Source organism: Benincasa hispida, chromosome 1 (assembly GCF_009727055.1).
Source record: "Benincasa hispida cultivar B227 chromosome 1, ASM972705v1, whole genome shotgun sequence".
In the NCBI taxonomy this organism is placed as follows: Eukaryota; Viridiplantae; Streptophyta; class Magnoliopsida; order Cucurbitales; family Cucurbitaceae; genus Benincasa; species Benincasa hispida.
In genome coordinates, this window is record NC_052349.1 from 45,640,351 (window position 1) to 45,712,439 (window position 72,089).

Genomic DNA, 72,089 nt, shown 5'->3' on the forward strand with positions numbered 1-72,089 from the left:
TAAGACTCGAAAAATCACATTCTAGAAAATAGTAAAGGCAAGTGTAAGAGCATTAAAAAAATTAATAGAATGATGTATATTTAGTGCATCTATATGATATGTATTAGTTATTAGTTTTGTATTGTAGTGTTCTTTACAAGTGGGAATTGTCGAATGTGGGTATTATGTTATGAGATATATGCAAGAAATCGTGACTAAAGAAGAATATTATCACAAATGTGGTATGTCTTTAAACTACTTATATATATCGTAACATTATAAATAGTGTAAATAATGTAAATAATATATGTTTGACTTTTTATGTTTTATAGATTGATACGAGGAGCTCGTACTCACAACTTGAATTGGATGAAGTATGCATGGAATGAGCTAAATGTTTAGGTCGCTATATCTGATGGACTTCCTATAGATTTTATATATGTGGCTACATGAGAATGCCCAAAACCTTTTTTTGTGTAAATATTTTATTCATAGCCATTAGAGATTATATACTTCAAAGACATATGTGGTGGGGAATATAATTTGTCTTGTGATTTTTGGAATATATAGCACATAAGGATTGGTCTTGTAATTTTGGAATTATCATATATTGGGGTGGGTTGATAGAACTGTGGATTGGTCTTGTAAATTTTGGAATCGTTCATATACATGAAAGGTAATAGAAGAATAAAATTGTTAAGTTGTGTTGGATACATTGGGCTGATATGTAGACCTGAAATATGTGCAACTGTTTATTTTAGTTGATGAAGTTGTCTATAGAAAACATGTGATGCAGGAAATGAGAAATGAAAATTAAATTCAAATGTTTAGTTTGAAAAAAAAGAGCATAGATTACATTGGAAATGTGTCAAGAATTAGATTACTTAATTATTTCGTGTCAAGATAAAAATATATTTTAACAAATAAAAATTGTCAAGAGTAATCACATATGATACGTAATAAGTGTCAAGAATTAATACACTAGACATGTGTCAAATGTATTATCTTTCTTGACACGGAAATTGTATCAAGAAATATTTCTCTCTACGCTTTTTCAGAATCAAGTTATCACATTATACTTGACAGTCGAATATTCGACACTTTTATAAGCGTCAAGTATACCCTTTACTTTTGTAGTAGTAAGTGGTTAGAGGATATAAATATGATAACATTTCTAAAATTTGTAAGAGTGGAGAGAGTTAGAGTAAAGGATTTTTTCCCATATGTGCGTGCTGGAGCCGTTGGTCAGACAGGTTCGGTTGCCTAGGAAAAAATAAATAGTTTTTTTTTTTTGTTTATTTTTTAAGCCGTTGGAGCTTTAATTATTTGGATTAAAAAAACATTTTAGGATTAATTGTGTGCCCTTAATTTTTAGATATGGTATTAATTTTTCCATAAAAAGAAAACGTTTTAGCCATTTTCCCTTCTTCTTCTTCATCTTCTTCATCTTCTTCCCCTTCAAAAATCATTGGGCTACTAAATTTATCACTATCATCTTTTCATCTCTGTCTAGTTCAATTCTGAACATTTTTCTCTAGATTAGATTCTAACCCTCCGTCCGACGAGTGCATGTTTGAAGGTGGATGTTGTGTTAATATTGGGAGTAACCGACAAGAACGATTCGCACCATAGTCATACTAGATTTACTTTCAAGGTAGTTTTTTCCACGACACAATGAATTAATTTTGGATCTGACAATGAATAACATATTCAACAATTATTGACAGCAAAGGACTCCGTTGAATGTTTTTAGGTTAAATTACAGATTTACTCCTGAAATTTGAAGTTTATCTATACAATTCCGAAGCTTTCAAAATTACAAATTTGGTTCTTGAGCTTGGATATTTTTTTTAAAGAGAAATACTTAGGTACATTCTAGACAATACATATTTTTGGGCATTCCATCAAATTGTCTAATCATAATTTTTCATGTAACAAATTCTTCTTAATTCTCTTTTGAAGTACTTTATTTATTTTTTATTTTGTGTATATGATGAAACTGAGATGTATAAAAACGGGTACATCTCAACTACTCTTTTTTTAAAAAAATTCATGGATCTATTTGACCCAAAATTGTAAGTTATTGTCTCCATTAAACATGAAAATTAAATCTATATCTAATAGATCAATCAATTAAATTAAATTTTCAAATATGTTCATAACTAATTGTTTTTCTAATAAAAATATGTCCATGACCTATTAGACACAAAATTAAAAGTAAAAAAACATATGGCTAATTGCATAAACGGAATTCAAGCCCAAAATAATAGAATATGTAGTACAAGGATAAAATAATTGCATATATAGAATAAAAAATGGTAAAAGACTAAACATTCCACGCCTAGCCACCAATTTGCTCGTTTCTTCCTGATTTTCTCAAATTGAAAGCTATAACAAATAATAGCTATCAGTGATAGCCACTGATAGTTGCTATCAGTGGTAGCTTTCAATTTGAGAAATATTAATACAATCTTTAAATATTAAGTTTTAATTTTCTATCATTATCAGTGGCTATCATTGATACACTTCCATCAATTGGAATCAACCTTGAAATATTAACAGCTAAGGCTATCAGTGTATAATGATGGACTTTTATAAGTAGTTATCAACATTGAAAGAAAACCAACAACTTTGAAAGATTGAGCTATACCAGTGATGAAAAACTATTAGTGGCTATTATCACTTATAGACTTTCATAAATAACTATCAACTTTGAAAGATTAACACAGTAGCTATCACTAATAATCTTTTATCGTGGCTATCACTGATAGTAGCTATCAGCCGCTATCATTGATAGACTTTCATAAATTAGAATCAACCTTGAAATATTAATACTTAAGGTGAGTAATGATAGACTTCTATAACTAGTTATGAACTTTCAAAGAAACTCGATATATAGATTTCACCTAACTTCTATCACCGATATCACTAATATCACTCATATCGTGGTTATCAATGATAGCTTCTTTTATTGATAACATCACTGATAAGATGCTATCAATGATCTCACTGAGATCATGTTATCAATGATCTCATTGATATCATGCTATCAGTGATAACTCTCTATCACCGATAACATGCTATCAATGATAGCTTTTATTACCAATAACTTGCTAGTAGTGGTAGTTTCTATCATTGATAACGTGCTATCAATGTTAGCTTCTATCACCGATAACATGCTATCAGTTGTATTTTCTATAAATGATAGCTATCGACCACTTTGTTGTCCTTTCCTTGTCATTTCCAAACATTTACACGATCCCTTTTCTTTACACCTCTCAAGGGCACTTCCGTAAAAACAACGAACAGCCAAACCAACCTTTTCTTCTTTGTTTGATTTTATAAATAAATATTATAGTACACAAATACACAAATATTTCAATTTGTGTGCTTCATTTTGGTTCATCTATGCCACATTTTTAAGTTTATTTCTAATAGACATCATACTCTTAAAGTCGCATAAAAATAAATAAAAAATATTGGCCTGATATAGTTGACATTTCTCATTTTTTTCAGAAATAAACTTTTTAATAACTATTTTTGTTTCTTATTTCAAACTTTTAAGAAATGTTTCTAAAAATGGTGCAAATCTGTGGACTAGAAAAATAGTTTCTTTCAAATCCATTTTCATTTGCTATTTATATTTAGTTTTTTGTTATAATAATCAAATTTGGTGGTTGGTTTGTTGGTATTAAGTCATTTATGAATTGGGTACTTTCAAGTCTTGGTATGAAACTTAGGCTCATAATTCTTATGAAAAAAAAAAGATGAAACAAAAATCAAATAAAGGGAAGAAAATTTAAAAAAAAAAAAAAAAAAGGAAGAAGAAGAAGAAGGAAAAACGCTAATCGTCCATTTTATAAAACCGACATTTGAAGAAGTTTACACACATGCGAGAATTGATGCATGGATGATTTAAGAACATAATCATAATAAAGGGTCTAAATCAATTAGCTAATGATAATTAGAAGTTTAATTGATACAAATTATAAGTTTCACACTATATTTGGAGGAGTGTATAAATTGACATAATTATGAAAGTTTATAGTTTATATTGATATAATTATTTGTTCATAGTTTAAATTGATATCCAAAGTTTAGAGACATATTGATATTTTTCTAAACTATAATTTTCATGCAGAAAAATCACTATGAATATAATTTTGAAATAATAAAGAGAAAGCTAATAGAGAATAGTTTTTTGAAAAAAAAAAAAAAAAAGAAGAAGAAGAAAAGAAAATCACAGAAAAATAGGCTACTAAAATTTAAGATTTATTGACTGTATGAAAATTAAATTAAAATTGACGTTTAAAATTATATTGATTAAAATAAAATAAAATTCAAATTAAATAGATCAAAATTATATCTCAAAAGAAAAAAGTTCGAAATTTCTCCATAAATATTCTAATATATCCCTCACGCCGGCCCCACTTCAATGGCGGCTGTTTTTCTTTTTTTTTTTTAATAATTTTTTTAATTATTATTTTTATTTTTTCTTGTACATTTTTATTATATAAAATTGTCCCACTTTACCAACTCACCATCGCTTCTGCAAATATTCTTCCATGTTCTCTCGATTTGTTTATTTTTCAAGTCACATTGCCCAAAAAACATAACAAAAAAGTTCAATTATAGTTCCTAAGTGAGAATCACGGAATTGTTTTTCTTGCTAATATGACAAAATTTTGTAGAAAAAAGTTATAAAGGTAATTTTAAGTTAATTTTAAATAAAAACAAGTTTAAATAGCAATAAATTATTAATAAAATATTTAAAATTGATTCACCAATGAAAATTTATACTTTGAATTGATACCATTATTAATTTAAAATTTTATTGATACTCCCTCAAGATTTAAAATATTGTAACTTAATCAACTATTATTGTGTCAAAATAAGCATAGTTCAACAAGCATCTAGTGTGAGGTATGATTGGACTCAATTAAAATGTGTGTATATATATGGCTAACAATGTCTAGATAAATACCCAAATGAACATAACTTAATTCGATTATCCTGCTTCGCCTCACATATTATAAAAAAAATGCTTAGTAAATGTCAGTTATCCACAAAGTTTGTGGTTCGTAGCTCCAACCCCTATTTTACTTTTAAAAGAGTGTCAATTATTTGAATGGCTTGATGGTGGTATGAGTAGAGATGTCTACGGGGCGAGGTGGGGACGGAGATGACTTCCCCATCCCCATCCCTGCTACCCTTTTCATTTTCCATCCGCACGAAATTTCTCATGAGAATCGGGATAAGGTTTTCCATTGAAAATTTTTACCTAAACCGAAAAAATAATTGATTAACCTAAATCAATACTATTGAGTATTTTTTTACTTAAATAGTTAAATAACATATTCTAATCTCAACGCAATAAAGTATATATATGGGTAAAACTAATTATATATATATAAGGTATTAATTTTTATTTATATAATTCACCATGAACAATGAGTTTATAATTTTTTTTATATATATAAAACTCACTTTTACAATAAATTTATGAACGAATTATACATATAAAAATTAAAATGGCCATCTCTGAAACTCTCCTTCTGAATCGCCATTGCCGATTCTCAAATCCTGCACTTCGATGAAGGCCTTCATGATTCCTTCTCCGACTGAACCGAGCAAGAAACTGGAGATGTATTCACCGGCTTTCTACGCCGCCTGTGCCGTCGGTGGAAGCCTCAGCTGCGGTCTCGCTCACATGGTCCTCACTCCTCTTGATCTCGTCAAGTGTAATATGCAGGTGCATGCCACCTACTTCAAATAGTAATTGCTAGATCAAGATTTATTCGAGCAAATATTTGTTTTCATCTATATATATTTAAGAATCTGTTTGGTTGAAAATTTAAAAATAAGGGATTTAATAAAAACAAAATTGTATTTCATGGTAGATTCAAAAATTGAATTCTAATTTAAAGAATGGTTTAGAACGTCATTGATATTATATTTATAAATTATAAAATTTGTTGTAATTATCCCCTAAATATTAGTAAAAAAATAAACTATTATTAATTTATTTATTGACATGTTTTATGCTAAATTTTTTCTATAATTATTATTTTATAATATTATATAGTTCATAATACATTACAAAATACATATTTTACTTTTCAAAAAATAATTGAGTTTATAATATTACATATTGTAGTTGTAAGTGTTTTTATGTTTATTTAATATAATTTTATACTTTGAAATTTAAAATTTATAATCTGGGTATAATAAAAATATAAAAATATTATTTTCAGAAGTTACACGGTTTGGATTACAAAATTCAAAAACAGTTTTTAAAAATAGAATATGAATTCTCACTACTACAAAAACTGTATTACTCGACATTTTTTTGCAGACAAGTATTAATGTTACTTGACGTTTTTAAAAACGTCAAGTAATCCAGTATCAAGAATAAGAGAAATTTTTGGACTGTCTAAAAGCATCAAACTGTAATTTACTTTACGCTATAACTGTCAAGTATATGGGATCCCTTCTTATTTTAAATGTCAAGTATCTAAATTCTTGACATTTATTATGGATCAAGGTTTTCATAACTTGACAGTTTTTACTTATCAAATGTAATTTCTTCTTGACATTAAAAAACTAACAACTTAATGAATACTCGATACGTTTTGTTTGTCAAGTTTGTATGTTTTTTTTTTTAAATTGTACTATTAGAAATTTCCTATATAATTGCTCCTATTTTGAGGTCCAACAATCACATTTGATATATATAAGACAAACAATATTCATCGACCAAATAAACGACATTTCCAATCTTGTCAACCATATAAACAAATAATATATATTCACAATTTTATGTCAATAACAAAGAAGACTAAATTCCCACCAGTTTAGCAACAAAGAAAATCAAGTTCTTCTCCACCATATGAAATTTGATGAATGATAATTACAAAGAGTAATGTTCAAACACTACCATAAATCAAATCCAAAAAATATATATTAAAACTAGTATCAATTGTCTTTAATTACCCTGTCATGTTGGTCATGGATTTGCCAAAGTGAATCACCTATCCAATGGCATCCAACGCCTTCCAACCATTCGTCCAAACGACAAGAAAAATCCGGTGATCCTCAAATCATTAGATACCCAATTTGCATGATTTGAAGTGAAATCATAAGCATTAAGAAGAAGACTTGATACACTACTTTAAATTACTTTTACTTTGTATCTAGTGTTTGGTTCTATAATTAGTTGGTTGATTTTACAAGAATCTTTCTGAGAAAGTTTCGAATCTTGTTGGTTGATGTCCAAAATTACTAGAAACAGAAGGTACTAACTAATTAATCTCTATGAATTGATCAATCTAAGCTCCTTATGAGCCAAAAACAGTAGTTATATGCCCCATGTTCAGCACAAACAACAGCTAAAATGAATGAGAAAAACTTAGAAAATTTGTTTCAATTAACCAACGATAACCTTAACTAATAGATCAACCAAACATCAAACTGTTGTGATAACCATCTCTCACAACTCTTTCCTCCTCTTCCTCCTCTTGGTTTTGCAGCAGCCCCCCTTCACTTATTTCCTCTTTTCTCTTTTTTCCTTCACCAAGAAGCCAAAAAAGAAGCCAAGATGGACTTTGTATGCAAATATTTCATTCTCCAATGGCCTTCAAACAACTAGGGGTATTCACATGTTGAATTAGGTTGGGTTGAAAGACTTTTTAGACCTAACCCAATTGTTCGGATTGTAAATTTCTTCAACCTAAACAAACCCTTATTAAAAAATGAACCCAACCATGAAATATTTGGGTTGGGTTGGTTCGGGTTAATCGGATCATTTGTTTAAAAAAAAATTCTAAAATGAAGCACAACGTAAACATGTAAAAATCTTATTTAATTATTTTCATAAATTAAAATTAACAACTCAATTTCAATTTATATAGTGGAAATTTCCTTTCTAGAGTGCAAAGAAATTACTTTTAAGAGTTGTTGAAGAATAAATTATTAAAAAGATATTTGAATTAAATAAAATTAAAATCAATATATGTATAAATAATGTGTTATATGTAACAAAAAAAATATATTTTTTAAAGTTAACAATAAACTCAGGTTGATTTGGGTTATATTAGGTAAACCCATGAACCAACCCAATTCATAAAATTTTCATTTATTTGAACTCAAACCATACGGGTTGGGTTGGGTTGGGTTGATCGGTTTTTTTGGTCATCATGTTTTTTGAACACCCCTACAAACAACAAATTGAAATGATCAATTTGTCTCATAAAATTCACAAGTTGTACTTGATGACGAAGACAGAAAAACTCTAACTATGAGAAGTCATAAAGCTACTATTAGATGCAATAAAAATCTAGATACATTCAACATTCATCATAGATTAGTTTCATTCATCATTCAATTTTTCGACAAAGCACTACTATATTTTAGTTGAAGAGTAACCTACTTTGTTAAACAAACAAGGAAACAAAACAATCTACCCAAGAAAAGTACTCGAGTCGAACTGAAATATTGTCTTGAAACTTAACCATATGAAGTCTAAAACTCAATTTAAGGCTACTAACTTGTTCTTACCCAACATTGTCTTGAAAAAAGTAGTCTGACATGTTTAGACCTAAACATAAAAAATGAAACTTTTTGGGATAAAGGCTTATAGAACTTATGCCCCATCCAATATTTTAAAATTTTCATCTCCACAATGGTATATTATTCATTGTGGGTCATAAAAAAAATTTTCTAAAAAAAATCTAATCTCAAATGAATAATAACAAGCCTACAAGTTTACAAATAATCTTAGTAGAAGTGCATACCAGGCTAGTCCTACTGAAGAAACTCTAACTGAGATTTCACACCTGAACTCATTAGGGAAAAAGAATGAAAAAATTAGAGAGGCAAATTGTAATAGGACATTAATTTCAATTGAAACTTTCAAATAAAAATGACCCAAGCTATCCTTAAAACTCAAACAAAGACCTATAGAATAAAAAACCAACAACAAAACACGAATCAACGAAGTTCCATACCAGTTTTGGCGCTAGATTTCATCGACCACAACTTCTTCATAAGAAAAGAAACCACATTTGAAAGAATCTCTCAAACAATTTCTGCTCAAAAAGTGAAAATGTCATATATAGTAGGGAAAAATTGCAAAAGCCATAGGATTAAGAACATAGGTTTTTCTTGTCCTTATTCCTTTTCTTCATAATCATCATCATTATCCTGTATTACTTACTTGCAGGAGGTGTGGCTATAGTAGAAGAAACTCCACCAAAAAGAAGAAAAAAACTAGAGCAAAAGCAAGCTAAATCCTCGCCATCGACGAACACGAAGATGATTGAGTAGGAAAACCCTAAAAAACTTTAGGGATTGAAGCTACACATTTTGAGGAAGCTCTTGAGTACATACTACAATAAACACCAAACACCAATTTCTCTAAAAAGTTAACTAAAGGGTCATTCTATTGACAAAATTTCAACATAAACATGAACAAAAATAGCAAAATTGAATGAAAACTCAAAGATTAAAGATACCCACAAAAATCTTACACATACCCAAAAATGAAAGGAAGATTTCAATTCATACATATAGAGAGGAAATTGAAAATGATGCGGCAACAAACTACCAGTGAAAAATTGGGGGGAAAGAAGGAGAAGACGAGAGTACCGATGTAACATCCCGGAATCTAGATAAGATTTAAAGAAATTCGTGGAATTAATCATTTCTTTTAATTCAAGGTCAAAGTTTAGGAACTAAATATTTTTTTTAGTGGTTTGAGTTTTTGGGGAAAAGGAAATTGGGGGTGTTATGTTTATTTATTTATTTTATCTTTACTTCTCTTTGTTTTGTTTGACCTTTTCCTAAAAGAATAAGGGTTAAGGGTTGGTTTTTTAAAAAAGGGGACCTCGGGAAGCATAAGGTAGAGAAGGAAAAGGAAAAAGAAAAAGGAAACCCTTCTCCTTCTTCTTCTTCTCCCAGCCTCGCCACTGCTCGATTTCGCCATCGACACAAGTATACATTTGTCCAACCCCACCAATGCCATGCCGTCCTTCCCCGTTCCACTTTCGTTCGTTTCGTGGTGAAGCTCAGCCGCGCGGGGAGCCCGCCGCCTAGCTGAAGTCGCCGTCGATCGCGCATCAGGAGGCATCCAAACCTGTTCGTCGACCTAAAGCGGCAATTGACGAACTGAGGCTACGAATCGAAGCTGCATCCAGACCCGAAGCGGCGATCGATGAACCAAAGCTGTGAACCGAAGCTGCATCCAGACTGTTCGTCAACCCGAAGCCGCGTCCTTTTCCCCAGGCCACATCGTCCTTCCCGTTCGCCATCCGTCAACCTAAACACAAGCATCGTCCATCAGTCTTCGTGCGACTGGTTCTGGTTGCCATCGGATCGCAATTGTTTCCGTCTGATCTTTCTGTTTGGGGGTAAGTTTCAGTTTCTTTTGACAGCACATCGTCATTGGGTATTCTTGGGTCAAAGCTAATTTACCCATGGAATTTTGTGGTTGGATTCAGGAACTTATGGTGGTGAAGGAAGTTTCCAAGCGAAGTGAAGGTTCGATATCCGGTGAGTGGTTGCAGTGTCAATGCTTTGGTAAGTGGGTTATTGTCTTTTGTGTCAAACTGTTGTTATTATTGTATGGCCAGGTTGGACGGTTCATTTGAAGTGTTGGGACTTCGTTCGAGTGTGTGGGTTTCATTGCTTGTGTGCTTGCATCGAATTTGCTCGTTGGGTCAACCTTAGGTAAGAGACTTACTAACGGTTTGCCCTCGAACTTAAGCATGCTTACCACTGGTTCTTTTTAGAATGAAATATCTTGATATGTCTATATATGGATGGATGAATTGTGAACGGTTATGTGGTCTTCGCATGTTTTATAATGTGAGATGAATGTTTATGTCTGTATAAGATTTCAGTGACTGTTAGTGTTGCCATTGGGCTATGCACATCACATGTTGTAAGCCTTCGGGCCCGCACCCTATGTTTATGTACGGTGTCTTTTTGGAACCACCACTTATGTTTATGATTGTGCCCTCTGAGGCGACTACTTATAAAAGCGTGCCTTGTGCACTTCTGTCCCAATGGAAAGACTAACAGATCACTGAGTGGGCCCAGTAGTGGGTCGCTTACTGAGTATACTTTTATACTCATCCTTTTCCTTCCATGTTTTTCAAGTAAGGGTAAAGATAGACCGACGCATGACAAGAGAGATCCGACCATTTTAAAATCTTATGAAATATTCCTTGATTTTATTTATGATGTATTTAATTGTTATTTATTTTAAAGTTGGCTTAGGGGTACCCCAAACGGTATTTTTTTTAGATTTCTATTTCATGATTCTTCGAGAAAATGTATTGCCAAGCCTATACACACAAAAAGTAATGTCCTGGAAACATACTAGAAATTTGGGTCGTTACAGTTGGTATCAGAGCCTAAGTTTTAGGTTCTGTAGACTGAATAACATCGTGAGTCCAAACTGTTCCTTATGGCCACAAATGGATCTCTCGTCATCGTCAGGTATGTCGTTTAAAGTTCTTTAGGGAAATATATATGAAATCTTACCTGTTGTGCAGTCGTTTGATGATTTACCTTGCTAGCGCTTATTAAAGCGTTACGTGTGGTTATGAACTAGAGGAAGGGGCAGTCAAGGTAAGAAAGTAGTTGGGGAGCGGGATCCTGACATACAAGACTCTAAGGTGTAGAGCCAACAAGTGTGGGACTCGACACCTCGTGACCTTTCTGGGTCAACCTGTCAGAGGGTTAGACCAACAAGTGGGCCTCGAACTTCAACTGTGCCCCCGCCAGGACCGTCATCCTTAGAAATTCCAGTATAATATACGACTATGGCTGTAGGTATTGGGAATGTCATCACACAGGCCGTAGTAGGATAGTTAAGGGATATGGTGGCCGAGCAGATAGCTCAGCACGCATAGTCGCAGCAGGCGTCGTCCTCGTCGATCCCGATACCGCAAGCTCTGAATCAAGATAAGGCCACGAATCAAACTTTGGCAAGCTCTTCCTTGGAGGCCGGATATCTATGGGACTTCAAGAAGTATGATCCCCCGACATTTAACGGGTCCCTGAAAGACCCCACAAATGCAGAGTTGTGGTTATCCACTGTGGAGGGGATTTTTTAGTACATGAGGTGTCTAGAGGAGCAGAAGCTGCAGTGTGTCGCTTTTGTTCTCATCGATAATGTCAAGCGCTGGTAGCACTCAGCTGAAAGAATGATAGAAGCCAGTGGGGGCCAAGCCACGTAGGACTAGTTCAAGGAGCAGTTTTACGAGAAGTGCTTCTCTACTCACATGAGGTACAACAAGCAGGCTGAGTTTATGGATCTGAAGCAGGGGACCATGATAGTAGCGGAGTATGAGGAGGAGTTTGACAAGTTGTCTTGCTTCGCCCATGATCTGGTGTCTACTGAAGCAAAGAGAGTGGAAAGATTTGTGCAAGAACTTTCGGACAGGGTGCAAGGTATTGTGCAAGCAATAAAGCCTTCCACTTACGGCACAGCATTCCGAGCGGCAGCACGTGTGGGTTGTCCTTCAGGGATAGAGTTCCTGAAGTCATTGACGGAGGAACCTGCCCCAGGCCGGAAGAGGAAAGTTGAGCAAAAAGCTCCGGGACCTCCTCAGAAGGTTCAGAGTACAGACAGGTCGTTAGGGCATGCTCAACAGCAAGCTACTACTTCAAGAAAAGTTTGGAGGGAAAGACCGATGTGCAAGTCATGCGAGAAACGTCATTGGGGACTCTGTCTGATTGGCACAGGGACTTGTTTCAGATGTAAGCAGACAAGGCATACGGCAGACCAATGCCCTAGTAGTGGTTTCGAAAATGCAGAGGGTGAGCCCCCGAGTTTGCATCAAGGTAGTTCAAACCGACAGTAGCAGGAGGGTCGAGTTTATGCCACTAGTCGTCGAGAAGCTAAGCATTTGAGAACAGTAGTGACTGGTACGCTCCCAATATTGGGGCACTATGCCTTGGCATTATTTGACTCTAACTCATCTCACTCTTTCATTTCATCTTGTTCATAAAGCATGCTATGTTAGTTTTAAAATCCTTGGGTTATGTTTTATCAATATCTACACCATCAAGAGAAATTATGATAGCAAGTAAAAAGATAAAAGCGTGTCAGTTAGAAATAGCGAATCACACCCATGATGTGACTCTGATAGTGTTAAACATGCGTGACTTTGATATAATTTTGGGCATGGATTGGTTGGCTGCCAACCATGCTAGCATAGACTGTTCTTGTAAGAAGGTGATTTTTAACCGCCCCCTCTCCCCCCCAGGGAAGCCAATTTTAAGTTCAAGGGAGCCAAGACGGTAGTTTTGCTCAAAGTGATTTTATCGATAAAGGCCAAGAGGTTGATTAATCAAGGTGTCTGGAGTATCTTGGCAAGCGTAGTTGACACAAGAGAAATTGAGATTGCTCTAACCTCTGAGCCAGTTGTGAGAGATTATCCTGATGTGTTTCCAGAAGAACTTCTAGGGTTTCCTCCACCAAGGGAGATTGATTTTGTGATCGAGTTAGAGTCGGGCACTATTCCCATATTCAAAGCTCCGTACAGAATGGCTCCAATCGAATTGAAAGAACTGAAGGCCTAGTTACAGGAACTGTTTGATAAAGGGTTCATAAGACCCAGCGTCTTTCCATGGGGTGCACCAGTGTTAGTTCTGAAGAAAAAGGATGGATCCTTACGTTTATGCATAGACTATAGAGAGTTGAATAAGGTGACCATCAAGAAAAAGCACCTGCTTCCTAGGATCGATGACCTGTTTGACCAGCTACAGGGTGCTACTGTATTTTCCAAGATTGACCTACGGTTAGGTTACCATCAGCTAAGGATTAGGGACAGTGATATCCTAAAGACTGTGTTCTAATCTAGATACGGGCATTACGAGTTCATTGTAATATCTTTTGGTTTGACCAATGCTCCAGTGGTATTCATGGATTTGATGAACATGATGTTCAGAGATTTTCTGGACACCTTTGTAATTGTTTTCATTGACGAAATCTTGGTCTATTCCAAGATAGAGGCGGAACACGAGGAACATCTTCATAAAGTCCTAGGAATGCTGAGGGAAAACAAATTGTATGAAAAGTTTTCTAAGTGCAAGTTATGGCTATGAAAGATGTCCTTTCATGGCACGTGGTGTCGAAGGACGGGGTTTCAGTGGATCCAGCTAAGATTGAGACCGTTACAAATTAGCTCTGCCCTACAACAGTCAGCGAGGTGCGCAGTTTCCTAGGGTTGGTTGGGTACTATCGTAGGTTTGTAGAGAATTTCTCTAGCATAGCCATATCGTTGACTCAGCTAACCCGGAAGGAAGCTTCGTTTGTTTAGAGCAAAGCTTGTGAGGACAGTTTTCAGGACCTCAAGCAGAGGTTGGTTTCAGCACCGGTTCTCATGGTGCCAGATGGCTTCTGGAATTTTGTGATCTACAGTGATGCTTCTAAGAACGATTTGGGTTGTGTGCTTATCTAGCATGGTAGAGTGGTTGCCTATGCCTTCTGCTAGTTGAAAAACCATGAGTGAAACTATCCTACTCATGACTCGGAACTCGTAGCGATGGTGTTTGCTCTGAAGATTCGGAAGCACTACTTGTATGGGGAAAGGATCCAGGTTTTCACCAACCATAAGAGTCTGAAATACTTCTTCACCCGAAAAGAGTTAAACATGAGGCAGCGCAGGTAAGGACCGCCTAGGTAAGGCGAATGTGGTGGGCCAAGCCCTCAGTCTAAAGACCGCTCATTCGACCGTCTTGATCACTATGCAGGTTCAGTTATGTAAGAATCTGGAGCAAGCAGAGATTGCGGTGGTAGTGGGGGAAGTCACTTCGCAGCTAGCTCAGTTGACAATACGACCAACTTTGAGGCAAGACCTAGTTCAGAAATGTCATCAGGTAGGGTCAGGCCAGGCCAGTGAATTTTCTGTGTCAGTAGACGAGGGCCTTTTGTATCAGGGACGGTTATGCGTTTTGACAGATGATGGTCTGAAGGGGGAATTATTGACTGAAGCTCACAACTCCACATTCTCAATGCATCCAGGCAGTACTAAAATGTATCAAGATTTGAAGCGGTATTACTGGTGGCCCAATATGAAAAGCGAAATAGCTGACCATGTTAGCAGATGTTTAGTCTGTCAATAGGTGAAGGCCCCAAGGCAGAAGATAGCAAGCTTGCTATAGCCATTGGATGTGCCAGAATGGAAGTGGGTGAGTGTCCATAGATTTCATTACAGGTTTATCCAAGACAATGAAGGGCTTCTCAATGATTTGGGTTGTGATAAACAGGCTCACCAAGATGGCGCAATTTAATCCAGGGAAGCCCACGTATACGGTGAGTAAGTGGGCTCAGCTATATATGAAATAGATAATAAGACTGCATGGTGTGCCAGTGTCAATTTTATTCGATAGGGACACGTGGTTAAACTTCAGTACAGCCTTTCACCCTCAGACGGATGGGCAAACAGAACGCTTGAATCAGACGTTGGAGGACATGTTGTGCATTTGTGCGTTGAAGTTCTTAAGGAGTTGGGACTCCCACTTGCATTTGGCAAAGTTTGCTTATAATAATAGCTATCAGGCTACCATTAGCATGTCGCCATTTGAAGCTCTTTACGGTAGGGGTTGCAAGTCTCCTATTTGCTAGAGTGAGATTGGGGAAAGGAAACTAATGGGAACTGAGTTAGTGGAAGTGAAAAATGAAGCCATGCAGAAGATCAGAGCTCAATTATTAGTAGCGCAGAGTAGACAGAAAAGTTACGCTAATGTTAGGCGTAAATATCTTGAGTTCGAGACAGGTGACAAAGTGTTCTTGAAAATGGTGCCAATGAAGTGTCTCCTGAGATTCGAAAAGAAGGGTAAGCTAAGTCCGCATTTTGTAGGGCCATTCGAGATCTTGGAGCGAATCGGCCCTGTGGCTTACCATTTGGCTTCACACCATCTCTCTCCGTGGTCCATAATGTTTTTCATGTCTCTATGTTGAGGAAGTATTTGAAGGACCCGTCTCATGTGGTGGATTTTGAGCCTTTGCAACTGAATGAAAACTTAAGCTACGAAGAGAAGCCTGTGCAGATTGTGGCCAGGGAGGTGAAAGTGCTGCGCAACAGGGAGGTGCCACTAGTAAAGGTTTTGTGACAGAATCATCTGATTAAGGAAGCAACTTGGAAGCAAGAGGATGAGATGAGAATACTACATCCAGAACTCTTACAGGACTAGAACTTTCGAGTACGAAAGTTTCTTAAGGAGGGAAGGTTGTAACATCCCGGAATCTAGGTAAAATTTAAATAAATTCGTGGAATTAATTGTTTATTTTAATTCAAGGTCAAAATTTAGGAACTAAATAATTTTTTTAATGGTTTGAGCTTTTGGGAAAAAGAAAATTGGGGGTGTTATGTTTATTTATTTATTTTATTTTTTTTTATCTTTACTTCTTTTTGTTTTGTTTGACCTTTTCCTAAAAAAATTATGGTTAAAGGTTGGTTTTTTAAAAAGGGTATCTCGGGAAGCATGCAATAGAGAAAAAAGGAAAAAGAAAAAGGAAACCTTCTTCTTCTTCTGCTTCTCCCAGTCACACCACTTCCCGATTTCGCCGTCAACCCGATTTCGCAGTCGATCCGAGTCCGCGTTCGTCTAGCCCCGCCTACGCCACGCCGTCCTTCCCCATTCCGCTTTCGTTCGTTCCGTGGTGAAGCTTGACCGCGCGAGGAGCCCGTTGCCTAGCCGAAGTCATCGTCGATCACGCACCAGGAGGCATCCAGATCTGTTTGTTGACCAGAAGCGATGATCAACGAACTGAAGCTGCGAACCAAAGCTGCATCCAGACCCGAAGCGTTCAACGAACCAAAGTTGCGAATCAAAGCTGCGTCTAGACCTATTCGTCAACCCTAAGTCGCGTCCTTCTCCCCGAGCCACGCCGTCCTTCCCGTTCGCCAGCCACCGGCCTAAACCCAAGCGCCGTCTGTCAGTGTTGGCGCGGCCGATTCTTATTGTCGTCGGATCGCTGTTGTTTTTGCTCGATCTTTCTATTTGGAGGTAAGTTTCGGTTTCTTTTGGCAACTCATCGTCATCAAACCCATGAAATTTTGTGGTTGGATTCAGGAATTTGTGGTGGTAAAGGAAGTTTCCTAGCGGAGTGAAGGTTCGTTTCGGAGCAGTTCGATATCCTTAGGTAAGTGGTTGACCGTTGTTATTATTGTGTGGCTAGATTGGACGGTTCATTTGAACTGTTGGGAATTCGTTCGAATGTGTGGGTTTTGTTGCTTGCGTGCTTGCATCGAATTTGCTCATTGGGTCAAACTTAGGTAAGAGACTTACTAACAGTTTGCCCTCGAACTTAAGCATGCTTACCACTTGTTCTATTTGGAATGAAATATCTTGATATGTCTATATATGGATGGATGAATTGTGAACGGTTATGTGGTCTTCGCATGTTTTATGATGTGGGATGAATGCTTCTGTATGAGATTTTAGTGACTGTCAGTGTTGCCATTGAGCTATGCACATCGAATGTTGTAAACCTTCGGGCCCGCACCCTATGTTTATGTACGGTGTCCTTTTGGGACTACCACCTATGTTTATGATTGTGCCCTCCGGGGCCACTACTTATGAAAGCGTNACCTATGTTTATGATTGTGCCCTCCGGGGCCACTACTTATGAAAGCGTGCCTTCGGGTTCGCCCCTTATGCCTATGCCTATGACTACGTCTATGATGCCCTTGTGTACTTCTATCCCAATGGAAAGACTAACATATCACTGAGTGCGCCCAGTAGTGGGTCACTTATTGAGTATACTTTTATACTCATCCTTTTTAAAGATAGACCATCGCATGACAAGAGAGATTCGTGACCCGACCATTTTAACTTCCACACTTAAGTTTCATGTACTAGTGTCTGATTTAGGAGTCAGGCATTTTAAAATCTTATGAAATATTCCTTGATTTGATTTATTGATTTATTTAATTATTATTTATTTTTAAGTTGGGTTAGGGGTACCCCGAACGATATTTTTTTTTTTAGATATCTCTTCTTTGCTTATTTGAGCATTATTTAATGAAATAAAAAATTTCTTATCTTTATATTTATTGATTCTTTGAGAAAATGTATTGTCAAGCCTATGCACGCATAAAGTAGCATCCAAGAAACATACTAGAAATTTGAGTCGTTACAACCGATTGGTGGAGGTATTTCTGGCAATGTGAATCGACAATGTAAAGAATCGACGGTGTGAAGATTTGTTCGGCTTCAGCTATGTGAAGAATCGGTGGTGTGTTTCTTCGAATCATTCATTCAATAGTATGTTTCGTTCGATGATGAGGGTTTTGATTGATAGAACAGCCTGGACCAACAGATAGAGTTTTGATTGTGAGTGTCATCGTTTGGCTTCTTTGGCTGTGTGAAGAATTGGTGGTGTGAGAGCTTCTTCAAATTGTGTTCGTTCAGCTACGTAGATGTTAATATTCTTGACATTTAAAACAAGACAAGAAAACTTATATTGAATTTGACATTTTTAAAACATCAAGAAGTGTGTCAGCGTGAATATTTTTCGAAAAAACGCACAACCTTCGTGTTTTTTTTTTTTAAATTCTTAACTTTTTCTTTAAAATCACCTATTACTTGATATTTTTTCATAAAGCCGTCAAGTATTTAAAATTGCAAACGTCAAGAAATGTGGTTTTTTTGTAGTATAACTGCCAAACATATATTTGTTGAATTCAATGAATCTGAAAACATAAAACAAAATCTGAATTTTCTATCAAATAGACTCTAAATATCTCTAAAATATCTTCTTTTGGAAGTGTTTCTATGAAATTTTGGCATGTTTTCATAAGGATTTTGAACTGATCTTTATACTATTAATGTTCTGTACGTAATTAGTCACTTCAATCCAGATCGCATTTCTTGTTTGTTTCTAGTATATACGCTTGATCGTGTCTCGATTATCAAAATATTTTGAATTTAGTTTTATTGTAAGATGAACAAATAATAGATTAGTTCTATGTGAAAGGTTCTTAAATAACATCATGCTCTGTATTTGAAAGTTGCTAGTTCGTCTTACAGTTAGAGTGGATAGCTATGTTGAGATTTTAACATCGAGCGGTGTGTTACAAAAGCTTGATCTTATAGTTTTACGAGTCGTTTTAGAGTTTTATATTCGATTTGGTAAGAGCTCTATCTTCTCTTGATTGATAAAGACGTGATTCACTATTATTCAAATGCCTTATTAAGCTTGATAGGACCTAAACAATCTAATAACAACCCACTAGAATCTCCAAAACAATCAACCAAATAATTGTTCTCTAAAACACCACAAATAAATCACCAAATAATCATCAAGCAATCAATCAACAATGGACAACAATAAATAACAAAATTCTTAAAGACAAAAAGCAAAGAGCACACATGAATGATACGTGAAAAACCCCTTCAATGTGAAGAGTAAAAACCATAGGACTTGTGAGGAGTCTAGCCTTGTCAGTTTCTCTTATTATGATAAAATTGAGGGAAAAAAGAACCCAAATCAGTCATACAAATGTTTACTACCCACAAATACTTTCATATATAAAAGATGAACACTTGAGAAATAAAAAGAATGAAAATCACCCAGTTTTCCAGATTCTGTTCGATAGTAATTACTGACAAATCAGAGCTTCAAACATCAATCCAACTATTCAAAATAAAACGCTATGTGTCCCGAATAGGCTGACCAATTTTCAGCGTGATCCAACGATTCAAATTTCTGCAATCGATAACTTTGTAAAAGCCATCGCTGAAAAACCAAAATTTTGTCTTTCTCTCCAATTTTCTACTTCTTACTCATTCTTTTTTTTCCTTAGTTCATCCCCATATCACATAAAAGAAAACCTATGGCTTTTAAGATGGTTCAATCTAAGAAATTAGCCCCAATTGGGCTCACAAACGCACAAGTTTAAAATAAAGTTTTGCTTGTGCAACAAGTGGGCTAGACAACCACAACAATCTCCCCCTCTAGCTTAACACGAGGAAGACTCAATCATATCGATGATCACTTGAACCTCATCCCTACAAGCTCAATCTTTCTTCCAGAAACTACCTTAGTTAACATATCTGCACTGTTCTTGTTGGTGTGGATTTTCTTCATGTTCAATATCTTCTCGTCAATTACATCTCGTAGCCATGTCAATGTGTTTAGTACGAGCATAATACATTGAGTTCTTGCTCAAAATCATAGCACTCTAATAATTACAAAATATTACATACTCACCTTGCTTGACACCCAACTCTTGAAGGAACCTTTTAAGCCATAACATCTTCTTCCTTGCTTCCATTGCTGCAATATACTCTACCTCAATTGTGGACAATGCTACACATTTTTATAACTTAGATTGCCATGAAATGGCTTCTCTTGAAAATGTAAATACATAACATGAGGTAGACTTTCTGTTATCAAGATCATCTACCATGTCTGCATCAGTATATCCTTCAATCATAGGTTTGTCACCTCCATAACACAAACTCAATTTGGAGGTGCCCTACAAGTATCTGAAGATCCACTTCACTGCTTCCTAGTGAGTCTTACTTGGATTGGATAGAAAACGACTCACTAGACTGACTACATATGTAATATCAGGTCTAGTACGCACTATAATATACATCAAAGAACCAACAGCAGGAGAGTAAGGAATGGATGATATAACTTCTTTCTTTTTCACTGTTGTAGGACAAGCTCTCTTACTTAACTTAAAGTGAGTTGCTATCGGTATACTAACAGACTTAGCATGCTTCATATTGATCCTTTCCAGCACCCGTTCAATATACTTCAACAGAGATAATCACAATTTCCCAGCTTTCCTGTCACAAGCAATCTTCATACTTAAGATTTTTTTTTTGCAGGACCCACATCTTTCATGTCAAATGACTTGGATAAATCTTTTTTTCAAAATTTCAATATATCTATATCTTGTCCAACTATCAACATATCATCTACATATAAAAGAAGAATGATGAAGTTGCCTACAAAGAACTTTCTAAAATACACACAAGAATCAGTTGTAGTTCATTTATAATCATTGCTTATCATAAACGAATCAAATTTCTTGTACCACTATCTTGGTGCCTATCTAAGCCCATAAAGACTATTTTTCAACTTGCAAACAAGTTTATCTTTCCCTTTTTCTTATCCTTCATGTTGCTCCATGTAGATTTCTTCATGCAAGTCACCATGTAAAAAAGTGGTTTTTACATCAAGTTGCTCTATCTCAAGATCAAGACTTGCTACTAATCCCAACATTGTTATGATAGATGTCATTTTGACCACTGAAGAGAAGATCTCATCAAAGTCGATGCCTTTTTTTAGTTGCATTCATTAACCACTAATCTGGTTTTGTACCTTAAATCTTCTCACCATTCTTCTTGTATTTGAAAACCCATATGTTCTTCAATACATTCTTGCCCTTTGGAGGCTTCACTAGCTCATAGGTTCCACTATTTTCCAGGGAATTTATCTCTTCCTTCATTGCATTGAGCCACTGGTCTTCTTCATCATGAGACAAGACCTCTTGATAGTTCTCTGGTCTCCATCTTCACTAACTAGAATGAACTCTGAGCTTGGATACCTTGTTGAAGGTTTATGCACTCTGGTTGACTTTCGAGCTTGAGTATTCTCCACTTGAGGAATAGGTTGCTCCCTCTGCTCATGAACTTCTCCATGAATCACTTCCTCATATGCATCTTCCTCATGAATTTCTTCATCAGATGAAGAATCATCAAGATCATCATTATGAACATGATCTAGTACATTGCCATCAGATGGTATCTCACCAACATCATCATGTACATCATCAACATTCTAATTTTTTGGCTAAGCAACAAAAGGAGCAGAAATAAAATCAATAGTAGTATCAAACACAACTCTGAAGTAGAAGCGTATCTTGTACTTGGAAGATTTGCATCCTTTTCGTACTCAAAGAATAATACATCTCTGCTTCTCACTACCTTTTTCTTTTGTAGATCGTAGAGCCTATAATCATACACTTCATCCCCATACCTAACAAAAATGCATGGATTGGTCTTCAAATCAAGCTTTGAGCTTTGTTCTTTAGGCACATGCATGTATGTCTTACTGCTAAAGACTCTAAGATGCAAATAAGCAAGACCATATCCTTTCCATGCTCTCTTTGGAATTTCTAGACCAAGAAGAATTGATGGAGATCGGTTAATCAAATACATGGCACATTCACTGCTTCACCCCAAAATGTCTTAGGAAGATTAGACATTCTAAGCATACACCTCACCTTCTCCACAATGGTTCTATTCATCTTCTCAGCAACTCTATTGTATTATGGTGTGTTAGGATTTATCTTCTCATGTCTAATGCCATGTTGTGAACAATAATACTTGAACTCATTTGAAGTATACTCACCACCATTATCTGATCGAAGACACTTCAATTTTCTTTCGATCTCCCTTTCTACCGTGACATGAAACTTCCTAAAAATCTCGAACACGAACCCAAACTCTATTTATCAGTATGCTGTATTTCCAAGATTGGATTTCATATTCGAATGAACCCCGTAATTAGAAAAGGAAATTCTATGTTGCTTACCTGCCAAACAATGATCACACCTACCAACAATTTAATCCCCTTATCACTCATATATCGGGCCTTTAATGCCACAAATTTAGAGAATTCTTTTCTTATATTGCATTCAACTTAAAAGAACACATGCTCAAATTTTTTTTATACAAAGTGCAACACAACTCACCTCGAGCAACTATTATTGAACCGTTAGACAATTTCCATTTACGATCATAAAAGGTATGTCGAAATCCTTCTTGATCAAGGACATTTGCAGACAACAAGTTAAGGTGTAAATCAGGAATATGACACACATTCTTTAATGTAAGCATGCACCTAACACTTGTCTTCACACGAATATCACCTAGCTCAAATTAAAAGACCTTCCAATTTCTTCCGCAACTCATATGAGTCGGACTCCTTAGACACATGGTTGAAAATGCTAATATCAACCCACTGCCTAATAGTCGCCAAAGTTTTTCTCTTTAACTTTCCCCAGTCCTTTTCTTCCATTTTCTCTAGTTTTGCATATTTAGAAATTGTGCCATTTGCTTTTGTGGTTGATTCAATTACATCAACCAAATCTTTGCAATATGATAAATCCTCCATCATCGGTCTCCAGATGAAATAATTAGTTGATGTCAATTTTATCATTGAACTACCTCCACCATTACTAATAGATTCCATAACAATGTAAATTAAAACTCGCTCTGATACCAACCGATAGGACCCAAACAATATAACAACAACCCAATAGGATCTCCTCCAAAATAATCAACCAAATAATTGTTCTCTAAAACACCACAAATAAATCACTAAATAATCACCAAGCAATCAACCAATAATGGATAACAATAAATCATAAAATTCTGGAAGACTAAAAGCAAAGAGCATATACGAATTATACGTGGAAAACCCCTTCGATGTGAAGAGTAAAAATGACGAGACTTGTGAATAGTTCGCCCTTATCAACTTCTCTTATTATGATAAAATTGAGGGAAAAAGAACCCAAATCAGTCATACAAAAGTTCACTACCTACCAATACTTTCATACATAAAAGATGAACACTTGAGAGATAAAAAAAAAAAACCACCCAATTTTTCAGATTTGGTTCGGTAGCGATTACAGATAAACTAGAGTTTCAAACAAAAATCCAACCGTTCAAAAACAAGTCTCTATATTTCCCGAACCGGCTGACCAAATTTCAGCATGATCCAACGGTTCAAAATTCGACAATCGACAACTTTGTGGAAGCTATTGCTAACTAACCAAATTGCTATCTTTCTCTCCAATTTTCTGATTCTTTTTCACTCTCTTTTTCCTTAGGTCATCCTATATCACGTAAAAGAAAAATTAGGGCTTTCAAGATGGGTCAATCTAAAAAATTAGCTCCAATAGGACTCACAAAACATAAATTTAAAATAAAGTTTTACTTCTGCAACAAATGGGTTGGACACCCACAACAGAGCTATGGTTCTTTGTGAAAATGGCTCTATCCTTAATGTTACTGGATTACCATGTAAATAGAAAAGCATAACTTGTTATATGATGAAGAATGATAGCAGCTCTCTATCTCCCTCTTGGTAAAAGAATTCATCAATAATTGTGCTTAGGTTCTCAGCTTGATTATGCCGTGAATTCCAAACAGTGCTCAGGGTGCTTGCAAGTATGGTATCTATGAATTCCTTAAGAAATACTATTGGGATATAGTCGGTCCTGAGTGTGCAACAAAGTACAAGACATTGATCTATCTTGCTGGTTCTGCATCTGCTGAAGCGATTGCAGATGTTGCACTTTTCCCCTTTGAAGCTGTCAAAGTTAAAGTTCAGACACAGCCAGGTTTTACCAGATCCCATGTTAGTCGTGAGTCCTTTACTAAGATATTTGGAATGTACAAGTTGAAATAGAGTGAGTTATTATAGTAGGCCCCAGTGGTTTTGTCAATTGGTCATAGGTAACACTGATAGGCAAAAGAAAGTAAATTAAAAGCATTACATTTGAGAGATACAATGATGAAGTTTGCAACATTTGAGAACCTGGTGGAAGTCATGTACAAGCACAAGCATGTCATCCCGAAGCCAAAGAAGGAATGCAGCTGGGCGTCAGTTTTGCTGGTGGATATATTGCCGGTTTTTCTTGTGCTATGCTTTCTCATCCTGCGGATAATCTTGTCTTCTTTCTCAATAATGCTAAAGGGTCTAGCGTTGGTGAGGTAAGTAATGTTCGTAAGCTTAATTTTTAAAAACTAAAAACTATATTATTAAATAGAACCTTAAGGGTCATTTGTTTCGCGAGCATCTAAGATTCCCATGAAGTGGACATTTGGATTACCATGTTTGTTTCACGGTAATATAAGATGCCTTGGTGTCTAAATATTTTCGAGCATCCTAAGATGTTTTTACGAAGAACATCTTGAGAGTTTTGGATGCCATCTTCAAACATGGATTTTATGGATTCACATTTTGAGGACATTCCATTTTTACTTTTTTACCCTCCATTTATATATATAGCACACTTCTTTGTTTGTATTTTATAATTAAGATAAATATTGTCTATCATATATATCATTCTTTTTTGGTTATATCATAGATGTTTTTATTTTTTAGAAAGATATTCAATTTTAAATGTAAATTTATATTTATTTTACAAAAAGTATTAAATTAATATATATTATTGAATTGAGAAAATTAACATGTAAAAATAATACAAAATATTAATTTAAAATAGATTTAATAAAAAAATATTATATAAGTTTAATTATATTAAATTAATTATAATTAATGAATAGTCATAAGGACATTTTTGGAATATTAGGCAAATTCAAAACATTTTAGAATAGAAATCCTACAAAAGAAACACAGTTATCCAAATACATTCAAATATCTACAAAAAATTTCTTACAAAACAAGCATCGTTATCTAAAGACGTTAGACATCTATCATTCTAAGTATCTATAATTTCGGATATCTAAAGATTATGAGTATCTACTATTAAGTGTATAACTATATAGACTTAGACTTTGTAGTTAGGAAGGTTAAAGAGTCTTTAGGGGGTTGGTTCATGTTTCTTAGAGTCTATTCTTAGCCCTTGAAGTTGTATTTATACTCAACATTCTTCTTTGTACAATTCAACTTGTTAAATACATTTGCAAGATGGTATCAGAGCCAAATTAGGCATTTTCGACCATCTCCGGCCCTCTGTTCACAAGTTCAGTCCTCTATTCACAATAGCCTTCTGTTTTCAGGTCTACCAAACCCTTGTTTCTAGACTCCTCTACCTCCGCCACCCAGATTGTGCAACTCTACCTCACACAACAACCTCCAGATCTTAGGTCCCTCCGCCTCTCGCAACCGCCTCACACCCAGATCCATCGGACAGATCGCCTTACACCCAGATCCACCGGACACATCTCCGTCACATCTGCTCGCCTGTTAGCTGGCGTAGGCCGTGCATTCCGTTCGCCAACATCAGAAAGCCAATGTCACACACACAGTTTTGTTCGCCAACCTCAGCTCTCAGACCGTCAACAACGAGTCGAATCCATTCAGTTGTTCTTATCGAGCCAAGCAGCAAACAAGCTGAGTTGTTAAGCCGATCCAACAAGCGGAGCCAATAAACCGCGTCAATGAGTCGTTTTCCAGTGAAGCTGAGCCACCAATTGACTGAGTTGAGCCAAGCCATAAGCCTTTTTTTTTCTTCCAAATTGAGCCAAATCAAATCATATGGAGAAGGATCATGTGTTTCGCCCTATTAGTACTATCCTTGATAGGACAAATTATCTTACCTGGACCCATCAAATAAAGAGCTTTCTAATAGGGCATATGTTATGGCGCATTGTCACCGACGATATTCCTAAACCAGTCAAGATACCCACTGAAGATGATATTAAATTTATTGAACGGTTAGAAGATTAGGATAGTAAAAATCATCAGATCATCACTTGGCTTGATAATACGTCTATACCTGCCATCCATGTTCAGTTTGATACGTTTGATGAGGCCAAGAGATTATGGGATTTCCTGTCTACACGTTTTCAGTTTATTGGATTAGCTCATTTTTATCAATTGCACAATCCTCTTGTTAGTCTCAGTCAGGAGACTGACCAATTCGTTAACGAATATCTGGCCACGCTTTAGCCAATTTGGACACAATTAGATCAAGCTAAAATCAGCGTTGATTATCTTCGTCTTATTAAGGTACTTATGGGGCTTCATCCAGAGTATGAATATATTCGTGCGACTTTGCTGCATCGCAGTTCTTTTCCCTCACTGGACACAACAATTTAGGAAAGCCTGTTTAAGGAAAAATGTCTTGGCATTGCTTTTTCCAGTCAATCTGAGGTAGTGCTCGCAAGCAATCATTTGCCTGGTAGCTCTGAAGCTCTCTTCTATAAAAACTTTACAGCTCACTGGGCACAATTTATTGACTGCTCAAAAGTCGAGTACAAATATTGTCACAAATACGGGTATATTCTGAACAACTATCCTACACGACCACCTCGACCTCCAGGACATTCTTAAAAAACAAGACATGTTAGTAAGCCTGGTTCTGCCTCTGTTGCTGCTGCCGCCTCCTTTACTGATTTAGAACCTTCTCAGTCTAATTTTTAGTTAAGTGATTTGCAAGACTTGCTTAAAACAAGTGATTTCGTTCAATTCCTTCGCTCTTGCGGTTTCTCCAAGTAATTGGTGACTTCCTGATTCTGCATGTTGCAATCATATGACTTTTGATTTTTTCTTTTTGGCTACACCCACTCCTGCCAAATCTCTTCCTCCCATTTATGCTGCTGGCAGTAATCGTATGACCATATCCCTCCAATTGACACTCTCACACTCCAACTTTCTAATATTTATTGTGTTCCAAACCTAACCTTCAATCTTGCTTCAGTTAGACAATTGTGTGATCTTGGCTTAACTGTCTCTTTTTATTCTACTGGGTGTTAAGTTCAGGATGCACAGACGAGACAGACAATTGTTATGGGTCACAAAGTAGGAAGATTGTTTGAACTCACATCACTTCAACTGCCTGCTTGTTTTCTTTCTGCTCCTGTCACTGACTCTGCTATATATCAATGGCATCTTCGTCTTGGTCATGCTTCTTTTAACAAACTCTATCATTTGATTTCTAGAAAAAATTTGAATAATGTTTCTAGTTTATTCCCTTTGATTGTATGAATTGCAAACTTACTAAACAACCTACATTATCATTTTCTCAGTCCAATTCTATATGCGATCAGCCTTTTGACTTAATTCACTCTAATATTTGGGGTCCTCCTCTTACTTCTACTATTATTGGATATCACGATTTTATCCTGTTTATTGATGATTACTCTCGGTTCACTTGGATATATTTTCTTAAACATTGTTTTGCCTTGCCTCACATAAATATTTATTTTGCTAATATGGTTCACACTTAGTTCACTCGTACAATCAAAGCTCTTAGTACAAATAACACATTGGAGTATAAGGACTCTATGCTTCTTTTCTTTCTCACCTAGCAAGACACTCATGTCCAGCGTTCTTGTCCCTATACCTATCAACAGAATGGGAGAGTGGAATGTAAACATTGCCACATTTTGGATTTTGTTTGCGCTCATCTTCTGTCTGCCTCCTATCCTACCAAATTTTGGGGAGAGGTCACCCTTACTTCTATCTACATAATCAATTGTCTCCCTTCGTCTATCCTTCACAATGTTTCTCTGTTTGAACGTTTATACAGTACTCCTCATGATTACTCTAACCTCAAAGTCTTTGGTTGTGCGTGTTTTGTTCTTCCATCCCCATGAACATACCAAATTAGAACCACATATGCGTCTTTATTGCGTCCTTGGCTATGAAACCGAGTATAAAGGTTTCCGCAATTGGGATCCTCTTTCAAACAGACTGCACATATCTCCTCATGTCACTTTCTGGGAGCATATAATGTTTTTTAGTCTTTCGACCTTTCATGCATCTCTTTCAGGTCCTCCTTTCTTTCTTTCTCATAGTCCGTTGACTTTTTTCCTTCATCTGCATCTTATCGTGATACTGAGCTTGAGTAATCTGTGTCCGTCTCTATTGATCTCGATTCGTCAATTCCACCATCGTTCAACTAGGGTTTACGTCGAGTTTCCATGACACGACACTTTTTACGCGTCAAACGGACCATGGTATTGTTCTCCTTCTTCTATATGTTGAAGATATGATTATTACTGGAGATGATCCTCATGCTATTTCTTATTTGCAACATGACCTTGGCGAGCACTTTGAGATGAAAGATTCAGGTCCCTTAGTTACTTTCTTGGTCTTGAGGTATCAATGAGCTCTACTAACTATTCATTGTCTCAAGCGAAGTATGTTTCAGACTTATTGGTGCATTCCGGGATCACTGACTTTGCTACAGTCCCGACACCACTCGATCCTAATGTTCGCCTCACTTCATTTGATGGCGTTCCTCTCAAATATGCCACTCTCTACCGTCAACTTGTTGGTAGCTTGATTTACCTAACAGTGACTCGTTCCGACATTGCATATGTTGTTCACATTGTAAGTTAGTTCATGTCTGCCCCTTGAACTATTTATTTTACTGATGTTCTCCGTATTCTTCGCTATGTCAAGGGGACTCTGGGACATGACCTTCAGTTTTCATCCTAGTCATCCTTGGTTTTATCCGGCTACTCTAATACTAATTGGGTTGGTGATCCTACTGACAGACGTTCTACTTTAGGTTATTGTTTTTATCTTGGCGATTCTCTTATTTCTTGGTGGAGTAAGAAATAGAGTGTTGTCTCTCGCTCAAGTATGAAGTCTGAATATCGCACCTTGGCTGATGCTACATTTGAGCTATTGTGACTCCATTAGCTTCATGTTGATATGGGAGTTTCTCAACTGTCTGCTACTATCCTTCACTGTGACAATCGTAGTGCCATCCAATTGCACACAATGATGTTTTACATGAGCGCACCAAGCATATTGAGAATGACTGTCATTTTGTTTGACGTCATCTTCAGAGTAAAACTCTTCTTTTACAAGCTGTTTCTACTACTAAGCAACCTGTTGATATTTTCACCAAAGTTTTGTCCTCCGGGTGCTTCCTTCTACTGCTTAACAAACTCAAGTTGATTCCTATGTTACCACCTTAAGTTTGAGGGAGAGTGTTAAGTGTATAACTATTTAGACTTAGTCTTTGTGGTTAGGAAGGTTGGAGAGTCTTCGGTTGATGTTTCTTAGGGTCTATTCTTAGCCCTTGAAATTGTATTTATACTCAACATACTTCTTTATACAATTCAACTTGTGAAATACATTTGCAATATCTATATTACCAAAAAAATAAACGGTCCCTAAAAATTGAACCTCTATGCTACATTTAAGGGGTATAAATTTTTTTTTATTCAATAGAAAAAAAGTAGGAAACATGTTTTCATAACATTAGTACTAACAAACAGAAAATTAATTTAAAACAAATTGTCCTGTTTTCAGTTTTCTTATTTGGAGTCATTGTAGTGCTGTTGCAGGCAGTTCAAAAGCTTGGATTATGGGGTCTCTTCACAGGAGGGCTGCCTCTACGCATAGTGATGATTGGAACACTCACTGCTTCTCGGTGGGCTACCTATGATGCATTCTAAGTTTCTGTTGGATTGTACATCTTTTCTACACTCCTTCTTCGTATTGTTATGCAAAACACATGTATTAGTGTCGGTTTGACGTTTATTATTATAAAATACATCATTTATGATATATTTTATTTAACTTTTCAAATTTTTAAATTTTGAAAATAAATTATTCTTCAAAAATTGAAATATTCGACAACTATCTCCAACATAGCTTTCGAAACACTTTTAAACTATATTTTAAACAATTTTTATAAAAATGAATTTAACTAAAGATATTTTTTTTTAAATAATATTTTTTCCTCTAATCAATCAAAACAGACGCTTAATCCTTAAAATTTGACAAATAGTTCTAAATGATATTCACATCAACGATACATAGTTAGCAATTTAGACTTCGTTTAGTAACCATTTGACTTTTGGTTTTTAGTTTTTGAAAAAGCCTTATTTTTTAGTAGAAATTAAGCTTATTAATACCCATTCCACCTCTAAACTTCTTGGGTTTGTTATCTATTTTTTACCAATATTTTAAAAAATCAAGCCAAGTTTTGAAAAAAAAAAAAGAAAGTTTTAAATCTTGTTTTGAGTGTTTGGAATTTCGTTAAGAATTTAGTTCTTTTATTTAAAGAAAGATGTAAATTGTTATTAGAAATTGAGAGAAAATATGCTTAATTTTCAAAAACTAAAAACCAAAAGCCAAATAGTTACTAAAGATGCCTTAACTTTCACATCATTTTTTGATGGTCAACTAACAAAACAAGAACAATTTAGAATCATTTATCAAATCTTGAAAATTAATGGTCCATTTGGTAACAATTTTGTTTTTTATTTTTATTTTCTAAAATTAAGTCTATAGACTCTACTTCCATCTCCAAATTTCTTCTTTTGTTATCTACTTTTTACCAATAATATAGAAAATCAATCCAAAATTTGAAAACTGAAAATAATAGCTTTTAAATATTGTTTTCGTTTTTAAAATTTGGCTAAGAAATAAACTATTGTAGTTGAGAATGATGCAAATCATTATAAGAAATGATGAGAAAATATGCTTAATTTTCGAAAACTAAAAACAAAAAACGAAATGGTTAAGAAAACTAAAAACAATAAACCTCTTCGTGGAATAATACGTAAAAAGATAAAACTTGGGTTATTTTGGGGAAGGATAGTTGAGAAAACTATAAAAGAGAAAATTTATTTAGAAATGGGCAGAGACTTACTTTTTAGGTAATGATTTGGTTCTAAGATTAATTGGTTTACATGAAATAAAGTATAAACAAGTCATGTGATTTGAGATTTTTTAATATGATTTTAATTTTCTTGGCTTGAAGAAATCTACTGAAGCCATCGATGCTTATATTCATTACAATTGATGTGTCTCCACATTCTTTAAAAGTCATACAAATATTATATATACAAAATTTAAAAGATCTATTACATATAAATTTTAATTGATTAAAAATAAATAAATATGCCTACAATCAAACTTAGGTATTTTAAAGAATCAGAAGTTATTAGACAATTAATTTTAAAGTGCTTTTTTTACACGTCTACAAAGTTCAATAGTTGCTAAATTTATAATTCAACCATAGAATTATTATAAGGTTGTTTTTAAATATAGAAAAATAAATCAAAATATTTATAAATTAAATATCGTTGACAATATTTAGATGTATATTGTGAATGTCTATGTATATGTCTATGCGAGAACATAAATCTAAAAAATATATATAGAAAAATAATTACAAAATATGATATAAAGTTTAGGAATATTTTTAAGGTGAAATGATGTGAAAATGAAAGTTATAAATGGTAAAAGAAGTAAAACCTCACATCAATTCAATTTTGAGGTGAAATAATGTAAAATTTTAATGAAAAATGTTTGAATTAAGTTAAAAATAAGTACATGTTATTTTTGTGGTTTTTCTTTTCCAAATTCAACTTCTTTGGGAATGAAAGTTTTGGATAGAAAATAAAACTTAAAATGAGAAAAGTTTGAAATAGAAAATTAGTAACACATTAACAAAGCTTCATCATTCATTAGAAATGACAATTGACGCGTAAAACTACACAATTGCATGTAATTAGACCATAAAACTGAAAAGAAAAAAAACTTGAACTAGGCTAACATGACTAATTTCTAAAAAAAATTAAAATATTCTCAAAATTTCATCAAAATGGGAAAAAATGAAATTTCCCCTGATAAAATTTCAAGACCATCGAAACCTAAAAAATTTAATGGAAATATTCCAGAATGGTTAGAAGGTATTTTAAATAAATAAAAGAAATAAAATTTTGGAAATTAATTTTTAAAAGACAATATGTTAAAAATCATTATTAGTCCCTGACTTTCATAAAAATAAAGATTTAATACTTGAACTTTCAAAAGTAATGATCTAGTCCTTAAACTTTCTAATTGGTACCAATTTAGTCTCTCTGGTAAAGATTCGGTTGATTTGCCTATGAAAGTATGAGACAGTGCCACGTGTCAACCTAATTGTGAAAATGAAGGCCATGTTGTGGGTGTATTTTGGGGTAATATGGACAACGAACAACAAATGCAGAGGAGTCAAACGAAACCAAGAGAAAAGTAAGTCAAGTTTGACCCCATCAACGACGAACCAAGGCTAGTTTAGATCAACATAGGCTTAACCGGGAAGGGTAAGGATGTAGGCTGGTCGACCTCGGCCCAAAAGGATTTCTCAAACAGATAGCCCAGTCAGAAACTCTAATCGGATAAGGAATAGAGAAAAGACTAAAACCTATAAATAAAACAGAGTAGAGCACAAACAAAGTAAGTTCTCCAACTAGAATTAAATATTCTCTCTTCCTTCCAACTTTTTGACTTAAGTATCATAGTGGTTGTGGTTTACACCGCATCGGTATCCAGTTTTCTATTTGTTTCCAGGCGAGCTCTCTTCTCCTGAAAATACATATTTACCATTGTTGGCCCCTTGGAGATTAGGAACATTTACTTGGTCAAAATTTCGTATCAACAGTTAGTGCCATCTGTGGGGAAGAATACTCGAAAGAAAATTTAGAAAATCTTTCCAATATGAGTCAGAGGTTCATAAATTTTAATTTTGGCGACCAGGAGTCAGACCAAAAGTACCACCATAGGCAAGTTTGGAAGGAAGAGGCTTCTTGGCCTCGGCCTGAGGACCAACCTGCAAAAGAAAAATATGGTGAATTAGAAGTCAAGGTGGAAGAAATAGGGCAGTTAGCACGACTACTCCAAGTTATTGACCAACAAGAGAGTCGATGACAAATTTATAGGTGATCCAACAAAGGGAAAAGCATTGATGATACAAGGCATGGGGGAATCTCATTCCTATCACATATGATAAAAATGATTCAGAGCAAAGCTTAGACAATGGGTGGTAGAGGGAGAGGTTGATCCCTAAAACCGTGAACAAGGAAGTAAAGGGCGGTATGTCAGGAAAGAAGGCGAGTGGAAGCAACAAGTAGAGATTCAAGGTATACAAAAGTTTTGCAAATACGGTAGCCAAGGCCAATACTGACCCTTGCGCACAGCTCCATATCGAGCAACAACATTAACCAAGATTTGCCCTAAATTGGATTTGCGAAGTTGGATCAAAAATAAATGCAACAGTGCAAAAGAGGACTATAAAGTCAAGGTCAAGGTCGTAACTGAGGCTTAAAAATTTCCTTGGAAGGCAGAAATACAAAGGGTTAAAAAGGAATTAAGGACCTGCAAGGGGATGTGTGCTACAAAACCACAAAAGAGGGTGTGGAACTAGAGCCCTCATCGAACAAGTAGATCTTCTATTCGCCAATGAGATCATGAAAGAAGAGATCTTGTCGAAGTTTAAGGTCCCATTAATTAAACCTTATGATGGAAATAATGACTCAATTGAGCACCTCGATTCATATTGATCCTGGATCGAACTCCATGAGATGCAATCAAGTGTAGGGCATTCTTCTTCACCCTAGTAGGGCCAGCCAAGGAGTGGTTCAGGCAACTAAAAAGGAAATCTATTGGATCATTTAAAGAGCTGGCAAGAGTTTTTATCACCCAATTTATAAGAGGGCGAAATTAGAGAAAATCAACAACACATCTCTTAACCATTAAGCAAGGATCAAATGAGACTTTAAGAGACTACAATGCCCAATTCAATAGCGAAGCTTTACAGGTAGATGGGTATTCTGACTCGGTTGCTTTACTTATCATAGTCAATGGATTGCGGGACAAGAAGTTCCTAAGATCCCTAGGTAAAAAGGAAGCAGAAACATATTTTGTTGGAATATAAAGACAACATGCACAACGAAAGCAAAGATCTAACGTTCTAATTACATTAAAACTAAGTATAAGCATGCAAAAAAAAAAGGTTAGAAAATACAACCTCACCGTGCTCGAACGACACCACCAACGGAAAACCTCGCTAATCTCCACTTGAAGAATATGGTTGTGGAATTGTTTTGTTGGTAAAAGCTACGGAATTTTCACTCTGGCAAAAATGGAGAGTAAAAAGGACATTTTGTGGAAGAGATAAATTTAATATTTAAGGAAGCATTAAGTTTTAATTTTTGAAAATAAGAACTTATTCAAAGACAAAAAACATACAAATCCCATCTTGCATATCTTCCACCCCAAACTTCACTAGCATGAAATCTCTAGGTGTCAAACTTTGGAAGAGCCACTTCAAAAACCACTTAGTTAGTAGGAAAATCCAACAATTGGATTTTTCCACTAACTAATTTTTATTAAAATAAATAATAAAACAATTTTTGACAAAAATATGAAATACTATTTTCATATTTTAGAAGTTGTTTAATTAAAACAATTTTAATCAATTCAAGACTAGAATCATAGTATACATTAAATAGTCCAAAGAGAAAATCATAAGCATAACACACAATCAGCTGCAATAATTGGAGCATATGAGGTTAAGAAATGGTTTTAGAACCAAGTAACTCGTACCTTATTCGCCTAACTCTGAAAAGCTCAATCAACTAGAAGTATCTTTGAACGGTGAGTTTTTCAGAGATTTCTCTTCTTTGAGATCCAAAAAGCCCACCAATCTACTAGGGTTCATGAAGCTTTATGCCCTAAATCAATGGCAAGAAGTAGTCAATCACCAGCAAGTTATCATAGGCCTTTTTTCCTATAGTGGCAGAGCAAAAACATGATTCATAGATGGATTTACTAGCAAATTGAGCTTAAACTTAAAACTTTGGTAAATAAATATGTAGTTACTTAATTTTTATGGAAATGGAGGACTAGGAGAAAAATAATTTACCTTGATATCTAGAACTTGTTTCAAACCTCTTGGTAGTGTTTGCTTTGGTAATTGAAATGTGAGAGAGGCAGCATAGACAACTTTGGATAACCCATGCTTTGCCACAACAGATGCTTGGATAGGAATCAAGTCCAAATGAGAAGGATACATAAATCTGGACCAAATTAATAAACTTCGAGAATCATTCAAAGCTTTGTCATGGTAAATGCTTAGATGAGAATCAAATTCTAACTAAAATCAATGTCTTAGAGATTGTTGAATTGTCCCTCCATTAATTCAAGAGAATAAAATTTTGACATTTTAATAACCTCTAGCAAATCTATTCACTCCTAAACAGTATAGAAGAATCTTTGAAGTCGTTTTTAACCACCCAAAGAGATAAGATGTTACTTTTCATTCTCTCAATATCCGATCAAGCTAATAAGCATGGAGATTGAAAATAAAGTTGAAACGTAATACAAATACATTTACTCATTACCCAAGTTTTCTTTAATTTTGATATGGAAATGACCACTTTATTAGCAAAAACTTGAAGTCCAAAACTCAAATTGAAGAGCAACGCTATAAACAAAAAATTTATGAATTAACATAAAAACTATATATGACCACAATAACAAGTTAAAGTAATAAAAGCTAGTAGTTTGTAGTAGCGAGAAACTTATAAATGCAATGGAAGTCAAATACTCTAAGTTATGAAAAGAAGAAAAACAGGAAGGAAGCAGAAATATAAGATCAAGCTAAAACTTGAAACAAAAATTTTAGGTGTAAGAACTCTTGAAGGGTAAACATTCTAATATGTAAACTAATACATACCAATTCGTTGTTGTGCTTTGGCAATAAAACAACATCAATTAAAAGGGTGGTAGAACCAAACACTTAACATGCTCAAAACTATAGGAATTGAAACTCCAACTTCTTAAGTTCTATATCTTCTTGTTAGGACATTGATCTTTAAAAGAACTTTATTGATTTAATGGGTTGGCACAATCGCTCAATATAACGGCTAAACGATGAACTTGTTCTTCAGTAAACGATGAGAGTCAAACAACAACTACATGATCGCTTACAGTTGTTATTCGACCGCTTACCAAACTCTAAACAATCGTTTACAATCTCTATACGATCGCTTACAGACTTTACACGATCGCTAACTAATGCTAGACGATCGCCTACAAAACACTACGCGATCGCATATAAAATATTACACTACCGCTTACCAAATACTACACGATCGTTGGGCTCTGCTACTCGATCGCTTAGTAGAAGAAGTAGGCGATGATCGGCACACTTCGGCAAATTCTACAAGATAGACGTTCCCGAACTCACACCCTCGAGAGCTCACCTTCCTCACTCCAGATATTCAACTTCCGTGCCTTCTCTTTTTGTTTCGTTCTTCTTTTAAATGCTCACTTCCCCAACATAATTGAAAGTAATTGAGTTGCGGTCCCTAACCTCCCAACCCGACTCAACCGCTGAATTCCCCTTATCTCCTCTATTCTTTCTTCTTTGATATTGCAGTATAATTGGAGGCCTATCACTTCTACACCATATGAGCTCTTATTAGTACTTCTTTTATTGCTATAACGTGTTTATAACAAGTTAAATGTTTAAATTAACTAAGGAAAGAGGTTTCATATAGCATAGCAATCACTCTATATTACTTATTATTTCATTAAATTATTTCAATTGATATTGAAAGAATCATGCAAAATAAATGAGGTGGGTTTCAATGTAAACACTTATTACTTGATCTTCATAGAACACCTAAAAACATAAACCAGAGATAATTTACCCAAAATCTTACAATATAAAAGACAAAACATGAGACCAAAAAAGAATAAGGAAAAAGCCCTTAATCAATAGCCATTACTTTTGTATCAACAAGATTTTTTCCATATAATCTCTTTCCAATTTCAAGGCATATACTGGGGGAAGGAAAAAAGAAAAGTAATGGAATGCAGCAGAAAGATTATATGGTTCTTAATTAGTATCCTTCATATGATTTGTTAATTTAGAGCATGTATGGATTGGACGAGATGCAGATGAAAATTATTAAACACCCAAATTCATCAAAGCTTGCTCAAGATGCAATCAAAGTTGTAAAGACAAAACTGAAATGCATCAATATCCCAAGTTTAAACAAAACTTGACCAAAATCGAAACTAGTGACTACCAATCAAGATTCCACTTCCTATTCTCTAATAGCCAAACAAGTTAAGCCCAGTCATACGGAGATTAATAAAAGAAGGAAAAAAAGGAAAAAAAAAGGGTAGAAACATAAACAATAAGAATAGGTGTTGGAAACAACAAGACCCTCAAAACGACGAACAGCAAACGGTCAAGGCACTGTGGTCAACCAAAGAACAAAAACCTGCAAAACAGAAACTCATTATAGGCTGAGTCGCGGAGCTCGCTCTCTTTAAGATGTTTTGCGGCTATCCAAGTGTGCAAGCAAGTCTGAAAATTGCCGCATCGTCCCCAGGATAAAACAACCAAAGAAGCCTAATCGGAAATGTACCGTTACCGACCGAAACACACACCCTTTCTAACCCACTACTCGGAAAACGAAAATTGAAGAGTTAGGAAAGGAAAAGAGAACATTCAAATGGGAGTGAATGAAATAATTCGTGTGAATGAACTACTGAAGACCACGTTTTTTAAAGGACTTCAGCGTGGAATGGTAGAGAGCGAAAGAGGCAGAGAGTCTCGACGACTCGCTGCAAGGGAGAACTTTTTCTTTTTTCCGTTTAAAATAATAAATAAAAATAATTTTATGACCGACCGACGGCAGTACGCGTGTGAGACATCCACTGAACCTACATTGATCTATCTCCTCACTCACTCCAAAATATGGGTACCCCTCGGGCCCAAACCCAAAGTTCAAGATTGGAGTACATAAGAGAGGCTTCCAAATAAAAATTTTCTAATGTGGAATTCTCCAACCAAAGGTTAGTTTCCTCTTATTTTTTAAAATTAAAATTTCACCCAACAATAGGGTTTACGGCTTACTAGAGCTTGCTCAATGTTTCCTTGTAGTGTCCAGTGGTGCATCATAGTAGATAGATGATAATTTTGATTCTCAAGTAATTTTACAACCCAACATGTACTACAAACTCAATCTAAAAAAATTCATGACATAAAACTATTTACATAGGAGATTCTAAATAATTCTGGCATAGGAGAATCAACAACTTTATGATAATAAATTTTTTATGCCAAATGAGCTATTTAATGTCATTTCAATTGTAAACTTCTATAACATTTGAACTGCTTACAAAAATAAATTCGGTAAGGTACTCGATCCAGGTTAACTTATATAGGCCAGTTCGCTGGGATTGATAAAATATTGTCAATGAAACTCCTCACCGGAAGTAGCTCCTGTTATCTATCACCTAAACATTGGTTGGAACCTGTAGTACGTCGCAGCGACTTTTCCTTACTAGACTAGGATGGGTAGCCTGCCAAAGTAATGTTTTAAGGAACCCTAACAACTAAGAGAAAGAAATCTTGATTACAATTCATTTTGTAGATTTGTAAAGAATGGTAGAAAATTTAATAACATACTTTAAGAACTAGTGGGTGGTTATTTGGGTAATCGTTTGAAAATAAACACCTTATCGCTTTAAAAATCTAATCTTGCACTCTACTGTCGACAGTCCGATGGAACAACTAGGAATTTTTTCGGTAAGTAGATGTTGTAGCTATTGTAGATAGCCAAGCTTGAATGTTTCATTATCAGCTTGCCAACCTGATTCTACCAAGTGCAGTAGTGACTCCACTAATCGTGCAGCTTCAACCTTTGTCCAATTGTATTTTGTCATTTTCTCACGTCCTACCATTTAGCTACATACATACGTATAACTTAATAAAATAAATTGGACACAGTTAGATAAACAAAGTTTGAGTACGAATAGCATAGAACATGTTTCATCATTCACATGAACCAATTAACACAACATAAATTAAGATAATTCAATATAGTAGATTGTTTGAACCGAAAGATAACATAATCTAAAAGTATGAGGAAGTTAATCATAGTAAAGTTAATTGGACAAGAAACTTTGTACTCAAGATGCTCGTTCCCATTCATCGAACATTCGCGTCGCTAACTCATCCCTGAAATTGGTCACATTTGTCAGATGTTTCAATAAATTGTATATTTTCATCGTCGAGCTCGTTAGATGTAGAATCTTCATCATTCGTTGTCCCAGACATTATAGTTTGGCATATCTCCCTCGTTATCAGGTTGTGCAGTAGGCAACATGCTGTTATTGTTCTACATTGGGCAATGTATGAAAAATATAAGTTATCAGTCAATTGTCAAATGTCCATGTTCAATGGCCAATGTATGAAAAAACCACAAATTACAGGTAAAGACCACAAAGAATGGTGTACTTTAATTACAAGTCAAACCCAAATATACAACATTTAAAATTAGGAAAAACATGCGTAACACATGAACCTCAAACTAATGGTAGTGTTATTAGTTTAGGCTGCAAAACAACAAAGAAAATATTTAGTTAGAAACTCATGGTATGTAAGACTAATCATTTAGGAATACATTTTCTATTTTACTCGGGGATTGTAGTTTGAGGATCAACGAACCACCGGATCGACTCTAGCACTAAAATGGTGTCGCCATTAGTGCCCATCAAAGAAACCATGAACACATAGATAAGCATAAGTAATAGGAAGAAAATGTATATATTCTGAAAGAAAATGTATATAATCCAACAACAATAGCAGTAAGAAATAACTCACCAGACTAACAAGGAGGGTAGTAGATTGTAGAGATTCATCAAGTGTACACAATGTGGGATACAAGTGATTTGTAGGAGAATAGATGTGATGTACCACATTTAAAATCAAGTAGAATATGTATACATATAGCCGACCTCAGACTTCCATGACATGTAATTCATGATTACAAAAAAATAAACATTGGATAGTTGACACCATGATATAGAAAATACAGTACAAATACATATACAAGTTCATCAAACACACATACAAACAAAAAATAACTCATAGAAATACTTTTAAAATACTAAAGTATCAATAGAACAGGTTTGCAAATAGAACTCCAGAAAATCAAACCACTACCACATTAATATATGAAGCCCTAATAAATGATACAGAGAACAAAAAAGTAGAAGAGAAGTAAGTTGATGGAAATAACTCACTTGCTTGAGAAAAAACATACAACAACGGAGGATTCTCAAGTGATTTAAGTTGGACGGAAGTGGTTTTATAGAGGGAGAGAAGTGAAATGGGGTGGTGAACACCCACCGTAATAATGGAGAGTAATAGACCTTAGTAGAATAAGTGAGGTAGAAGTAATTCAACATTACATCAATAGTTAACATAATCAGAACAATGGTGAAAAAGAAACCAGCCTCATGATTTATTTTTTGTTCATAAATAAATGATCGTACTCCAATTAATGAAGTGGTTGAGTAATTAATCAAGTGTAAAAACGCAAGCAAGTGAAGTTCAGTTAGCAAACAGAAGCACTAAAAATTAACTACATCGAACAAATTATTTACATAGAATAAATGTGCAATCAACACATACCTATTGGGATCAATGAGAACAAAGAATCAAAATAAACAAATAGAAAATGAAAAATGATGTAGAAATGTCATTAGAAATCATAATGAATAAATGATTGCAAATGTAAACCATGAATAACTTTGGAGGTGGATACGTTTCTTATCCAAAAATATATTCAATCGAGCCCAAACACAACATAGATTTAAATAGAACCGAGCATGATATAGAACAAATAAAAAGGAATCAGAATAAACAAATCAAACATGAAAAATAATGAACAAATTTCATAAGAAATCATAAGAAACGAAGAATTGCAAAATGTAAATAATGAAGAACACTGGAGTTTAGAATAAATATCTTATCTAGAAACACATGTCAATCAAGCCCAAATACAACAATGATTCAAACAGAAGTGAGTATGAAATTAAATGAATGAGAAGGAACAAAGAAAAATAGAGCGAATATGAAAATAATGAAGAAATTTCATAAGAAATCATAATAAACAAAGGTCTGAATCTGAGAAATAACGCATGAAGAACTCAACCGTTATAAGGTAAGAAAAAGTTTTGAACAAAAATTCATAGATAGATACTCATCATCGAAATTTTTGAACAAAAATTCATGGATATGTACGCATCATCGGCCGACTGGGGTTTAGAAAATAATCCTGGATGGTATTATCCCCCATCGAGCTCCAATGACTAAAAACAGTCCCCTACCAAGACTTCAATGCTGAACATTCTAGAAGCAACATGCATCGAGCCCCACAAACCAAACATAGAATATTTATTACATATAAATATTGTACTTAATGTAGACAAAATAATATTTTTATATAATCAACAACCCTATAACATACTTTAATAGTCATTAATCTTATAGTAGTTGGAATTGGTTGTCGAAGTTGATTATTGAAGATGATTTTTGCTGGAGTTTGTAGTCGGAGGTGGTTAGAGGATCATACATGATGATGGATGAGAGGATCCATTAACCTTTAAAAAGGCAATGAAAGATGTTAACAGGAAACAGTGGATAAAAGTCATGGACGTAGAAATAAAGTCTATGTACTTCAACTCTGTCTGGGAACTTGTAGATCAACCACATGGAGTTAAACCTATAGGTTGTAAATGGATCTACAAGAGAAAATGAGACCAAACTGGCAAGGTGCAAACCTATAAAGCCAAACTCGTGGCAAAAGGTTTTACCCAAAGAGAAGGGGTTGATTATGAAGAAACTTTTTTCTCCTGTTGCCATGATAAAATCAATTAGAATACTTCTATCCATTGCCACATATTATGACTATGAAATATGGAAAATGGATGTCAAGACAGCTTTTCTGAACGGCCATCTTGGTGAAAGTATTTTTATGTCTCAACCAGAAGAGTTCACCAAACAAGAACAGGAACAGAAAGTTTGTAAGCTTAAACGATCCATTTATGGGTTAAAATAAGCTTCAAGATCCTGGAATATCGATCAAATCTTATGGCTTTGAATAGAATGTTGATGAACCTTGTGTTGGGGTTGATTCCCTAAAGTCTTGTGTCCTGTAGTTTGTAAACAGTTTGTACGAACGCTTGTGTTGTATATATATGATATTTTACTTCCCATCTTATTTTTTGCTCCGTTGCATGTTTTATTTGTTTTACCACAAACCAATAAACCTAAAATCCCTGGTTATCTATATGTAACTCAAGCATGTATGTGGTGACATACAAATGGATCATGTCTTGAGTGATAACTAAAATGGTCTGTAGTATATGGAGATAGGAAGGAAACCTTATCCTGGTAACGCTACAGATGCGCCCACTTTGAGGAATGGTCACAATATTGTGACTTATCACAGATGGTCTAATCCTAATCATTCGTGTAGGGGACGAGCAAGGGGGGCGTCCTATACAAAGAGTTTATATAAGACGTGACCACAAAGTGTTAACGTCTCGTTGTATAACACCGTTCATGACAGAGACTTCACTTCACTAGGATGATCATAGGTAACATGACCTCAATCCTGAGTGAGTTGGGAACTCCTACCATTGAGAGCGGTCCTTTGATTTGTATAGGTGTGAGTGGTCAGGTCGCTGATTCAAACCTACCATTTTGGGGATTCGTCTGATTTAGGAGCTGGAAACTCAGCTACACAAGATGGAATTCATTCCTTCCTTAAGGCAGAGGTAAGTCTGTCTCTTATACACATCTAGATGTGTATAAGAGACAGTAATTGGACTATGTTGTATTGTTCATTAGAGGAATCAGTGGTACTTAAAAAGTGAGATGTAACTACAGGGGCAAAATGGTAATTTGGCCCAGCTGTACTTACGAGCATCTGTGAAGGGTCATCGTACTCATGATTGGTTATATCCGATGGACACATAAATATATTTGTGGTAAGAAGAGTTCAGCTGTTGGTCTTTAGTGGAATGTCTGACAGTTAACGGATGGTGGATCTCGTGGCTAAAGAGTTTAGTCAACTATTCACAGACTGTTGGAGCTTCGAGGCACAGGTCCATTAGGTCCCCTAGGTAGCTTAGATAAAGTCGAGAATCGGTGTTTAGGCTAATTTGAAATATTCAAATTGACAAGAGGAAGTTCGATTATATATGATATAATTGGACTGGTTAATTATATATGATATAATTGGCTAAATGTATGAGATACATTATTTTGGAGGAAATTAGATATAAATATGATCTGTATCAAGTAGAGCAGAAATTACTATAGCAGATATGTGATATCAAACTATAGGGTAAAAATATAATATGATTATATTTATTAATAATTTAATTGGTTAATTATATGATAATTAACCTAAAAACTCTCTCGGACGTGCGTTAGAGAAAACCGCATCGGTTATTGTAACCGGAGAATAAAAATGAAATTTTGTTTCATTTTTAAGAGGTCGAAAAAGTTCAAAAAATTTTGGCATTGGTGTGGAAATGTAAACAATCGCATAAGTCGAGAGTCTATACGATAGTCGCTCAGCGCCTAAACGATCGCATAACTCGCTCCTAAACGATCGCACGCTAATTCCTAAATGATTGGATAGCTTTTCTAAACGATCGTATAGTGTGTCTTGTTTGCTAAAAAATCGTCTACCTTTTCCTAAACGATCGTTCAGTAAAACCTACACGATCATGTAGTTTCTTCTAAACGATAAGCATCTAGCTATGCGATAGCTTTCTATTCTCTCCCACTTGCTTTTCATCTACACGATCAGTTCTTCCTCCTACCTCTACCAAACTCACCAAAGACCACACTTTGGGTTCTCACTCCGAGAATACCAAGGGCTCCTTTCTGGTGGTGTCGTCCCCACTGTGTTCATTTGTTTGTGGTTGTTCGTGCTACTGCAGTCGACGCTTTTGTTGGGCATTTGTTGATCGCGTAGAGGTCTTCCGTTGCATTGAGTTCCAAAGCTTGAAGAGTGTCTTCAACTGGTATAAGAACTCTAGTGTTCAAAGCATGCCATTAATTACTGTTTATTTGCATAACTGTATGTTCGAATGTATATGTTGTATTTCAGTCACGGTCAAATTGGAAAGATCTGAATGCGCTCATGGATGCTCTTCGTTAAGAGATCTTTCACCTTGTGTATACAAGTTTAAAGTCAACAAGACTGTAGCATTTTTAGTTCTTTGTGTTGATGATATCTTGCTCATTGGGAATGAGACAAGCTTCCTTGCTGATGTAAAGATATGGTTAGCAACACAATTCCAAATGAAATATTTGGGTGATGCTAAATACGTTTTAGGAATACAGATCTTTCAGAATCGAAAGAATAGAACTATAACACTATCTCAGGCATCTTATATTGACAAGATGTTGTCAAAATATAATATGCAAAATTCCAAAAAAGGTATGTTATCTTTTAGTCACAAAATTTATTTGTCAAAAGAACTGTGTCCTAAGACACCTCAAGATTTTGAGGGAATGACAAGAATTCCATACGCATCTACAGTTGGGAGTTTGATGTACACAATTTTATGTACACGCCCTGACATATGCTTTGCAGTTAGAATCGTCAGAAGATTCAGATCCAATCCAATCCAGGACACAGTCATTGGACGACTGTCAAAAACATCCTCAAGTATCTAAGAAGAACGAGGGACTATATGCTTGTGTATGGATCTAATAATTTGATCCTTACCGAATACACTGATTCTGGATTCCAGACAGACGTAGATTCCTGGAAATCTACTTCAAGAACATTTTTCACTCTCAGTGGAGGAGCTATAGTTTGGAGAAGCATTAAGCAAAATTGTATCGCTAACTCCACAATGGAAGCATAATACGTAGCCGCATGTGAAGTCGCTAAAGAAACAGTATGACTACGCAAATTCTTGGCTGACTTGGAAATACTTTCAGATATGCACCTACTTATCACACTATATTGTGATAATAGTGGTGTTGTTGCCAACTCAAAAGAACCAGTCACAAATGTGGAAAACAAATTGAAAGAAAGTATCATCTCATCAAAGAGATAATGCACCGAGGAGACGTGATCGTCACGAAGATAGCCTCTGAAGACAACCTTGTTGATCCATTTACGAAGGCTCTCTCGGCTAAAGTGTTCAAGGGTCACCTGGTTGGACCAGGACTCCGAGCAACATAATCTAGGACAAGTAGGAGAATATCTATGGTATTTGTGATGTCCTAGTTTATTGTATTTTTCCTTTATGTTTCTCAACATTGTATTGTATATATTTGTTCTCACGAGAGTTTTAGTCCAAGTGGAAGATTGTTGGGTGTGTCCTAGAACTCGCAGTTCGTGTTAAACATTCTATTTATCAATAAAATATTATTGAGTATTTTATTCAATAAAGTTGTTGATTTCGCACTCTATTATGAAAATCCAATAAACATATCTATGGCTGTAGTATAAATACTTTAACTTTATGTAGTGACATAAACAGGATCAAGTTAATAGTATATAGCCTAAATGGTCTATAAGTATATGGATGAAATTGGGTATCTCATCCTGGTAACACTATTGGATGCGGCCCATTTTGTATAGGTAATACAAATGATGTGATCTACAGATCATGTAAAGATATGTGAGTGAGGGCATCCTAAACAATGAGTTTGCATATAGACGGGATCACGAAATAGTCACTTTTCTTTATAACGACCGTTTACTGTTAAAACTGACTATTTCATACTTAAGTAACCTAGGATAACTCGATCTTAATCCTGAGCTAGCTATGAACTCCTGTTTATTTGGAATTATCCTTCGATCTGCATGGGTGAGAGTAGTCCAACAGCACTGCTCAATAAGCCTTCCATTTTGGGGATAAGACTGGATGAATAGCTGGGGACATAGCCCTACAAGATGGAATTCACTCCTACCCATTTTAGGGTTAGCAGATAGGTTGTTCTCTTAAGTGCTAATTTCAGTCTTGAACAATCGGAGCCCCGCCTTCTCATGGTAGAGAAGGACATGATTCACAAGTAGTATTTTAAATCAAATTGTTCATTGGAGAGTCAGTGGGAACGTAAGGAACAAGATGTATTTATAGGGGTAAAATGGTGATTTTGACCTAGCTATAATTATGAACAACTTGTGAAGGATCAACTTACTGATTATAGTTTATATGGATAGAAATATATCTACAGTGAGAAGAGTGCAACTATCGAACTATAGTGGTGTGTCTTGATAGTTAACAAATAGTAATTAATTCGGTTAAAGAGTTTTAACAAATTAATTATAGATCGTTGAAGCTCATGATCTATAGGTCCATTAGGTCCCTCTACTAGCTCATTAAATTGGAATAACAAATTGAGTATTGATGTATGACATTCAGGTTACGAATTTGAAATATTCAAATTTAGTTTTAGGGTTTTCGATTGATTGTATATGATACAATTATAAACGTTTAATTTAATTGAAATTAAACAAAATTGGAAAATCAAATAATATTTAGATTATGATTTAAATATAAAATTTATTTATTGGTGATATTGATATTTTATTAATTTAATATTTAAATATTCAATTATTATTATTTTAATTAAAAATCATTTAGAATTTGGTTTTATATAAATTAATTTAAATAAAATGATTTTTTGAAATCATTTTAAGTTAATAAGATCTTTCCAATTTTAGGAAAAACCCACTAACATGTTTGCTGGAATATCATCAAATTCCAATTGTCTTGGTGATGATCTTCAAGTTGGAGCTGTCCACCATGCAGCCCTATACATTTGCATGGTTTTTACCTACATATTGAAGCTCCATGCATGAAGATCAGCGAGAATGCAAAAATATAATTTCTAAATTGTTAACCCAAAAACCCTGCTCTCATTCTTCATCAATTCAACTTGTATAAGTGTTTCCACCACACATTCCAGCTTGAGCATAATAGAGAAGATCTCGGTGGTAGTCCTCTCGGTGATTCAAGCTCTATCATTGTGTTTTTCAGCTGAATTCTTGGAGGAATCTTCAAAGGTAATATGTGTTTCAAATCCTCTTTTTGATATCATATGATCAACATGCTTAAAACTCAAATTAAATGTAGTTTAAGTGCTTATTGCTTTTGTAGTCTTCCGTTGCATGATATCTCATTCCTTCATGTCAGCCTTCAGATCCCCTCACTTGATGTGCTTTGATTAGTTCCTATCATTTGTCAAGGTAGGTGAGAATGTCAGCGTTGCATCATAGTCAACGATCAGAAAGTACATCAGAATATCTATTGTACGATTTCAAAAATCCCGAGGCATGCGTTGATTGCGTTTTTCCTTGAAGGATTGGTGCATGCGATGATTCCTGTTTTCCTGCAAAACATAAACTTAGTGCACTTTGTCCATGAAATGCGGTCAACAGGTGTTTTTTTAAGTACCTTAGCACAACTTTGGTTTTCTTATATAAATTCACCCATGATTGGCACATTTTCTTCCTTTCTGTTGTCACATAATCCTAAGAAAAAGACACAAATAACTTGTATTTGTACAAGTTATCAAGAACCTTGGAAAAACACTTAGCCAGAATATACTACTTCTAGTCAATTCCAAAGCAAAAATCAGTCAAGAAAAAAGCAATGGATTTGTCACTAATGTGGAAGAGGGGGTCACACTAGACCCTATTGGTACAAGTTGTATGGCTACTAGAGACCTGAGTACAGCTCACGATCGTCAAATTATTCAAATAGCAGAAGATTTGGTTCTCCCATAATGAAGCAAGTTTGGAGATTAAAAAATAATGTTCTAATGTAGTGCTTACATCTTTATGATCTTCAACCAAAGGGGATTTATTCTTCAATAGTGGATTCTTTCGGCATATGATAGGAGCAAGGAGCTATATATTTGATATTAAGAAAGCTGGCTCATGACATGTTACTTTTGGTGATGGAGCAATAGGGAAAATCATTGAAAAAGGAAAACTCAACTATCCAGACTTACATGTGCTTGATAATGTAATGCTGGTAGAAGGCCTGACTGCAAATTTGATTAGTATTAGCCAATTGTGTGACCAAGGGCTGAACGTAAACTTTACAAAAGAAGGATGTGTTGTCACGGATAATGTTAAATCTCTTGTTATGACAGGTAAACGATCTTCTGACAATTGTTATTTATGGTCTCCGACTGAGTCTCAACATCAATATTTTGTTTCAAAGCACGATGAAACTGCTTTGTGGCATAAACGATTGGGTCAGGTTAACATTAAGGCTATTCACAAGGCTATTACAAAAAAGACTACGATCAGTATTTCAAATGTTGGTGGTCAAGGAAGAATTATCTATGGAGTCTGTCGAGCAAGCAAGAAAATGAAGGTTACAAATAGGTACCTGTGATAGTTACAAATCGTATTCTTAAATTAATCCATGTTGACCTTATGGGACCCATGCAAGTTGAAAGTCTCGGCCAATAGAAATATGTCATGGTTTGTGTTGATGGCTTTTCTAGATACACTTGGGTCAGATTTATAAAGGATAAGTCTGAGACAACTCGGGTCCTTAAAACTCTTCATCTTCAATTGCAAAGAGAAAAAAGACTTAACATTGGTCATCTTCAAACGGATCACTGAACAAAATAGGAAAACAGTCAGTTTGCTGATTTTTGCTCTACTGAAGGTATTCATGATGAATTCTCTGCTCTTATTACTCCTCAATAGAACAGTGTTGTTGAATGGAAGAATTGCACTCTCCAGAAGATGGCTCGCGCCATGTTTCATCCTTATAATCTTCCTTGCTAGTTTTGAGTTGAAGCTCTAAGTACTACTTGTCATATTCATAGTTACATTTCTCTTTTTCCTGGCACTGACTGCACCAACTATGAAATTCGGAGGGAGAGAAAGCCTAATGTCAAATATTTTCATGTTTTTTACAATCTGTGCTGCATATTGACAAATTGGGATCCTAAGAAAAAATTGGATCCAAAGGGTGATGAAAGCATCTTTTCAGGGTATGCTACAAACAATTGTGCTTGCAGAGTTTACAACAAGCGCACAAAGTGTGTCAAGGAGTCAATCAATGTTGTCATAGATAATACTAATTGTGGGGAAGTTGTTACTAGCTTAAAGGAAGATGAACTTGAGCTAAGGTCTCTAGGTGGTGGCTAGGTAAATCAGAAGACAATTCTTATGACATTGTTGCTAATTCTGAACACAATATTCTTGTAGGCAGTGAAGATGAACCAAAGAGTAGTTTTCAACCTTTGAGCAGAATCCTCAAGAATCAGTTTTCCAGTAATATCATTAATGATCTTTAGGCAGATGTTTCAACTAGAAAGAAAGACAAAGTGGACTATCTCTAAATGATTGAAAATATTTGTTATATCTCCCCAGTTGAACCAAAGAATGTTAATGAAGCTTTGAAAGATAAATGTTGGGTGAAAAAAATGCAAGAAGAATTGAACAACAAGGTTTGGACTCTCGTTCCTCGGCCTGGGTCTATAAATATGGATACTTAAATGAATAAGTTTACGTGGAACAACCCAAGGGGTTTGTTGACCCTATATGTCCATACCATGTTTATAAACTTCAAAAGGCCTTATATGGGTTGAAATAAGCTCCTCGAGCATAGTATGAACGCTTAACTGAATTTCTTCTCAAGCATGGATATATGAGAGGTGGAGTAGACAAAACTTTATTTGTCAAGAAAGAGGAAGGAAACCTTGTTATTGCTCAAGTCTATGTAGATGATACTATGTTTGTAGGAATGTCACAAAAATTGGTTTATCTCTTAGTGAAACAAATGTAGATCGAATTTGAGATGAGTATGGTTAGTGAACTGACTTACTTCTTGGGATTCCAGATTAAACAGCTAAAGGAGGGTATCTTTATTTCACAAAGTAAATATGCAAAGTCTCTTGTCAAGAAGTTCGATCTTGAAAATGCCTGGGCAAAGAGTAGTCCTACCTCCATTAATGCTAAACTGAACAAAGATTCTGAGGGCACTCATGTGGATGAAAATCTGTACCGAAGCATCACGGGGAGTTTGTTATATCTCATAGTAAATAGACCTGATATATCTTTTGTTGTGGGAGTGTGTGCTAGATATCAAGCAAATCCAAAAGCCAATCACTTGCTGGGTGCCAAGCGAATCATCAAATACATAAGTGATACTTGTGATTATGGCCTTTTATATTCCTTTGACATTAACAGTTCTCTTGTAATTGCTGAAGAATTTCCCTCTCCATTATTCTCTCTATTTTACATAAAGAAAGGTTTCGCTGGGAATTCGATTCATTCACTACTGGCTTGTTGCCTTATCTCAATCCTTGAAGCCTTTATACCATGTCCCTTTGGAAATGATTTGGAACAAACTACTTCCTTATAGATTCATTAAAACCATGAATCAATTGGTGCCTCAATATTTCTTTTCCTTCTTGAATTAACTTATCTCACCAAGTTCGAGTGTAATCCTTAACCTTGGAAATACAAAATATAACTTTCTGTTTGTCGTTAAAGTTATGGCATGCAAATACACATTTTGCACCTCTTTCTCCCATTGAAGGTACTTCTCTAGATCGGTTTGGCAAGCAAACATATTTTGTACCTCTTTCTCCCATTGAAGGTTGTGATTCTCATTGAGCCTCCTCTGAAAGTTTTGATATCCTCTTCGCCAAGGTCTTCCTCTAACTACTCCATGTCTAATACGTATTTCTCCTCCTCTTAGCACCTCAAGTAATGTAATTTGGTCATCCTTCAAACCATCAGAACCATTACCCTCATATTATTTCTCATTATGGTGAACTACTACAGGGTATGGTGGAGGAGGCGGTATTCTTTCCCTTGCCCAATGCTCAATCTCCAACCTATCCAAACGATCTGTCAATGTTTCCATAGTATGGATCATTGTTTTCATAATATGGATCATTCACGCCAAAACTCCTTGTTGTACCTCTCTCAAGCATGCTTCATTACCTTCAACATCATCTTGATTTTTCATCCCGTAAAAAGAACAAAGTAAAAGAAAAATTGGCCTCGCTAGCACTCCATCCCGTGATTACTCTCAAGAAAATGAAAGGTCACTCATGTTTGCACTCAATATATATATAGAATTGCTCCTAAGACTAGAAATATCTCAATCATCATACTAAAAATCCAAGTTATTTTTTGAAGGGATCGAATCTCGATGTGAAAGCGAGTGACTTTGCCTTAGAATTTTACAATACAAAAGAGATCAATCAATACATTCACAATGCAATATTATTCGAGTTAAATATGAAAATTATAGGGCAATAGAATGTTACTTTTGAAGAACAAGCTTTCTTTAAATTTTCTCCTTTACAAACATATCTCCACAGCACGTATGGGATGCCTCCGAAAAGTCTTCCCGAGTATTCTCTTGACAAGAATCGGCTTGTGGGAGCCTCCTTTTTTTAATATAAAGAGAGATCATTTTTTATTTTTTCTTATTACAAAAGAATGATGTTTCTCTGTAAAATTGAGAAAGTGAGAGAGAGCTTGAGAGAGGGGGAGAGATTTTGTTTTTATGTATCAACAAAATAGACAACCCTTTAATAATGCAGACCTTCTACATTTAAGGAAGAAGGGGAATCATAAATCCTTTCACCCACTTCCACACATCCATGCAATGCACGGGAGTTATTTTCTTTTTAATGTAATAATTAATTAATTAATAATTAATTAATCTATTCAATTATTTAAACAATTAAATATATATTTGAGTCATATTCAAATACACTTCTCTCCCATAACCTATAGTTTTAATATGAATCACATTCACATTAATTTGTAACCTGTAGTTTTATTATGAATCTAATTCATATTATTTAATACACTTCTCATATTATATAGTTTCATTTTGAATCTCATTCAAAATAAACTTTATATTATAATGTATCTATATACATTATATTGATTGTATCATTTACAATTAACATAAATTTCCATAATCAATTTGAACATTTTGAATTCTTTCAAAATTGTTGGTCGTTGTTAATTCGTTATGAGCTAGTATGGGAACCCAATGGACCTACAGATTTTAATCTCCAATAATCCGAGATTAATTAATTAAACTCTTTAATTAAATTAACCAATATTCATTAACATGGGGAAAACCAATATAGACCCACAGTTGCACTCTTATACACTGCAAAACATGTTGCATCCATGGATACAACCATTACAAGTAAGTCGATCATTCACGAATTGTTCATAATTATAGTTGGGTCAAATTATCGTTTCACTCGTGTAATTACCTCTTTATCTTTAAGTACTATTGATCTTCTAATGAACAATTTGTTTATAGTCCAACCATAAACCAAGTTCCTTTTGGGCCAGTGAAAGGGTGGGGCCCCATTGTTCAAGTCCTGGAATCAACACTTAAGAGAACTATTCATCTGTTTATCCTAAGGCGGGAAGGAGTAAATCCTATCTTGTGTAGTTATATTTCCAGCTTCCCACTCAGCCAAGTCCCCAAAATGGTAGACTTATTGAGTCGGCTACTTGGGTCACTCTCACCCATACAAATCAAAGGACGAGCCCTCATAAGAGAAGTTCATAACTCACTCAAGATTATTGAGATCGAGTTACATTTGGTAATCTTATGAAATATTAATCTCGTCAGCCAATGGTGTTATAAATAGAGATTAATTATTTCGTGATCTAATCTCATACAAACTCTTTGTATAGAATACTCTCACTCGCATGTCTCCACATGACCAATTTGGATGACATTGTTTATAACGATTACAAAGTGGGTCGTATCCATAGTGCCGTTAGGATATGGCATTCAATCTTATCCATATATTATAAACCTTTAGGTTAATACTTGAACATGATCTACCATATGTTAACTACATACTTTTTAAGTTTCATATAATAACTTTGGATTTTTACTACAATGGATAATTCATTATTGCGTATTTAATAATTAAATTAAATACTATAGTAAATATGTAATTTACTACGAGGCTTTACGAAAGTTCCAACATTTTCAAACATAACATTTGAATCTAAAAAAATTAACACCTTCTTACACGAAATTTAGATCAACCTAAAGAAAAATGCTATAATAGATTATTTCTTAGATCAAAGATCTAGAAGCAAGATTTGAAACTTTGTTCTGGATTGAGTCAGTCTATTACCAAGTTGAATCAAGACTTGAATGACTCACATGCATTCTATCCTAAGAATCGTAAAATTTGGAACCTTGTTCTAGATTGAGTCACTCCACAATCAAACCATTTTATGATTGGATGTGGCTTTTCGATTAGTTGGTCTGATGCTTCTCTATACTATCTTTGTCGACCCTCACTCCTTGTTTTTTTTCTCATTTATGTGGATGACGTAATTATTACCAACAGTGATCCTACATTTATAGCTCGTCTCATTGTTGCACTTGATTCAAAATTTGCAAAACATGGGGAAGCTTAGCTACTTTCTAAGCATTCAAATTACATATCTACCGATTGGCATCTATCTCAATCAATCGAAATATATATCCGATGTGTTGGAAATTAAGTTCAAGTGGTCTGTTACAAAATCACGTCTAACACTAGCTGTATTTGGTCAAATGTTAACCATACATAATGGCACTCCCCTTAAAGATCCTCTCTTTCATCGCAGTGCTCTTGGCGCTCTACGGTATCTTGTCAACTCTAGGCCAGACATTGCTTATATAGTTAATTGGTTCAGTCCGTTTTTGAAAGCTCCCACAGATGTGCACTGGAAAGTCATCAAACGCATCATGCGCTATGTAAAAGATACAGGTTCTCATGGGCATTTAATCCAGCCAAGTGATTCCTTGACCATTACTGCCTTTTCTGATGTCGATTGAGCATCCAATGTGGATGACCTTAAATCTGTTGTTGCCTACTACGTCTTTCTTGGACCTTCATTAGTTTCTTAGTCATCTAAAAAACAAATGGTTGTTGCTCGCTCAAGCACGGAGTCTGAATATCGTGCTCTTGCTCACGTGTCCACTGAAATAACTTAGATCCTGTTGCTGCTTGAAGAACTTGGCTTTAATCCTGCAGGCACTCCCATCCTATGATGTAACAATATTGGCATCAACACTTCCTTCAAATCCCATCTTCCACGCCAGAACGAAATACATTGAACTTGACGTTCATTACGTTTGTGATCTAGTCTTCAACAAGCAATTAGACATTCGATATGTACCTATTAATGAACAATTAGCTTACTGCCTCACCAAACCTCTCAATCATGCTGAGCTTTCCTATCTCAGGTCCAAACTCGGATTAGTAGAAGTAAGCTCTCGTTTGAGGTGGGATATGACGATCAGCAATGAGGTAGTCAATCGATGACTCAGGTGCAACTGACTTTGACGTGCACAGGGACGTGGAAGAAGATTTCTACCTTTCCTATTTCTCCAGTCCTGTTTTTATTATTCCAATTGTATAGCTACACATGTAGGGTTTGTTATGACATCCTTATTCCTTTGTAATAATTGCATCTTTGGATGCTTCATTAATTATCGAGCAATATTCATCTATAAACGATAGAGAAATTTCTCAATCCTTCTCTTCTTCATCTTTTTTTGTTCATGTAAAACTTCATTTATTGAACCTTACGGACGTGGAACAACCACTAACAGTTTCATATATGGATGTTGAATTTGTATAAATGATAAAAATCATTATAATAATGTTTTTGCAGGAAGAAAAGGTGATTGGTAGGGAGGAGGTGATGTAAGCAAAGCAGAGCATAAAAGTCGAAAGGGTTAATTGTTAAAAGAATATGAAGATGGAATTTTCCAGAAGGGGAAGGGAAGTGATTAGGGACTGTCTTGAAATTTCTCTATCAAACCATACAGAGTTGAATGAATGCTATCATTTTCCCTTTACGTGGTCCATTCCCAAAATTTCCATCCTTTCTTTTTTCTTCTTTTTTTTTTTTTTTTTTTTAACTCTCTCTCCAATTTTAAGGGTTATTTATCTTTTTTAACTAAAATTTTAAAAGGTATAAATATTTTGGGTCTAAAATTGTTTTAGTTTGTTTTATGTTTTTTTTCTTTTTTTTTTAAATATTAATTTATTTGACAGAATATGTACTAAATCTAGACATAGAATAAGTTCAAAAGTATGGTAATTAAAATTGTATTTCAACACACAAAAATATCATTTTAAAACTTATTGTTATTCCTCGTGGAGTTTTTTATTTTATTTTTTGGAAAATCATATGTACTAAATTACTAGCACAAACATATATACTATCACGTATAATTTCATATTTTTGGGATTTTCTTGGATAATTAGGGTCAAAGCTCAAGAAAGAATAAGAATGTAACTTTTCAAATATTTGGAAAACAGGAACTGCTTTTTAAGTATTTTGTATAATTTCTTAAAAATGCAAGAAAAAGTAAGAGATTAAATACCAAAATGAAAGGAAAGCTAGCTTTTTTTTAAAGTTAAAATTATAGAAGGGTTCTTTCTTTTATAAGAAGAGAAGGAAGCACATTCATATATATTTTCCATGGACATTAAATTAAAGGGACACGTATGTGTCTGCCCACTATACGGGTCCGACTCTCACTTTATTTTTCCATTAAAATATTATTTTGATTCTTATATATTAAACTTCACTTAATTTTACTCCATATATTTTTAATTGTCCAATTCAATAAAACTTAAATTTAGTCCACAATATTAATTTATTATTATTTAAAAAAATATTCGCAAATTGTATGTATTTGTATAAAGTTATTATTATTATTTAGTCAATTTCGATAAAAAAAATAATTTTAAGAGATTAAATTTAAGATTTATTAAAATTATAAAAATTGAAGGAAAACTTTCACTAATAAAAAAAAATATCAAAAAAAAAAACACTGATAGATATTGATAGACTTATTTCGACGTCTATCAGTTATACACTTCTATTAGTTTTTATTGCTAATAGACACTAATGGACTTCTATCAGCCTCTATCAAAGAAGATTAAAATTTTGTCATTTTGCATCAATATTTTCTCTTATTTTTCTATTTTTAAAATACTTCGAAACTGAAATTAGATAATTGAAAATATAGGAACTAAGATTGAACAAACTTTAAAGTATAAAGACTAAAATAATATTTTAATCTAGAGAATTTATAGAATTGTTTATGAAAATTGAATCTAAATGGTGTGACAGTGACATAGAATGAAAATTGGATCACTATACTACATTATATCATCACCACATCGTTTGAACTTCTAACTTATGTCTAATATTCTAAAGATTTTTTATTCCAAAAGAGTAGTTTTAAAATATTTGGAAAAATTGGGGATAGTATTGTAACATTTTAGGGGGCATTTGGGACAAAAAGTTAGTTATTATACTCCTAGGTTATTATAGTTGGGTTTTGATAGTTTGTGTTTAGGGTGTAGATTATTTTAGTTTGAGTTATAAAAGTATGTATTTGAGGTGTAAATTATTTTAATTTGAGAAGGAATTAGTAAACACCGTAGGAAAAAGTAAAAAAACGATGAATGTAAGTTAGTAAATATCGTAGCAAATGAGGGTTTTGAAATAGTGTTGAAATAGTGTTTACTGTAGCTAATTAGGGGTTTTGAAATAATAATTACCATAGAAAGAGGTGGTTATTATAATCTTATGATAGTTTTTGTCCCAAACGTCCCGTTAAAGTATATGGATATTTAGCCCTTTTTTTTCTTTATTCTTATATTTGTTGATATTCCATCCCAATCCATTTCAATAGTCAAAAGAAATAGGTAGGGCGCCCAATCTTTTAGGACCACGTACCATTCCCATGCGCTATCATGTGCCGCATGCTTCCTTCTTTGTCCCATATCCTCCCTCTTTTTTTAACCTCATGTTTAACATTTTCATTCTCAACATCCATTCTTTTTTTTCCCTCTTTGATTCATATTCAATGTTATATTATATAGTTTTAATTAATTTCCTCTCTCATTTGGTACTATTTTATGAAGTTCTTCCACTTCATATTCAAAAGGCAAGAACAAAATAGAGAATTAAATGAAATATGTAAAGTGTAAGAACTTGATCTATAAAGTTGTTGTCTATCTTCAAAGAAAATAGTGATGGTGGCCAGGTGTTTTGGGAGTTATCATATATCTTGCTCCCTATACTTTGAAATCTTGCAACCTAGCTATCTTGAACTAAGCCTTCGATGATGATATGACATAATGGATAAAATAATAGAGAATTATGTAGAGTGAGTGTTAAGAACATGACCCGATAAAGTATTGTCCGCAAAGAAATAGTGATGCTTGGTCTGTGTTTTAGAGTTATCATAGATCGTGCACTTTCGATGCTTTGAAATGTTGTGATCTAGCTTGAACCAAGTCATTGGTGACATGCTTCTTTAAATGAGTGTTTGAAGATGTCAACATATAGTCGTGTAGATACAATGTATACTATAGCATCTAGCGTGATATATGCTATTAAAATGGGAATATTTTATAACTAGCAAAGGACGACCACTCAATGCCAAGTGGCTAAAGCTAACATGTGTGTTGTAGGCTAGAGTTATATGTCCAAGTAAGTTAGAGACATGGACATAAGTCTTTCTCTTAAAAATGATAAACATTCAGTTTGATAACAATTTTATTATTATTTTTTAAATTTATGTTCATAAACACTAGTACCATTATGAACTTTGTTATCGGATAATTTAAAATTTCAAATGAAGGTTTAAGAGCTTTAAAAATTGTTTTTAGGAAAAAAAATGAAAGTTTTAGGGTATATAATTAAGCGTTTTCATAAAAAAGATGAAAGATCGTATTAAATAAGTTGCTAGAAAAAACAACCGCATTAACAAATTTACCAATCAATAAACATGGCTAAACTTAAAAGAATTTCATTTAGATTTAAGCAATGAAAAAAAAAACTTCATTTAGAATTTTAATAACCACGTGGAGTTTTATATAAAAAAAGTATAACAATCACACGAAATTAAAAATTGCTATATAAATATGTGAATGTTCGAATCAAGTTATACACATCTCAACTTATCTTAAGAAATAATTTGTCTAACCATAAAACATTTGAGTGTCAGAAAAATCAGTAAGAGATTACATTATCCAACAATATATTTGCGTCTTTTTTCAATCATATTTACATTGCATACTTTATTTTGTAGACACCAAAAGTTTTATGGTAAATACATATAGGTTGACAATAAGTTATTTATAATTTAAATAAATAATAATATTTACAACAAATTTGGTCATTCATTAGTCAATTCTCTATTTATAATTTGTTTAAGTTCTCAACAAATATTTCTTTTTTTATTTTCTGTTATTTAGTTCATTGGCACGTCTTCATGTTTCAACAATGGTTGTACTAATAAAAAAAAATAATCTTCTTTTATTGTTTCCATTTGTAAATTTAAATGAAAGTTAATTCCTAACCATATATTTATATTTAAATTCAGCCAGTAAATTTAAGGAAAACAATTAGAAATTTGACAAGAGTTTCATTGAATAATTCTATTGATAGAATCCTTGACATACATAATTAACATAATATTTTTTATATGAAAATTATTGTTATTATTTAACTAAAAATAAAATTTTATTAAATTTAAATTTTATTAAAAATACAGAGATTAATTAAACAATTAAAAATGGAGAGATTAGATTAAAAAGGTAGTCAAATCATTTATCCTTTATATTATTATCATCATTATTAATAATATTAAAGGATGGATGATTGCTCCACTCCCCGGGCTCTCTTTTTCGCTTTCAATTTAAATGACAATCCATAATCCCACGCAAGTGGAAGTGCTATTTATTTTGCTATTTTATTTTATTTACTCTTTAATTTATTAATTCCTAGATTTTTTTTTTCATTAAAAATCTCTTGCTATTATTTATACTTGATGAATCTTCCATTGATTTTAAATATTACGATATTGCTAAATATGATTTGGTAACGAGAAGATTCTATATTAATGTAGTGTTATAAAATCTCTCTTTGAAAAAAAAAAAAAAAAAAACACCTGTATATTGGTGATTTCAAATGGATTTTGAGTCCATTTTAGTTTGATTTTTATATTTTTTAAATTTTCAGTTTGATCTTGCTATTGTATGAATTCGACGTAGACGGGTATGCATGATTTCAACAAGAAAATGTGATAGCTATATATTGTAATATAGAGAATTGCACACGAATAGACATTTGTCACACATAGTTTAATGCCTAAAAGTTAACCATAATTTATAATAGGTGTGATAAGATTAGGATTGGTCAGCATACTTTGAAATTACGTCTCCGCTTCTCATTGATGTGTAGAGAAACTTAAGATTTTTTTAGGGACGCAGTCTAAGTTAAACTAAACCATAATTTGTTTGAACTATTCTAATTAGATCTCACTTTGTTAGTTTCATGCTAAGATTTGGCTCTAGCCACATGAGCTAAATCTTAATGTTGCACCATGTAACTACTAGAGATGTACGACAGGGATGGGATGACTTTCTTGTCCCCGTCGTCGTCCCCCTCCCCCCTCTTTTATTTTCCAACTCCATGATATTTTCCATTTAATTTCATGAGGATAGGAACAAAGAACCTCTATGAAAATTTTGCAAGATCATCAGTAGAGATGTATATTTCCTTGTAGAGCTCCGCCATAACAAGGCAAAGAATGGAAGAGTGAGTGGGGGTGGGGGAATTCTAGTAAGCTATAAAAAAAATTAAATAATTTTATGGGTAATTATTTTTTTCTACTAGAAAATTTGAATAATTTCTCCTTAAACTTAGACTTGGTCATATAAAAAAAAATCAATGAGAAATTTAATATTTAATTAAAACTTTTCAATAATAGTTATTTTAATTAATTAATTTAAAAAGATAAAACGGAAACAAAAAAATTGTTCGGCTAGAATTCTCACTTCTAGCCTTGTGAATTTAAATGGGAAATTTCGCAAAGAAGAAGAATGAAATGGGCAACAGAGAACCCATCCCGAGCCTTTCCTCCCTCTCCCTATGGACATCTCTAATAGTCGGATCCCACAAGAAATTATTTCCTACTTAAATCTCTTTTTAAAATATCAATTAAATTTTCCAATCTTCTTTTTGGTAATTGACTCCAAAGTGTAAATTTCCTTAAAAAGTATGTGAAGAGAGAATATCACAAAATCACCAATATTGACTTGTGAGGCAAAACAATCAAGTGATGGAGTAGTATGGGCATAAAAATCAAATTAAAAATAATCTTAAAAGCATATAAAAGTCAAGCTTAAATGAGGACTTAAATGGTAATTTAAACTACAACAATTAAAGTTTATTAAATTAATGATGTAGCTAATTGGTTGAATTGTTTTCTATACCTCATGTATTTCACTCAAAAATTAAGTATTATTATAAATATATATATATATATTTATATATATATAATATCTTATATATATATATATATAATATTATTGAGTGGGGGGTGCTATGTCTAATATCAGACAAAATTTGCCAGACTATATAACCACTTTCCCACTCCCTAATTAAAATCTTTGTCTAATTTTTTTTTTTTATTTTCTTCTTTTTTTCGCCTCACATGACAATATAATTTTTAATTATGATATTATCAAAGTAGGAAAATGGTGTTACATTAAAAGAACCCCAACAAATGGACTCAGTCTATCTTTCTTTTTCAGAGACATTAATTTTTTTTCTTTTCTTTTCTTTTCTTTTTAATTTATTTTTCTAACATTTTTGTTCAATTGTTCGCTTTTGTTTCTTAACAACTCAGAATTCTTTTAACTTTAAAATATAATATCCTTTTAATCATATTTTAAAATGTACCCCAAATCAAGCTTTCAGAAGATTTTTCCTTTTTTTTTTTATAATTTGGTTTATCAATATTCAGAAACTATCTCCAGCACAATTTTTTTAAATAATTCAAAATCGAGATAACCTGAAAATTCAATTTTAGATCGAGTGAAGTTTAATTAGATCAATTTTGTAGCAATAAGAAATTGATAGAGAAATAAAAGAATGTATGGAACTTAATTAATGTCACACTTTCAAAAGTAAAATAGAATATAATTATACATTAATTCTATTTTGCATGGATTAGTAATATATTAGAGAAAATTAAAACTAAAGTTGCAGTATTTTACATTGCTTTACAACAAATTTGTAAATTGTATTAGAAAAGATAAAATTTTATTTTGTTTCACATTAATATGAATTAGTTGTACAATAGTATTAATTAGTTGTACAATAGGTTAGAATTTAAGGAGATATTTGGACAAAAACTATGCTAAGACTATAATAATCATATTGTGTTTCAGTACATATTATTTTGTATTCCTTAATTAGCTACTGTCAACACTATTTTAAAACCTCAATTAGCTACCGTAATTACTATTTGCTACCGTATTTACTATTTTATATTCATCATTTTTTTTTATTGTTTATTATAGTGTTTACTATTCCTTCTCAAACTAAAATAGTTTACACCTCAAAACATACTATTATAATTCAAACTAAAATAATTTACACTTCAAATATAAACTATTATAGCCAAACTATAATAACTTAGGACTATAATAATAACTTTTTGCCCCAAACGCCTCATAATAGTTTATTAATATATTAATTCAATTATGTCATGTTTTATTATTTTATGATTGTATTAATCATAATTTAACTGGATGGGAAGATCCTTAATCTCAATCATAAATAAAACCTAACAATTAAAATTATTATTATTTAAATTATTGTTCAAATTTAATAAATAAATAGATATACTTTTTTTCATTCAAATAAGTATGTATTTCAATTAAAAGGGGACAAAAATTAAGAAATATTGAAGATTTATTATGATTTTGAGAGGGAAATTCTTATAAATAGAAAATTTTCAAAAATATTTATACTTTATTACAAAAAAATTTCAATAGTGGTTTGTACAGTTTTAAAATGTAAATATTTTTAGATAATTTTTATATTTAAAAATGTCCCATTTTGAGATTAAAAATTGGACTAAATAATTACTGGATGAGTTAATTAATAACCCGTTTAATTATGGAACATCTAAAAAATCAAATGGATTTACACTGAAAAAGAAAAATCAAAAGTGTGAGAAAGAAGAGAAAAAAATGTGATGTTTGTTGTTCTTAATTAAACTTCTTTTAATTTCATTAAAAGAAGGAAAAATAATTTATTGGAATGTTTTCAAACATAGCAAAATGTCATTATTTATCCATGATATTTTACTATATTTATAAATAAGTTAGGTCTATACATTTTTAATATTTAAAAATAGTATAAAAATAAATAAATAAAAAGAGAGAGGGAAATGACATGAAAAATCGAAGGAGATCTTAATTTTAGAGTTGTAAAAAAAATTTAAAAAAGAATTACAAAATAAAATTATTAAATAAAACTTAGAGAAAGAAAAAGAAGAAAAATGTTGAAAAAAAGGTAGGATATACCTTGAACAAACAGAAAGTAGAGGTGATACCTACTGGCTACTTCAAACCTTAAAAAAAGTAGGGGAAAAAAAACGTTAAGCTTAAAGAAAGATATATATATATATATATATGTGCCTTACTGTTATTTTTTGATAACCATTTTGTAATTTTGTTTTTTGTTCTTTATTTTTTAAAACAAAACTTATTTCCTCGTATTTTTTACCATAATTTATATTTTTTTAAATAAAATAATTAAATTCCTAGCCAAATTTTAAAATAAAAAATAACTTTTTAAAAGCTATTTTTTAGACCCTGTTTGGTAATCATTTCATTTTGTGCTTTTTATTTTTTAAAATTAAGTCTATTTTCTCCACATTTCTTACCATGATTTGCATATTCTCAAGTACAATAGTTGAATTCTTAGTCAAATTCTAAAAACAAAACAACTTTTTGAAAGTTACTTTTTCTAATTCTCAAAATTTGGCTTGGTTTTTTAAACTATTGGTGAAAAGTAGATAATAAATGAAGAAATTTGGAGGTGGAAGTAGTGTTAATATGCTTAATTTTCAAAAACATAAATAGAAAACAAAATGATTATCAAACGGAAGCTTAGTTTTTAAATTTTGGTTTGGTTTTTTAAACCACGAGTTATAAGTAGATAACAATAAAGAAATTTGGAGGTAGAAGTAGTGTATGTAAACTTAATTTTCAAAAACTAAATCATTGCCAAACGGGAGATTAAAAAATTCTCTAAAAATCAAAACAAAAATTTGGGAAGAGCGACTTAACAAAACTAAAAACAGAAAAGGAAGATACATGATGGAAAACTAGAAGTTCAATTTAGGCTTCGTTTAAGATTGTTGTAGTTATAAGTTGTAATATAAAGCGTATTAGTATGTGATAATTTTCAGTATTATAGTTGAACAAGTTAGTTATAATATTTGGTAAATAAATTAGATATAATTACTAAAATGGACATAATATTATTTAATTTATAGTTTATAATTATGAAATAAATTTTTAAATAGATATATAAAATAAATCTTATTTTTATTGCACTTTTAGGTTGTAATATGAAGTGTAATACGGTAAATTTCAGTTGTATAGTTAAACAAAATATTATTCGGTAAATAAATACAAAATCATCATGCCTTATATATAATAATTAAAATGGACCTAATATTATTTTTTTTTAATTTATAATTATCAAATAATTATTTAAAATAAATATATAAACTAAATCTTAATTTTGAAAGATAAAATTAAAAATTAAAATTTTATTAAAAAGTGTATGCTTTTAGGAAAATCTAAAAGCCAGTAAAAAGACTTGCTTTAAAAATGGTGTGAAATAAATGTGTGTTTTAGATATTGTTTTAATGGATTTAATCATAATTTATTGTAAAACACCAAAAGGTTCTTTTATACACTTCTATGGGTTAATTAGATTTTTGGGGTGAAAATTGAGTTTAATTAGGAAAAATGGGGTGTTTTCAAGGGAAAGGGGTGGTTTTTTTGTCCTTATCCGAATGCGTTTCTTCAGATTATTTTAATGGTATTTTTGTTCTTATCCGAATGCATCTCTTCAACTTATTCAAGAGATGCATTCCGAGAAAATCGTCAGAGTTTGATTGTTAATGGACCTCCTGTAGGTACTGAACCTGAATATATTGAATGGTATTCCATTGTGAGCAAGCAATACATAACTAAAGCATAAGCATTCTATGACTTGTTAGTATGAGTTTATTGTTTACTAGAATTATTTGATTTTATTTCTTCATTGCACACAAAAATAAATTTTAGAGTCATTAACTTGTCATTCAATTCTTTTTCAGGCCGAGCTTCCAAATTTGTCATTATTTGCTCAAAGAGCCTTGCATAGACTCACCTCTACAAATTTGTCATTATTTGCTCAAAAATTAATATTAAGTATTGTTCGCACGAGATTTCAAGAGAAATTTATTTCGTGGAACTTCAACTTTGTATTTGTATTAATTTTGTGGAAAGTGAGTACAATCTCTAATACATAGTATTTTGATGCTTTGTTGATCTTCTTGAACGATTGGCCTTTGGGCTTGTTGATCTTCTTGGGTGATCGACCTTTGGGTTTGTTGATCTTCTTAGGTGATCGACCTTTGGGTTTGTTGATCTTCTTGGGTGATCGGCCTTTGGGCTTGTTGATCTTCTTGGGTGATCGGCCTTTGGGCTTGTTGATCTTCTTGGATGATCGGCCTTTGGGCTTGATGATCTTCTTGGATGATCGACCTTTAGGCTTGTTGATATTCTTGGAGAATCGGTCTTTGGACTTGTTGATTTTCTTGGATGACCGGCCTTTGGGCTTGTTGATCTTCTTGAATGATCGGCCTTCGGGCTTGTTGATCTTCTTGGAGGATTAGTGTTCGCACGAGGCTTCCGGAGAAGCTTGTTTCATGGAGTTGAACTTAAGTTGGTGTTGATGTTGAGGTTGATTTGATGCGATGTGGTTCGATCTCTAGTACTTAATCCTCTGATTCTCTCTCGGTTGGGTAGATGCGCTTGACTTGAAGAAGGAAAGCACCGAACGTTCTTGTAAAAGTCTTGGAAGAGTGTTTATGTCTTCAAGGGTCTTTTGTCTTCTAGGAATGCAGCTTCAGGAGTCTTGAGAGTCTTTTGCTTGTTGATGAATTCTCTCTAGGCTCTCTGAGAATTACTTGTATCTTCAAAAGAACTACAGTCTTCAAGCATGGTCAGAATGCTTGTATCTTCAAAGAACTTCAGTCTTCAGGATGCTTGCATCTTCGAAGGACTTCAGTCTTTGTATCTTCAAAGGACTTCTGTCTTCAAAATGCTTGTATCTTCGAAGGACTTCAATCTTCAGACGTGGTCAGCTTCAAGAGTGAAGGAGTCTTCTGACTGTAGAGAATTTCCTAAAAGCAATTCTAGAGTATAGAATTGTTGACCCCCACAAATGAGGAAAGCCTCTCTAAATAGAGTTCTCAGGTGCGCTTCATGAGCTTAGGCTTGGTTGGTCCATTGACTTGGCCCCTGGGCCCAACTGATTGGATTTAGGCCTTATTTGACATTTGGGTCAAATTAAGCCTATTTTTGGACTCAATTGGACTTTTAACCCAAATAACAATATCAAATTGGGCCAAATTAATATTCAACGGTCATGATAAAACCATGTGGCGTCAATGAAATTTGCCTTCAACCTCAATTTGAGACACATGATACCTCCTTGTTGGTCCCAAATTTGATGATTTGAAATTTCGTCATTAATTTAATGAGTGATGTGGTAGTTTTTTATTGGTCCAAAATTTCTCATTAAACAAGTATATCAAATCAACCATAGAAATTTCTTAATCTTAAAATAACATTATTGTTTATACTGTTAAAAAAACTAGTAATATTACTATCAAAATAAAAAACGAGATTAGTGAGATAGTTAATTTTAGGTAACAATGATTTAGAATTTTTTTTAAAAAAAGGGAAAATTATTAACTGTAAAAAAAAAAACATAAGTAATGGAAGTGTTGGGTTTTGGGTTGTTAAAAGAATGAAAAAAATAAAAGTAAAAATATTTGTCTTTTTTTTTATTATTATTTATGAATGTGTCTCTTCAAGGGATGCATTCTTAATTTTTTTTATTTTATTATTATTTTTTAAGAATGCGTCTTTTCAAGAGACGCATCTTTTTTTTAGAGATGCATTCAGTCGCGAAAAAAATAATAATAAAATAATCTAGAATACGTCTCTTGAAGAGACACATTCGATTTAGGACAAAAAAACCACCACTTTCCCCTAAATAAGTTGAAATCATCCCCTTTTTCCTAATTAAATTCTATTTTCACCCAAAAATCTAATTAACCCCACTTCTATCCTCCTAAAATCTGCCCCAAACGCACGACAATTAGATTTCAAATCATTATTTGATTTTATTTTAAATCAAATTTATTATTAAAAAAAAAAAAGACTAAAAAATGGTGGGGAGGAGGTTTGGTTTGAATTGTTGGTTACGGCTGTAGAGATGAGACGTACGGTTGTAAGTTGTAACTAAGAAAACAAAGGCCGAAATTTTAGAAATGAAGAGAGGAGAGAATTTTGAACAATGATTGGCCCTTCAATTAAATCACACCACTCAAAACAACTACTACACTTGGGGACCCCACCCCCTTACCAACTCTTTTATCTACCACTTCTCTCTTAGGTTTTTTTTTTTTTTTTTTTTAATTACTCGTTTTAACGACATGTCTAGGAGTGATTTTAAAACACTTAAAATTATTATTTTTAGACTCCATTTGATAATTTTTTTTAAAATTAAGCTTATGAAAACTGTTTTCATCTTCAAATTGCTTCTTTTGTTATCTACTTTTCACCCATTGTTTAAAAAAACTAAGGCAAATTTTGAATTTTTTTTTTAAAAAATAGTTTTTTTAAAAAAAAAGTTGGCTAATAATTCAACCATTGTACCTCTAAGAAAGATGCAAATCGAATGTGGATGATAAATTTTTAAAAACAAAGACTAAAAATCAAATGGTTACCAAACGGGGTTTCAATTTTGATGATATGAAAATTACATTTAAAAGTGTTAAATTAAATATTCAATTGATTTCTAGTATTTGAAAGCGTTTTCAAAGTGATTTTAAGAAATGAAAAAAGTGATTCTAACAATTTCAAAATCACCCTCAAATATATACTGATTATTGAACTTCTAGATGTATGTCTATTTAGGCTCTAAACTATAAGAAGTGTATAATAAATTTTTAAACTTTTAGTTTTGTGTATAATAAATCTTTAAACTTTTGATGTGTATCTAATAGGTCTCAAAAATATTTTATTCCTTTTTTTCAAAAAAATTATAATTGATCTATTAGGAACCCTAAGATTTTTAATTTTATGTTTAATATATAAATATATATTTGTGTGTGTTAAATGGATTGGTTTATTAAATATAAATTTGAAAAATTAAGGATATATTATACGTAGAATTGAAAGCTTAAATATTGACTAAATTAAAAAAAAAAAGTTTAGCAACTTAATTGACATAAATTTGAAAATTTAAGAATTTATTAGGTATTTTTTACATTTTAGGGACATGTTTGACACAAAATTGAAAATTTAGTGACTTATTAGATACTTTTGAAAGTTTAGAATCAAATATACACAAATCTAAAGTTCTAGACTAAACTTGTAATTTAACCTATTATTTTTGTTTACCAATAAATTATTTGTTCATTTTTCCAATATGTATTCAATGATTGTAAACCTAATCGTATTTATTTTTTAGTTCAATAAATATAAAAGTAAGGAATTGAGCTTTGGAAAAATTTACAACGTAAAGAATTTAGCTCTAGAAAAATTTATAATATATGCTATGATAGCATTAGATATTATTCCTTTCATTCGATGTTTGTCATATCAACATCATTTTAAGAACTATTACATCATTCTTCGAGATATATATATATATATATATATTTATTTATTTATTTATTTATTGTACTAGTAATACATCCTCGCTACCCCACGAAGTGTTGAAGTTTTTATTTAAAGTTTTAAAATAGTTTAATTGTATAAATTTCTATAAATGTAATAGTTATACATTATTTGAACTTAGTTTTTGATATCATGAATTTTTAAAAGTAGTAAAACAAACCATTTTCAATATAGAAGGTAGATACAAACATATTTTAGTAGATACAAATTTTAAAATATAATTAATCTAGTATATTCCTAATTATTGTTCATCTTAAAATCATCTCTCTTTACAAAATTTGCTCTCATTCTTTTTCTTTCAAAAATTTTTGTTGTTCATTCTAATTTCAACATTTTTCTTTAAAATTTGTGTAACTTTTCTAACTGTTTTCTCATTCTCTAACTTTATTTATCCCTTTGAACACATACATCATTTCTTATTAAATAGTTATATCTCTAAAACTTTTTTCCATATGTGAATGGATGTGCTATGATTTGATGTGTAACTACCTTCTATACTGAACAATCACATTCCATTTGTATCAACTGTACATATTGGACTTAAATGACACTTATTTTCGAACAATTGTGTCTTATCCATGAATAACAAATAGTTTGAAAGATACATACATTTAAACGATCGTGTCTCGTCAATAAAGGACAAAATAGTCATTTACCAAAAATGTAGAAGTAAAACAGGTATGTAAAAGTTCTTTATCATTACCTCTTTTATAGATAGTATAGATTTAACAGGTATGTAAAAATTCTTCATCATAACCTATTTTATAGATGGTATAGATTTTTGTCATAAACTATTAGATGAGTTGGTAGATAGTAAATAATAAAAACATGAATAATAAAAACATGTTTTTTCTTCCATTAATTACTATGTAAAATTTTTTATATGAAAAACTAGATCTATTCTTTTTTTTTTTTTAATTACAATATGTAGGTGAAAAATTGAATTTTGACTTCGAAGTTGATAGTACAAATTTTAAAGTCAATTGAGTTATACTTATTTTCACAATATATGGATGGAAAAAGACTAAATTTGTTACTCGTTAAAATTTTTAGAAGCTAAAATAATTTTGAATAAAAATAACAAGAATAAACCATGGACAACACAATAGGGTTAATCAAAATTTTTATAACTCAAGAAACATTTTTGTTAGGGAGCATTTGGCGGCCCATGAGAATTGGGTAAAGCCCACCCGGTGTTTGTTTAAGCCCACTTGGTATTTGTTTGACCGATTAAAAGAAAACGGTAGGTTTGGTGGGTTTAATAACCCACCGTTTTACTCTTCAACATTTTCACTCGTTCTCATCACGCGTTTCCATTACTCTCTCCTTTACTCACTCATTTTTCTCTCTCTCTATCTTCTCATCATCTCTCTTCCTTCATCTGTCTCTTCTTTCTCCATTTGGTTCGTATGAGTTGTATTCTCCTAAGATTTCATTCTATCTTTGATTTTCTTGTTGAATCCTACGTTTCTCTTCTTCGATTTTTTTTGTATGACTATTTTTAGTAGGTCTGGTAGATATGAACGATTTTTTGGTAGATGTAACTTTTTTTTGTTCTACTGCATCTTTTTGGTAGAACTAACTATTTTTTGCCGAACCCTACGTTTCTCTTCTTCAGTTTTATTTGTATGGCAATGTTTTTTTTAGATCTAGTAGATAGAAATGATTTTTTAGTAGATCTACTATTTTCTCTACTGCATATTTTTTAGATCTAAAATCTTTTGGAATATTTGGTTTCTGGGTATGGATTTGTACATTATCTTATGGATTCTCCAATGTTTTATTCATTCTTGCATGTTTTCCATTTTTTTTTTTTTTTTTTTATGATATGGGCTCGATTTCACATAAATAGTTCGCGTGGCAGATATGTTGTGTGAGGCTTTTTTTTTTCTATTTGGATTTTTTGGTTTCCATTTTACAAATAGGGTTTATAGTTCTTCTTTGTGTCACTACTTTTTTCGGTCGTTATATGTTTGTCCTCTTTGTCTTGTTTCCACTTCTATTGTGTTTTTTTCCTCGTATCTAGGGTAGCTTTTTTCACTTGTATTATGTTTACCCTGTTTTTTTTTTCTCCCGCTAATATCTTCTTCTTCTTCTTTATGTGTGCTACATCTTTCGATCATTATATGTATTTATTCTTCATCTCTTATAATTTGTTCCCACCTTTGTTATGTTATTACAAACCAAGTCTCTATTATTTTTTTTCCATTTCTATTCTATTTACTTATTCATCTCTATTCTTTCTTCCCTGTTGATATTTGTTCTGTTTCGTCTCTACTTCCCTACTTGTTTTTTTCCAATGCTCCTCTTGCCACTTCAATAATAAACCATGTATCCTTCCTTTGTCGTTTTTTCTTCTTCTTTTCCATCAAAATTGAACGACGAGTAAATTCTTGGTAGGGGATACTAACCATGTTATTGGAGCTTGTTGGGGACTTCAATCCACCCACAACAGGTCTGTTTTCTATCTTTTTTTCCTGAGGCTGATGGTGATTATTTCTAAATTATGCACTCTAAATTTTTAGTACGATTTCATATTCGATTTTACTTCATTTCGGTAATTAAATTAAAAAAAAATTACATACTTATTTTGGTTTCAGATCATTGCATCTTTGTTTCTTCTTATGTTTTGTGGATTATTTTGTAATTTCTTCCTCCATACATATTCAATTTGTTTGATGTTTTTCATCTCATCAATGGGCTTTTTTTTTTATTCCATTAAACATATCTTTAGTATTCAACTAAATTCAATTTTTGTACATTGAAATTGAACTTTAGTTTTACAAATGTTGCAACTGTTTATTTTGTTTGGTTGGAGTTGGATTCGTTCCAATGAAAGAGCTATACCAAATTTTGAGACCCTCTAATCTTTATTCTTATGTCCATTTACCTGTGAGATGTTACGTTGTATTTAATTTGGTTACTCGTTATTTTTCAACAGTTTTATTTTATGGTCAACCACCCAATTAATATTGACCTGACCATTATTTACTTTATTTATGAGTGAGTTGACTCTCTTTCCAATGGGTTTAATGAAACTACTGTTTGAACTTATTGAGCTTAGGTGTACTTAAGTGCACCAAACTCTCTTCACCAACCATCCTTATTGTATCTTCTATTTATATCTGACTTCCTCCTTATATTTTTTTAGAATTCTCCATAACCTCCTCTGATACACCGTGTTGGTACGTCCCTATCTCTAACTTTCCTTTTCTAACTTTCTTTTTCCAACTTTTTCTTAAACTGTTACATTCTCATATGTGTGGTTTGGCTGTTGCAATATATTTTGTTTCCTTCTTCCACCTCTGACTTCAAAGTTTTTCCATTCATATAAGGTAGCTAACAAAAGATTGATTTCCCTACACAAGGTATGCTTCCTTCCTTTCTTATATTCCAAGTAAAATCTGTCATTAATCTTTTCATGTTTTTGTTAGGCAAACATCTTTGTTCTGCCTCCTACGAGACTGTCTCGACCTCCATTCACTCTGAACATATCAAAATGTACGTTCTAGTATATTTTCTTTGTACTTCATTCGTATTTACCCACCCTATAGTCTAACTATACTTCTTTTTCTTCCTTGTAGGGCTCAAACTAATTGAACATACATTTTGTAACTAGTTTGAAGTTCGTAAGTTCTACGTTCGAAGTAATCTTTGTTATAGTTTACTGTTTGTTGCTTGACTTGGTGAAGATTTGTAATGTACTGTGGTTTTGTATTTTTATACATGTATATTGATATTGTTGGGGACATTTTTCTTTGTAGACATTTTCAATTCATAATTCCATTTATTATTTTAAATTAGCTCAATTTTTATTTCATTTTAATTTTCTAAAAAAATAAAAGAAGACAATTGAAAATGGGTAGAAAATAAATAAATATATATATATATATGGATTTTTTA

The 72,089-nt window shown here is 33.2% G+C and overlaps 1 protein-coding gene and 1 long non-coding RNA gene across 5 annotated transcripts; both read left to right on the top strand.

Annotated features, from left to right (window-relative positions):
• Positions 1-9,818: 9,818 nt before the first annotated feature.
• Positions 9,819-18,488, top strand: LOC120081096. Of its 4 annotated transcripts, none has more exons than XR_005482692.1 (3): positions 9,819-10,385; positions 10,476-10,704; positions 18,064-18,488. It is a non-coding gene; the product is annotated as an uncharacterized LOC120081096 (long non-coding RNA). The 4 variants fall into 4 exon arrangements; XR_005482691.1 differs by having other exon boundaries at positions 18,080-18,488; XR_005482693.1 differs by lacking the exon at positions 18,064-18,488 and having other exon boundaries at positions 9,823-10,385; positions 10,476-10,527; positions 10,608-10,862.
• Positions 18,489-23,967: 5,479 nt separating this feature from the next.
• Positions 23,968-30,234, top strand: LOC120077539 (mitochondrial phosphate carrier protein 2, mitochondrial-like). The gene is given in 5 exon segments (XM_039031455.1): positions 23,968-24,026; positions 24,172-24,379; positions 24,491-24,614; positions 24,617-24,735; positions 30,016-30,234. Coding segments are annotated over 5 exon segments (621 nt in total). The 3' UTR covers positions 30,127-30,234.
• The last annotated feature ends 41,855 nt before the right edge of the window (positions 30,235-72,089 follow it).